The sequence below is a fragment of the Cervus canadensis genome, chromosome 11 (assembly GCF_019320065.1).
Source record: "Cervus canadensis isolate Bull #8, Minnesota chromosome 11, ASM1932006v1, whole genome shotgun sequence".
NCBI lineage: Eukaryota > Metazoa > Chordata > Mammalia > Artiodactyla > Cervidae > Cervus > Cervus canadensis.
Genome location: NC_057396.1, coordinates 49,068,420 through 49,140,508, shown reverse-complemented (window position 1 = coordinate 49,140,508; position 72,089 = coordinate 49,068,420). Strand labels below are relative to the sequence as shown.

Here is a 72,089-nt window from a genome sequence, read left to right as displayed (position 1 = left end):
ATAAGATCAGCTGCCCAAGGTCATGTAGCAAGATAGGTCCTCAGACCCTAGTCCTGGATTCTGTCCCCTGCACCACACACCCCTCTTGTCACTTGAATACCCAGGGTCTCAGACAACTTCTTCCAAAAAAAAAGAAAGGGCAGAAGGCCCAGGTGCACCCCTGCCCCTGGCTCTTTTTATTTCTGAACTTTTTGCCTTGGTAAACTTAACCATCGTATAACTAAGACTATCACCTCTAAGTCAATGACTCCAATCTGTGCTTCCCTCTGAGACCCGAGATCTTCAGAACCTACCAGGTCTCTCCAGGTATCTTTCATGCTTCCACCTGCTCCTCATTCACCCAGCTTAGAAAACTCAGCATTAACTTAGTTTTTTTCTCTTTCAACTTCTAAATCCAGTTGGCCAGGTCCTGGGCATTTAACTTAATTCCTTTATTCATTCAGCAGATACTGATTATATCCTGTACCTTTTGAGTCTACTCTGCATCCCATTGTTACATAATACACAGTCCTGTGTTCCTGTCTTCTTTTGCTTAGTATAAGGTTTATAAGGTTCATTCATGGTATGGCTTGTATTAATACTTCACCCCTTTTTATGGCTGAATAATACTTTATTGTATGGATATACCACATTTTACTTATCTGTTCATCAATTGATAGACATTTAGGTTGTTTCTACTTTTTGGCTATTATGAATACACTGCTATGAACATTTGTGTACAAGTTTTTGTTTTGATATAAGCTTTATTTCTTCTGGATATATATCACTACCTAGGAGTAGAATTTCTGGGTCATATGGTAACAACTATATGTTTAACTTCTTGAGGAGCTACCAAATGGTTTTCAAAAAGGGCTGCACCATTTTACATTTCCACTGGGAAGGCATGAGGGTTCCAAGTTATCCATATCCTCAACAACACTTGTTACTGTATTTTTTATTAAAGTTATTCTGGTGGGTATAAAGTGTTTTCTTATTGTAATTCTCATTTGCATTTCTCTAATGACTAATGATGCTAAGCATTTTTTTTTTCATGTGTTTATTTGCTGTTTGTGTATCTTCTTTGGAGAAATTCTATTCCGATTCTTTGCCCATTATTCAGGTAGGTTATTTGTTTATTGTTGAATTGTAACAGTTCTTTATATATTCTGAATGCAGTTCCCTTATTAGATAAATCATTTACAAATATTTTCTTCCATTCTGTGGGTGATCTTTTTTTATTTTTGAAAGCATCCTTTGAAGTCCAGTTTAACTATCTTTTCTTTCATCATTTATGCCTTTGGTGTTTTAAGAAGGCTTTATTTAACCTAAGTTTATAAAATTTTAAGAGTTTTATAGTTTTAACCCTCATATTTAAGTCTATAATCCACCTTGAGTTAAATATTCTTTATTAAAAACTTTTAAATTGTGGTAAAATATCCATAACATAAAATTTACTATCTTAACTATTTTAAAGTACACAGTTCAGTAGTGTTAAGTACATTCATACTGCTGTGCAATCAATCTTCAGAACTTTTCATCTTGTGAAGCAAACTCTTATTAAGGAATTCCCCATTCACCCCTACCTCCAGCCACTCACTATTCAGTTTGCTTTTACATATAATGCAAGAAAGGGACCCAAGTTTATTTCTTAGCATGTGAATATCCAGTTATTGAAAAGACTATTCTTTTCTCATGAAGTGTCTTGGCACCCATGTCAAACATCAGTCAACCATAAATATAAGCATTTAATTCTGGACTATAAATTCTGATCCATTGAGCCTTATGCCAGCATCAGGCTGTCTTGATTGCTATGTCTTTGTAGTAAGTTTTGAAATCAAGAAATTTGAGACTCCAACTTTCATCTTCCATTTTGAGATGGTTTTGACAATTTATGACCCCTTATATGTGCATATAAATTTCAGGATTGGCTTGTCAATTTTAGCACCAAAAAAAAGCCATCTTTTGCTAAAAGATTTTGATAGAGACTGCATTGAATCTGCAGATCAATGTAGAGAGCATTCCCATCTTAACAATATTAATTTTTTTTATTTATGAGAGTGGGGTATCTTTCCACTTAGTTGGGTCTTCTTTAATTTCTGTTGACAGTGTGTTGCGGTTTTCAGAATACAAATGTTATATTTCTTTGTTAAATGTATTTCTGTTCTTTTTGATACTATTCTAAATGGAACTGTTTTCTAATTTCATTTTTAGATTGTTCATCTCTAGTTTGTAGAAATACAAAAATTGACTTTTGTGTATTGATTTTGTATTCTGAAATCTTGCTGAACTAGTTTATTTGGTTTAGTTTTTTAGTGGATTCCTTAGGATTTTCTACTAGAAGTTTATGTCTTCTGAATATAGAGATAGTTTTACTTCTTTCTTTCCAATATGGGTCCCTTTTATTGCTTTTTCTTGCTTAATTGCTCTGGCTAGATCTTCCAGTACAACATTAAATAGAAGTGGTAAGAGACATCCTTGTCTTGTTCTTGATCATAAGGGAAAGCTTTCAGATTTTCACCATTAAATATGATGTTAGCCATGCATTTTCATCAGTGCCTTTTATCAGGTTGAGGACGTTCCCTTTTATTTATTTATTTTTTTAGAGTTTTTTATTTTTAAATCATGAAACCATGTTAGATTTTGTCAAATACTTTATTTGACTATTGAGGTAATCATGTAGTTTTTAACTTTATTGATAAGATGTTATAGTAACTGATTTTCAGATGTTTAACCAATCTTACATTCTTAGCATAAATATCACGCGGTCATGGCGTGTAATTTTTTTTATATGTTGCTGATTCAGTTTGGTAGTATTTTGTTGAGGGTTTTTGCATCTTTACTCGTAAGAGGTACTAGTATGTAGTTTGCTTGTGATGTCTTTGGTTTCTGGTAGTAGGGTAACAGTGATCTCATAGAATGAATTGAGAAGTGTCTTCTCTTTGAATTTTTGGAAGAGTTTGGCAAAACTGGTGTGAAGTCTTCTTTAAATGTTTGGTAGAGTTCATTCCTTTCTATTGCTGAGTTGTATTCTGTTATATGAATATAGCATAATTTGTTTATCCATTCACCTGTTGATAGATATTTGGGTTGTTTCCAGTTTTGGAATAAAGCTGCTATGAACACTAGTGTAAAAATCTTTATATGGACATATGTTTTCATTTTCTTGGGTAAATATTTACAAGTGGAATTGCTGAGTCATTTGGTAGGTACGTGTTAGCTTTATGAGAAAGTTCCAGACTAATTTTCAAAGTGATTGCATCACTACACTTTACACTCCCACCAGCAATGTATTTTGCTTACTCCACATCCTCACCACATTAGGTGTTGCCAGCCTTTTAAATTTTAGCCATTCTAGTGGGCATGTTCTGATATCTCAATGATGTTTTCATTTGTTTCATTGATAAATAATGACATTAAGCACTTATTCATGTGTTTATTGGCCATTTATCTCCTTTTGTTTAGAATCTGTTTATCTTTTGCCCACTTTTTAAAAATTGGATTTTAACTTGGTGTTCTTAATGTTGAGTTGTAGAAGTTGTTTATATATTCTGAATAAAATTCCTTTGTCAATATAGATATGGCTATAGATAAATGTATAGTGACTATTTACTCTGTCTATGGCTTTCCTAATCATTTTCTTAATGGTGTCTTTTGATAAGCAGAGTGAAGTTGCTCAGTCGTGTCCAACTCTTTGCTACCCCATGGACTGTAACCTACCAGGCTCCTCCATCCATAAGCAGAAGCTTTAAATTAAACCTTTAAATTTTGATGAATACTATTTTATTGACTTCTCTTGTATGGTTATTTCTTTCTGGGACCTGTCTAGGAAATCTGTGCCTAGCCAAAGATCATTAAAATAATCTATGTTTTCTTCTAGAAAACATTTTCATAGCCAATTGTTTCAGCACGGTTTGTTGAACAGACTTTTCTTTCTACATTGAATTGCCTTTGCTCTTTGGATGAAAATCAGTTGTGCGTGCTACGTCTCTTCAGTCATGTCTGACTCTTTGTGAGCCTCTGGATTGTAGCCTGCCAGGCTCCTCCATCCATGGGATTCTCCAGGCAAGAATACAAGAGTGGGTTGCCATGCCCTCCTCCAGGGGGTCTTCCCCACACAGGGATTGAACCTGCATCTCCTGCTTTGCAGGCAGATTCTTTACTGCTGAGCTACTGGGTAGGCCCGAAAATCAATTAACTACTCATTATTTCTGGACTAAGTATTCTGCCCCATTGATCTATTTTTTTCATCTTTATACCAGTACCACACTGTCTTGATTACTGTGGCATTACTGGTAAGATTAGAGATCAAGTAATGTAAATGCTTCAACTATGTCTTATTTCAAGATTGCCATTTGTGACAACATGATGGACCACAGATTATTCTAGATCTTTTATATTTCCATATAAAAATGTTTCCCAATTTTATCGAGAAATAATTGGCATATATCACTGTATAAATTTAAAATATATAGCATGACAGTTTGATTTACATATATTATAAAATGATTATTGGAGAAGGAAATGGCAACCCAATCCAGTATTCTTGTCTGGAGAGTCCTGTGGACAGAGGAGCCTGGTGGGCTGCTGTCCATGGGGTCGCGTGGAGTTGGACACGACTGAAGCGACTTAGCATGCATGCATGCATTGGAGAAGGAAATGACAACCCACTCCAGTATTCTTGCCTGGAGAATCCCAGGGCTGGAGGGGCCTGGTGGACTGCCATCTATGTGGTTGCACAGAGTTGGGCATGACTGAAGAGACTTAGCAGCAGCAGCAGCAGCAAAATGAGTATACCACATTTCATTAACATCTATCATCTCATATATGTACAGTAAAAAGAAAAGAAAAAAGTAATTTTTAAATTTATAAATGTTGTAAGAGTAAGACTTAATTACTCCACCTCTCCTTCCTCATCCTCTACTCCAAATTTTATCATAATTTTAATTATATTGATAATTAGCATTTGCATCATTATAACAATGTAAATATTATTTACTGCAGAACATCTTAGAAAACAGTGGCTACATGTCCTTTTTTGTTGTTGCTAATTGAAGTGTAATTGATCTACAACACTATGTGAATTCCAGGTACACATTATATGATTTGATATTTCTATAATTACAAAATAATCACAGTCTAGTTACCATCTGTCACCATATAAAGTTACTATAATATTATTGACTATATTTCCTATGCTCTACACCTATGACTCCTTTATTTTGTAACTGGAAGTTTGTACCTTTTAATTTCTCTTGCTTATTTCATTTATCCCATTACCTCCTTTCTGGCAACCATCTTTTTGTTCTCTGTATCTGTGAGTCGGTTTCTATTTTGTTCTATAAAACATTATACATACACACACCCCACATATTTATCCATATATCCATGTATCTAATAATGGACACTTAGATTCTTTCCAAATCTTGGCTTTTATAAACAATGCTGCAATGAACAGTGCTACGCCTATATCTTTTTGAATTAATGTTTTTATTTTCTTTGGGAAAATATCCAGAAGTGAAATTGCTGGATTGTATTGTAGTTTTATTTTTAATTTTTTGAGAAACTACCATATTGTTTACCATGGTGGCTACACCAATTTGCAATAGCACCAACAGTGCACAAACATTCCTATTTTTCCACATCCTCACTGTTATTTTTTATTTGTTGTCTTTTTAAGGATAGCCATTCTGACAGTGTGAGGTGGTATCTCATTGGTGTCTCATTTCCCTGATGATTGGTGATGCTGAGCATCTTTTCATGTGTCTGTTGGCCATCCATCTGTCTTTGGGAAAATGTTTAGTCAGGTCCTCTGCTCCTTTTTTAAATTGGTTGGTTGTTTTTCTGATGCTGAGTTGTATGAGTTCTTCATGTATTCTGGATATGAATCCCTTGTCAGATATATCATTTGCAAATATATTTTTCCATTCGGTAGGCTGTCTTTTCATTTTGTTGGTAGTTTCCTTTGCTGTGCAAAAACTATTTCATTTGATTATTCTCATCTGTAATGGTAAATTCTTTACCTCTGTTCTATTTCACGATGGCTATATTCTAGATCTTCTATATTTCCCTATAAATTTTAGAACCAACTTGTCAATTTCTTAAAAGAGGATTGCTAGAAATTTGATATTGCTTTGAACCTCTTTATCAATTTGGGGGGAACTGACAAATTAACATACTGGGTTCTTCCAATCCATGAACATGATATTTCTCCATTAATTTTGAATTTAATTTCTCTTTTCAGTGTTTATGGTTTTTTATGTAGAGGTCTTGCACATATTTTGTTATATTTGTTCCTAAATATTTTGTTTCAGTGCTATTATGGATAGTATTTAAATTTTTAAAAATTTTCAGTTGCTTATTACTAATGTATGTTGATACAATTGATTCTTGTATGTTGACTTGGTATCTCATCACTTTACTAAATGTACTTAGCTCAATAGTTTTTTTTTTGTTTTTCTTGTTTGTTTAGATTTCCTTAGGTTTTTCAATGTTCATGATCATGTTCTTTGAGAATATAGACAATTTTACTTCTTTGTTTTGAAACCATACTTTCCTTTTTTATGTCTCTTATTTAGTTGTCTTATTCTATTGGCCAGAACCTCCAATGATATAATATTGAATGACTTAATAATGGCCAATATCACTGCCTTGTTCCCAAACTTAATTGGAAAGTGTTCAGCATTTCACCATTAAGTATATAATTAACCACAGGTTTTACATACATTTTGCTTTACATATTTAGAATGCTTTGTTCTTTTTCTAGTTTTTGGAAAATTGCGGGGTTTTTTCCCTTTTTATCAAGAATAGGTGTTGAATTTTGTAAAAAGATGCATGGCTTATTTTCCATGCACAGTTGAAAAGAACAGATATTCTGCAGTTATTGAGTGCAGTGTTCTATAAATGTCAATCAGGTAAAATTGGTTGATAAGGTTTTCAAATCTGTGTATTGTTGTATTGACTGCTTTTCCCCCGTGAAAATGGATCACACTTTCCCATTTCTTTGCATATCTCATTTCTTGTGTTTGTTAGATAATATATTCTAGCAATTCTGAAATCTGTTCTTTCTTCATTTAGGGGTTGTGTTGTTTTTGGTGGTTTAGTAATTTGCCTGGAATAAGTCTGTGGAGCCTATAGTGTGCAGCCATTGGTATCTGACTTATTTTTATTTTGTTTCTTGAATTCTTGACTTTATTTTTAAGCCTTGCTTCCTAGGGATTGCCTCTGTGTCAGCATTGCAAAGTAGTCAACCAGTGACTGGTTAGAGGTTGTATTCCAACACCCTAAGCCCATAAGATTTTTGTTTTCTTCACTGGTTCTATGATGAATCTAATGTGTGGGTTAGAAAGTACATTCAAAATCGTAGCAGTTTACAAATCTGCCCCAGCTCTTACTTTCTGTTGAGTGCGCTCATGTCCCCTCTACCTGTTTACATGGCCTTACGTTCTACCAGGAATATGTGGATAGCCAGGGCACTCTCTGGTCTCTCCTGTGTACAGTGTACACTTTTGTACACAGATCTCTCCTGTGTACACTCTTTGGTCTTTCATGTGTTTTGCTGGAGCTGTTTGGGAGTTTATCAAGGCCCACTATATTGGCCTGGTATATCTCTATTAAAATTTCTGGTCCTTTGCTTGCCCCAACCAACACTGCAAACTCAGGCCACTTGAGTTGTTGGTTTTCCCTGTTTGTGTGTGTGTGTTCAGCCACTAGTGTCTTATTTTTCGTTTTGTTTCTTCCTCTGCATGACCTGACCTCCTTTTAAACATTTTCAGCCTTGAATCTTGCCACTCTGAGCTTTCTTGACTTTGCTTCCGCCATATTGGACTATTTTCTTAATGTATCCAGGGCTTTACACTGCCTTCTTCTCTGTATGAAACTTTATTATTATTTTTTTAATTTATTTTTTTGTTGAAGGATAATTGCTTTATAGAATTTTGTTGTTTTCTGTCAAACCTCAACATGAATCAACCACAGGGATACATATATCCCCTCCCTTTTGACCCTCCCTCCCATCTCCCTCCCCATCCCACCCCTCTAGGTTGATACAGAGCCCCTGTTTGAGTTTCCTGAGCCAGACAGCAAATTCCCACTGGCTGTCTATTTTACATATGGTAATGTAAGTTTCCATGTTACTCTTTCCACACATCTCACCCTCTCCTCCCCTCTTCCCATGTCCATAGGTCTATTCTCTATGTCTGTTTCTCCACTGCTGCCCTATAGATAAATTCTTCAGAACCAATTTTCTAGATTCCATATATGTGCGTTAGAATACGATATTTATCTTTCTCTTTCTGACTCACTTCACTCTGTATAACAGGTTCTAGGTTCATCTACCTCATCAGAACTGACTCAAATGTGTTCCTTTTTATGGCTGAGTAATATTCCATTGTGTATATGTACCACCACTTCTTTATCCATTCATCTGTCGATGGGCATCTAGGTTGCTTCCATGTTCTAGCTATTGTAAATAGTGCTGCAACGAACAATGGGATACATGTGTCTTTTTCAACTCTGGTTTCCTCAGGGTATATGCCTAGGAGTGGGATTGCTGGGTCATATGGGGTTTTATTCCTAGTTTTTTAAAGTAATCTCCATAATATAAAACTCTTAGAGGAAAACATAGGCAGAACACTCAATGACATAAATCAAAGCAAGATCCTCTATGACCCACCTCCTTGAGTAACAGAAATAAGAACAAAAGCAAACAAGTGGGACCTTATTAAACTTAAAAGCTGTTGCACAGCAAAGGAAACTATAAGCAAAGTGAAAAGACAACCCTTGGAATGGGAGAAAATAATAGCAAATGAAACAACTGACAATGGATTAATTTTCAAAATATACAAGCAGCTCATACAACTCAATACCAGAAAAACAAACAACCCAATCAAAAAGTGGGAAAAAGACCTAAACAGGCATTTCTCCAAAGACATTCAGATGGCTAACAAACACATGAAAAGATGCTCAACATCACTCATTATTAGAGAAAAGCAAATCAAAACCACAATGAGATATCACCTTACACCGGTCAGAATGGCCAAAAAGTCTACAAACAATAAATGCTGGATAGGGTGTGGAGAAAAAGGGATGCACTTGCACTGTTGGTGGGAATGTAAATTGATACAGCCACTATGGAACTTTATTTATATCCTCAACTTGGCTTACCGATTTAGAAATCAGCATCACTTTATTCACTCATCAAGTGTTTATAGAGCCCATCATGTAGCCCCCTTGGAGGAGGGCATGGCAACCCACTCCAGTATTTTTGCCTGGAGAATCCCATGGACAAGAGGAGCCTGGCAGGCTATCGTCCACAGGGTCACAAAGAGTCGGACACGACTGAACAACTAAGCAAAGCGCAGCATCATGTAACAGGTGCTATGATCTAGCAGTGAAAAAGGTATTTATACATAGTCCTTGTCCTCACTGAAATTTACCCTGCATCCTTACCATATCCACCAAGTCTCGACGAGGCCCCTTCTAATCAAGAAGTTTCATGGTGTCCTGTACTTCTCTCTCATAGCCCTTCTCTTAAATATTGTAATTATTATACTTCTTACCAACAGTTAACCCTCACTAGATTGTAAACTCTGTGGCAGCATGAACCACGTCATCCTGATCTTCAGTTTATTTCCCCTCCCTAGCACCACATTAAACATTTGTTCAATCAACAGTAAATTGCTGAAAAGTCAGCTTGGCTCTGAAACATACCCAGAGCATAGTCTGTGCAGGGCCCTGTAGGAGACAAAAATACAGGCCTCTCCCACCAGCCAAGTGTGGGTAGTGAGCACCAAGATCTCTGACTCTTGGGCCCACTTGGGGAGCTAACAAGCCCATTATGATACTCTCTCGAGTCTGCTGGCAGTGGTCACTCATGCTGATCTCCCCACCGACTCAGCTTCTACTGGAGTTTTCTTCCTTCCCAGTACTTTCTTTCTTTACGACTGTGCTGGGTCTTCATTGTTGCCTGTGGGCTTTCTCTAGTTGTGGTGCAAGGGCTTTTCATTGCAGTGGCTTCTCTTGTTGCAGAGCATGGGCTGTAGGTATGGAGGCTTCAGTAGTTGCACCACGTGGGCTAAGTAGTTGCAGCTTACGGGCTCTAGAATGTGGATTCAGTAGTTATGGAGTACAGGCTTAGTTGCTCCATGGCATATGGGATCTTCCCTGACCAGGGATCATGTCCCCTGCATTGGCAGGAGGTTTCTTAACCACTGGACCACCAGGGAAGTCCCTTCTAAGTACTCTTTTTGCCCCCCATCCACAGGGTTCGATCAGCTTCACAGACCCTCTGCTTATATCTCCAGGAACCACACGACATTCTAAGAAGCAGCAGCCACGCACCTGAGTACCTCACTGTCAGCGAATGACCAGACCCCATGTGAGGTACCTTTCAGCTTCCTCCAAGGCCTCGGGGAGTTTCCTGTTTCCTATAGCTGTTGCTGTTTCCTGTCCCTATAGCTACAGAGAGAGGAGTAGACTGAAAGGTCAAAGATGAAGTTCTGTCACTGACATGCCCTTGTCTTGTAAGTCACCTAGCTTCCCTAGGCCTGGTTCCTTACCTAAAAAAATGGGGTGCTATCTGCACACCTATCCTAGGATGTAAGGATTTCCCTTTGACCTCCCTTTGACTGTACCAGGGTTGTCTCTGTAATGGCAGGTCTTGTCTTCCATGGTTTTCCTTTGTCTTTAGAATGACACAGTCCTTTCCACAGCCACAGGCTTCTCAACAGTCTGGCTCAGCCTACCTCTCTGGCCTCAGCTTGGGTACAATCTTCCTGTCGATCACTGCACCCCAGCCACATTCCCCCACCAGGGCCTTCTTCACATGTGCCTGAAATCCTTTACCCCCTTTGCCTGGCCAACTCCTACTTACCTGTAAAGTCTGAGCTTAAATGCCACTCTTGCTGGGATAGTGCCCTGGATGATCCCCAACATAGTTAGGCCCATTATATCTTGTCACAGTGGCCTCTACAGATCCTTTGTGGGGCTTGTCACAGCAGTCCTTAAATACCTGTGCATGCCATAACTTATTTGGTTGCCTCTCCCTTTCAAAACTCTATGAGGGCAGGTTCTGTTTCTGACTCATTCATGACTGTATATTTTCAGGGACTGGCAGAGTGCTCATCCCAGAGACACAAGGTAACTTTTAAAATACATATATATATATTTGGCTGCACCCGGTCTTAATAGCAATACATGGGATCTTCTGTCTTCATTGTGGCATGTTTGGGTTCTTTAGTTATGGCATGTAGGATCTTTAGTTGCAGCATATGCAAACTCTTAGCTTTGGCGTGTGGGATCTAGTACCCTGACCAGGGATGGAATCCAGGCCCCACGCTTTGGGAGTGTGGAGTCTTAGCCACCGAACCACCAAGGAAGTGTCAAAGTTAACTTTTTTAAATGAATGAACTCTTATCATCTTAGAGCATCAGGGATAGAGATCTAATGGCTTCATTTTACAGCTGACAGAATGAAGGCCCAAGGAAGATAAAATGGCTTTTCCCAGATCGCATGGCCAGTGAGTGGAAAAGGTAGTTTTAGAATTCATTCATTCAAGAAATCTTCTCTAAGAGCCTACTATGTTCCAGGCACTGTCCTAGGTGCTGGAGATGGAACTATGGCCAAAGTAGGCCCTGACCTCCTAGGACTGACTACATTGTGGTGGAGGAAGATAAGCAGATAAACAAATAGCACTTATCATCATTTCAGGTGTTATATATCTTTGAGGAAAGAGGTGCTCTGAAGACAAAATCCCATAAGCAGCGAGGACTCAAACCCATGTTTTCTGCTTCCAAGTGCAGGCTCTTTCCACTACACCACGCTGCCTGCCCTAAGTAAACAAACAAAACCATAATTTATGAGGCTCCTTCAGCTGCCTGTGTGTGTGCTTGGTGGGGTGAAACCCTCATGAAGTCCATGAAAAAGGGCCAACATCATCAGAAGCAGCAGCTGACTGGCTTGCCTGCTAAAGCAGGTGTCCCGGCGTTAGCCAGCCTGGCCTCTACTGCCTTGAAACTTCACATCTGGCGCCCAAAGAGAGAGGGAGTGTGTTTAAATAAGACCGTTATTGACCAAGTGGATTGAGGAGGTTGGAGTTGGCTCGTCTCTGGGAATGATGCAAACCACAAGGGGACAGTACTCAGGAGGCGGACAGAAAAACAGATGGGCTCAAACTGCAGGCGTGACTATGAGCACCCCAGCCCCCATCACTGGGGGAGGCAGGAGGAGGCCTCTTCGCTGCCGAAGATCTGTTTACTTTTCACTTATAAAAGAGCCCTCTGATGCTTGTTTTTGGAGAAATAGAATGTGCACTGAGACCCCTGGCTTTCCTCTAAACTGTTTCAAGTAGAAGTGTGGTTGAAACAAGAGCTCAGAACATATGCAGGACACGGCAGCCCACGGAGAGGGACAGGTATTGGTGGCTCAAGGATCAGACAGGTGATCAAAATCACAAGGCTGACCACTCAAACACTCCCTCCTCACTTCGGCAGAGCATCAGATGTGATAGGCCAGTGTGTTGTCTATAACAAAGGTTAGTTGAAAAACAAACAAATGAAGGATGACAACTCACTTTTCTCACATTAAGTAAGATTAAAGTCCAAAGCACTGCTTTGAAAATAATAATTATTTACTGACCAAACACTATGAACTGGACACTTCCTGGTCTCTCATCCTCATACTAATCTGCTCGTAGATACTGATATTCATCTTACAGATGAGCAAATCAAGGCTCAGGGAAGTTCAGTGACTTCTGAAAAGTCACACTGGTAGTGAATGGGCACTTAGCTCCAATCTGTCTCAACTCTAAAATCCAAGTACTTTTTATTAATACAAAACCAAGACGTGACATCCACTTGCTTGAAAGCAAAAAGTGACACTTTCTAGCTGCTCGGCTGCTTCTAATGTGTCATTGGCTAAGCAGTTATGCAACCCAAGCTATGAGTTACACACAATTCTAAGTAAGGGTGGGGGCTTCACGCAAAGGCTTCAGGATAGCTGGTCCCTTATTTTAGGGTAAACCTAGGAGTTTGCAGCCAAAACTCCTCACTGCTAAAGTAGAAGCCTGTCATTGTCCAGTCCCGAGCATAACGGCTGTTCAGTGAATGCCTGATGTGAACTCTCATTACAATATGCAGGATGGCTTACTGTGTTCCACCCCACTGGAAAAGAACACATGTCAGGAGAGGATGGTGATGGGACCCTCAGTCTGCCCCTCAAACCCCAGCTCAGCCAATGCTAGCCAGGTAGCCTCTCTTAATTTCTTAATCCACAAAATTGGGCTGGTATCTACACTTCACAAAATTATGAGCAAATGATAAAGTATATGAAAGCACCTGGTGTGTAATAGGTGTACAATAAATACAACCTTAGTCATATTTATTCATTATTCACAGGAGATGAGTTTAGTTGACCAGTCTGGGACTATGGGTCATTTTGGCCCAGAAAATTCCAGGGAGATACAGTCAGTTCCAGGTCTAAATCAGAGTGTGTGTTTGTGCGTCAGAGAATGGCCTACATGGTTCCTTAGTGGAACCGTGGAACCAATCCCATCTCCATGGTTTAACGAGGACCATGGCTCAGGCAAAAGCCAGAGGATTTCCAAGCATGAGATGACCCAGCAAAAGGCTACTCAGTCCACATTTGAAGTCACCCCAATCCTCTCCTGTCCTGAGTTTCCAAGGGGATCACAGAAATTTGCCTAAAACTGAACTAAATCCAACTTCATATTATGTTCACCTGCTTGTTCTCTCTCAAGATACAGGTGCAGTTTGGCTTTGATTTATGATCTATTTCAGATCAGTGATTCTCTCTCCAGGCTACAAAGGGTGATTTTTCTAATGTACAAATCTCAGATGTTACAATTTATCAATGGCTTTCTATTGCCTATAAAGTCTAGACTACTTAGCAAGCCTCTGTGATGTGGCCCCTGCCTACTTGTCTCAAAACCCACTATTCCGTCCCTCACTAAATCACTTGTGTGTGTGTTCTCAGTCATGTCTGACCCTTCGCGACTCCATTAACACTCTGCTTTCTCAGGTGTCTATGCCTCTTATGTAATATGTCCTATTCATTTCGCTGGGGGTGCCCTTCACGTTCCCATTTGACAAACTTTTATTCTTAGTTTAAGAACTTCATCCCGTGAACCCTTAATCCCTAAGGCAGTCACAGACAACCCTTCTCTGGGCCTTTACACACATACTTCCTTTACACAGAGGAGGGAGGACATGACACAGTGGAAAGAAAATAGGTTTCAAGTCAGAAAGCCTAGAGTTTAAACTCTGGCCCTCCTCCCGGGCCAGCTGGAGAGATGTAGCCTTTCAGCCTAATGTATAGTCCACTCGTGTGGTTCCCCTTATGTAAAGACAGATGCAGGGACTTGTAGCCAAAAGATTTAGTGACCTGAACCACCAGTAAGGTCATCTCTATCTGACAATTCTGAAGTTGCAATTTATTTTACTCCTTTTGTTCCAGCCTCCACATTGGCCCACACATCCATCTGACAGGGAGTCAGCTTCCTATACAGGTTTGCTAATCGCAGTCACTCAAGTATTCTAGTTCCTCCAATTTTTCATTATAAATTTATTATTGAAAACAAATGCATCTCACCTCTGCCACTTACTGGCCAAGTCATTTAAACTCTGAGCCTCTGTATCATTTGTAGATGAAAAGTGTTGTGAGGATTAAAGAAAATAGATCTAGCACAAATTCTGGCCCACAGTAAGCACTGTTTTATCATTACAGCACATATTAACTATTTGTCTATGTCTCTCCCTCCACTAATTCCTCAAGGGCAAGAAATTCATCTTTGTATCCCCATCATCTAGCACATAGTAAACTTTTGACAGAAGTCTGCGAGATGCACAAGACATACATGTTTGACCTTTACAATGACTTTCAGTTCTACGAAGCAGAGAACTTGTCATGTGCTTTTATCTTTCATAGCAGCCACCATGACTGTTGGGCAAATCAGTAAGCATTCATTCAAGGCACATTCATGAGAAGACCAACACATTCTTCTTAGCAGTGGAAAAGTTACACATGATGTGAAGTCTGAAGACCTTGGTTCTAGCCCTAGTCCACCCCCTTACTGGGAGGGGGATTAAGCATACTTGATAAATGACCTGGGCTTGTTTTCTGCAAAATAGGGGAGAGAAATACCTTGAGGTTTATCACAAATAAGATTAAGTGAAGCAACACGAAAAGGTGGACTATAACTAACAGGGACAAGAGACACTCTATCAGGCTTCATGGTTTCAGGAAAATAGTTCTGCTTCCTGTACCTCCCATACCAGGAGAGGCTAAACCCGCCCCCCCCCCCCCAATACCAGATTATGCTGTTTATGTAATCATCACACATCTTTTAGGAAAACCTGGCTTGGGGAAGACTCCTTTGGTCTAATCCAGAGCCATCAGCCAGGCTAACAAGTGGCCTGAAGCCACTTTACTACCTGTGAACTCAACATGGCTTCAATAGGGCAAAAAAATGCCAAATTTCTTGATTTTCTTACAGAGGTTAAGTCAAAGGCAAGGCCAAGAATTGGACAATCTTTTCCAAGGAAAAACAGAGTTCTTGATTTAGACTAAAAGCAACTAAATGGATTACTTAGCAAACTATGCTCTATTCAGAAGAATTTCCTGATGATCTAAAAATTAATCATAAAATTTTATTCTAGCCTCTCTTTAAATTCTTCCTAACATTTATTAGTTTACTTATCTAACTATGTAATTTAGTAAGTATGGTATACTGAACATAATTGAATCTTTGTTTATAGATTCAAGACCACTTGGCAGGAATGCTGTAGAGAGGACTCAGGCAGAAGATGGGTGGTTGAGTTGGATAAACAGTAAGATCGCCTTCAAATCTGACAGCCTGGGATCTGAACAACCTAGCTGTATTTTCACTTGTAAAAATGAACATGAATCATAATCGGGCAGTATGAAAGTATGAGCTAATATAGAGTCAAAAGTGGTATAGCATAGGGTTAAGGCTGCAGGCCCTGAAGCCAAATTGTCATGACTGATAGCCTGCCTGTCACTTGCTGACTCTGTGATCTTGAACAATTTGCATTATTTCTGTTTCAGTTTCCTCATGTGTAAAATGGGAATAAAAGAAAAAAAAAAGTACTTGTCTCTTAGGGTTGCTGTAAGGATTAAGAATTAATACATCCGGGAGGAAGAGGCAAGACAGGAATAGTGGACTAAGAGGTACAGACTACTAATATAAAATAAATAAGCCACAAGGATTTACAACACAGGGAATATAGCAAATATTTTATAATAACTATAAACTATAACTTTAAAAAATTGCAAATTACTATATTGTACACCTAATATTGTACATCAATTTAAATTTAAATATACCTCAATTTAAAAAAAAGCTAATACATTCAACCATTCTTGGAACAGTACCTGCCACACAGTAGGTGTCCTGTTTTGTGTTATCTAAAGTGGAAATGAAAGTTGCTCAGTCGTGTCTGACTCTTTGCGACCCCATGGATTACACAGTCCACATAATTCTCCAGAATACTGGAGTGGGAGCCATTCCCTTCTCCAGGGGATCTTCCCAACCTAGGGATCAAACCCAGGTCTTCATTGCAGTCAGATTCTTTACCAGCTGAGCCACTAGGGAAGCCCTTGTGTTAGCTAAATATATGTCACAACGGGTCTTCCCAGGTGGTGCCAGTGGTAAAGAACCCGCCTGCCAATGCAGGAAACATAAGAGATGCTTGTTCGATTCCTGGGTCAGGAAGGTCCCCTAGAGAAGGAAATGGCAACCCAATCCAGTATTCTTGCCTGGAGAATCCCATGGACAGAGGAGCCTGGCAGGCTACAGTCCATTACGTTGGAAAGAATCAAGACACAACTGAAGCGACTTAGCACAGTATGCATGTCAAAATACTAGGGACTAACTGCCCATGCATCATTTTACTAGAGCCTGAAAACAACCCTTTAGGGTAGATGGTGTAGCTCATTTTAAAGATGAAGAAACCAGTTCTTGGAAGATGAGTACCTCACTTGATGTCAGTGCCTGGCACAGGGTTTGAATCCAGAGCCCACTGCCTCCCAACTTGTGCTGCTTCCATCACAGCTCCCTGCTTCCCCAGTATGTCAAAATTGTTGTGTGTGTGCAAAACTGAGCTGAATTTACACTGATTCAATATATGTAGATCCTGCCTTTTGGAATAACCCTGGGTACATGCTTGCTATCTTGTCAATATTCTCATTTTTAAGGTAGGGCAGAAATAACCCCAGTAAGGATTCACTTTATCATGGTTTACTTACACCATGATTATGTAAACAGTCATGTTCAAACAGCTAGATAAAAATCCACTAAAATGGTGAACCTCCCTTAGCCTGTTTCTTGTCTTAAATCCTTTGTTATTCTTTACACGGGACTATAAACTTTGCCCATTGTGATTATCCCGGTTCTCTTCTGAATTAAGTCCCTCTTACCACTCACCTAAGCACCATCTCAGCTGCTATACAATGCTATTTAATGTGCTTGTGCTCCACAAAATGCTAACCTCTGAGCTCTTGCAATCCATCAAGTACCTTATCTAGGACTAAATATAACTAGTATTCAACAACTCCTTGACCCTTTGGATTTGAATGACCCAAAGTAGATGCTGAACAATGTGATTTTTTCCCATTCTTCAAGAGCAGTTCAGTAGAAGACATAAGAACCTTGAGAAAGCAAGCCTAAAGGACTGAAAAAAAAAGACTAGCCATGAAGAACTTTGAGTGTTAAAAAAAGGGGGGTGGGGGGTGGGTAGGAGAAGCCAAAGTGAAGCCTCAAGAAACAAGAAGTCTGGCAAAAAGCAAATGAGAAAAAAGAAGGGCAGAGGTGGTGGAGGAGCCAGACGATAGTTAGGGGTTGAAATGAAGGGGAATTCTAGAGTTAAGGTGGGTTTGGATCAGAAGCCTTCCCAAGTTTCTCAGGCTCAAGAGCCTGGGTGGCAATCTGTGGGTGGCCCACACTTAAGAACACACGAAAAAAAACTGGACACAGATACAAGTGGTGAGAAGTGTCAAGCAGCAGGGAGTGGCAAGAGTCAATCCTAAATGCAGTCATTTGGGTACAATGTGCCCTTCAGAGAGGGCATGGTGACAACATGGGCTGATTTACAGAGCCGCCAGGGTAATAACTCAGAAAGCAATACTGCCTTTTCCCAACAAAACGAGGCAGCCCCAGAATGTTTCATGGTGGTAAAAAGCTGCATGACAGCATACTGAGGTCCCAGAACCAATGAAAGGAGACAAGTTTACCAAAACGAGTCTTGACACAGAGTACGTTTCTGGCAAATATGTTATTATGCACTCACTCTATTCAGGTCCTGGAGCAACTATTTCGTTTCCTTATATGGCCCTTCTCTTCAGCTCTCTCCTGTATAATAACTAATGTCTTCTTAGAGAAACAAAGAGAAGGAATAGAACTGTTCCACTCGTCCTCTGTTTTTTTCAGGGAAATGAGCAGAGGCACATATCACTGAGATGTCAGAGGAGAACTACCAGTTTTTTAAAATCACTTTTTAAAAACTTGAAATCACTTCTGCTAGAGAAAGCTGTGTTGATGCAGGAAGACAAGGGAAAATACTGCAACTGCCTATCCCGACTGCCAGAATTAGGCAGTCTTACTTTAACCAGGACATTTTTAATTCCATTAGAACTTTAAATACCACTAGAACTAAGATACAATGTGCGAGCATGGGTAGAAACATTCCCTATATGGCACACAAAATCAAAGAAAATGCCAGCTGTCATGCTTAAATAAAAATCAACTTCTAATGTTACTCTTCTTAAAATTCTTCAGTTGGCCCCCACAGTTTTCAAATAAGATCCAAATTCCTTAGCAAGACCCCGACTTCACTTCTCGGTGTACTTTCCTCCCTATTCCCAAATTCTAACAGTTCATTTCCCCCTAAAAGTCGTTCCTCTGCCTGGAAAATCCTTTCATCTTTGCCTGGCAGAATCCTACTCATCCTTCAGAGAAACTGCTTAGCTTTCTCTCCTTTGGGAAGAATTCCCCAACACCCACCCTCCCATGGGCACTCAGAAGACCCTGTGCTCATTTACGATTGCACTCACCATGGGATGCTACAATTTGATTTTACTTCCTTGTTTCTTCTACTAGTTCCTGAGGACAACTAGTAGAAGAAACTAGGATTTCTATAGAATTTCTAGGATTCTCTATTCTAGTGGTCACGACAGAAGCCTGACATGATGCACAATGTTTTCATGAATAGTCAAGATAGTCATTTGTGAATCTTACTTTCTCTCATTAGGAAAATATCCTCTCTAAAACCTTGCATAAAATAGGGTAACGATCTTCCTTCCCTCTTTGACTACATTTATAGCCAGAATGATGATTTTGAAAGAGTATAACATCTGGGTCATATCCTCGATAACATTTCAGGAAGCTGGTGGCTAATTGCATCATTTATGACATCAAGAAGGAAGCATCATTTGCAAAGCACCTACGTGTTCTGAATTTATTCTGTATATAAATTACTTCACCCTTGACAATCCCTGGTAACTTGTCTGAGCTCTAGTTTGATAAAGAACCTGAGGTTTAGAAATCTGCCCATGGTCATACAGCCAGCCAGTGGTGAAGCCAGACTAATACAATGTGCAGGATCAGGACAAGATTTTCTTCTGAAGGAACTAAAAAATGAGGTTGGCTGAAACTAAGATTTCCCACAGGGCTGAAAAGTGATGAAGACAGCAAATAACTTGTCCATCTCAGACTATGGGTATGCTATTTTAACATATAAACTAAAAACCAGCCTTCTTCCTGTTCAGAGTTTGAATAATTGCATACACTGTTGCTGTCCTGTCAAATAACAGACTCATCAGACATTCAGTTTGAAGCACTGTTTTAAAACAACTTCTCAAATTTATTTAACTCATGTGAATAACATGGTTGTTTTTTTTTTTTTACAGAAAGAAAAAAAACAGCCAGTGCTTACTACTTACCAAGCCTCACAGATGGCTCAGAGTGTAGGCAGCATACTGGGCACAGTGATCACAGGATTTGCGTTATCCTTGCAAAGACAGAACTCCACCAGCACCAGAGTTTTCCAATTCGAAATGTGATTTTATTTGAGATCCCAATGTAATTTTTTTAAAAACGACTGGATTGTTGCTTTTTTTAATTTTCCATTACTAGTTAGAAAAATGACTAGAGGCAATGACAAAAATAACCATTTAAAAGGGATTCCTCTCCAGAAATTTTTTTGTAAAGGTTTAAGTTCAGCCTTTCCAGCCTTCTCTGTCCTTTTACGTTTTAAAAAGAAAGGGGTTTGGAATATGTCAACCTTTACTCAGCCTGCTCACAAAGCCTCTGTCTTCTCAAGTTGTAGACATATTGCCGGGACTCATCTCCCAAACCTCTGGTTTTAATCAAGAACATGGGTTGCCTGGCTGGAGGGGCCTGAGTGACAGTTGCTTAAAGAAGCTCCTATTAATTCAAGGTCAGTCACAAACCTAACCTTAAACAGTAGATGGCTGACTGCATCACTTACGACATACACCAGGCGAAGGTGGAAGGCGCAAGAGGCAAGTCAGTCATCCCTCCTCTGTTAGTCATGAGTCAGGCCAGCAGCTGAGCCTGTGTTCCTTTCCTTTCCTCGGAGCTCACAGTGCAAGGTCACTGCCATACCACCTCCATCCCCCCAGCTCACTGTCCAGCCATAGAGGAAGTTGCTTGAACGTTTTCACTGGAATAAATGATTTTCCACGAATAAAAAATGAAAATGTTTAGATGTACCAATGACTTGGCTCTCTCCATCTCTTCTTGGGGAACCTCTACTTTTAAGCACGTGGGGAGTTAAAATTACAGAGGAGCGAGACTGACAGACAAGGTGCTTTACCTCTTCCTCATCACCTTTCTGGAAAACTGCTGTTTCTAACATTCAGGTTCCTTGAAAAGGAGAAATTTTACTTAACTGTTGTACACTGTGTGTAAGAAGGGACTTCTTTTTTTAGCCTTCATTTCACTGTGTGGGTTTCCCTCTCTAGGTCTTGAGAGTGAGAAAGGGAGAGTGGAGAGGAGACAAAAATCACAAAGAGCAATACACAGCACACCCTATGTCAGCAACATGACAAGTCCTCTCACATCATCAGTGCTGCCTGTAGTTTCTGGTGGGGTGAATACAGCATTGCTTTCTGTTTGCGCTGTGCCTCAGGCTTTCCCCAACCACTAATTGCAGGTAAAGGTCTAGAGAGGAAGAGCTTTTGAGAAAGGGCGAGAGCATAAGTAACATGCTGGTCTGGGGCCAGGTGTCAGTGTACTTTATAATGGAGGAAAAGAGGACGACAGGCAGATTTCTGTCTCAGCCTTAGTCCAAGATTTAAAAGACTTACAGAAAATACTTCACACAGAAGGGTGGCAGTAGGGAAGGGAGGGTGGGGGAATGACAGACACACCCAGTAAAATTCAGGGATAAAAGAACACCTGCACAAGTCCATGGAATACAAAGAACAAGGAGGGTCACTTCCTGAGCCATACATGGATGGATAAGGGCAGAGGACGCGTAGGACGCAGTGGATTAGCCATTAATGGCTTCAGTGATAAATCAGAAACCTGTTCCAATTTATTTTTGGAGTGAAATCTTCTCCTGGACAGGTCAAAATTGTGCTTTAAAAAATGTCATTAGAAGGTAACAGCTTTTCAAATATTCTTTTGCCTCTTGCATCCAGGTGATTTCCTTTTTGTTGAAAACGAGAAGCCATATAAACCTTACAGGGTGGACAAACAGTCTTTTGACACAGGTGAGGCGAGGCGCTGGATGAACTTACACAGTAAGTGAGAGTCTGTACGTCCCGGGCTTGTCCCTTGACCACACCACATCTCTGACCTAACAGAGATGGCAGTTCACTTTCTCAGGAAGAAGCCAGTAATGGCCACTTGTCTATTGGCTTTGCCCATAGCAGCAGTTCCCTTCTTTGGGCCTTTTCGTTCCTCTTTGGGTTCCTTTTTCACAGCCATGGCAGGAGGCCTATGGATAGAGGAAGTCTTCATCTTAAGCTCTTCTTCACTATCTGTGCAGGATTCACTCTCAAAGACTTTCTCAGTCACTGGTAGAACAAGGGGAAAAACAGGATATGAATGGGTTGAGTTATTTAGAACACTGCTCTCGAGAGAGAATAAGCTGTCTGGTTCACTCCAATCCCCTCAGTCCCACTGACCGAGGGAGGTGTGCTCACCGATCACTGCAGCTTAATACTGCTGGGAGATCAGATCCCACCTCAGGTAGGAGGCAGTATCTTGAGCTCACAGCCTTGAGCTGTGGCTCATAATCAACATTACCCCTTATTCTGTCACTGCTGTGTCCCATGACTAAGTGGGCCTGTGTCATTTGACTGCCCAAATCCTGCATTTGGGCCTTTGTCTGTGCTAGCTAACTGCCTGAACTCTGGATCAGAACTGTCTGCTGATCTCAAACACCTGCTTCTATCTCCATGCTTTCACTGACTTCTTCAGTCTCATCTTCCTGACCCACAGTGCTGCCATTTCCATCTTTGGTTTTCCTGCTCTTAATCCTGGTTCGACCTGCTAGTCCCTGTCCCGTCTAGCTAGGCTCACTGCCACAGTACCTCCTGGCTAGCCCTGCCCTGATGTTACGGAGGGTCTGCATGTCCTAAGTACAGAGAACTGGAGATCAGTTAGTTCCTCCCTTGTTCAGTTCTTAGTTCTCAGTGACCCAAGATTTAGTAGTGGTCTACATCATGAAGATACTATCTCAGGCAAACTCAATCAGATGACAAACTTGATGGTTTTAAGGAAAGACGATGATAAAATGAGAAAGTTACCAGTGCTTTTACTCCTTGTCAGCCAAGGGCATATTTTGCCTTTTCTCCTACCAAAAAATTCACTGAATTTTTCCCACAGGAAACTTGAAAAAAATTTACATGAGTGAGGAGTCACTATAAGAAAGCCCCACAGGGCACAGGCACAGACAATGGCTTCCAACAATGATGTTCCAGAACCGACAATTTTCTTCAGTACTACTGCAGTGTACACGGCAACCACAAGAAACAGTACAATGCCACCCTCCTGTGACTTTAGAGAGATGCAGCAGCTGTACAACCAACATCATCTAAACCCTTTCTCAGCAAATGAAAAACAGAGAACATCTTTTCATAGCGGAACAGAGTAACCTAATATGCATAACAAATATTCAAATGAGCAAAGTAAAAGGTATTTTTTTCCCATTAAAGAACTGTTCCTTAATAGTTTTAAGCTGTCAACTATTGATCATTTCTTTCAAATAAAATATGTCAGTCAAACTGTTCTAAAGGCACTGACTTTGGAATCAAATACACCTATGTTCTAATACCTAGTCAGTCACTTACCTAACCTCAAATTTTAATGTGTATCAGAATTACTTGAAGCCTTGTTTAAACATGGATGGCTAGGCTTTATTTCCAGAGTTTTAGATTCAGTAGGTCTGGGGCGGACCTGAGAATTTGCTTTTCTAACATGTTCCCAGGTGATGCTGATACGCTGCTGGTCTGGGGACCACACCTTGAGAATCACTGTTTGTTGCTACCCTGTAAAAGGTCATTTGCTGCCTCAGAGAAAGTACAAATACATCCAGTAATCTCTGGCAAGCTCTCTTTAATGCTATATTTTCCCCTCACAATTGGCATGCTGGAGATCAACTGGCTCTAGCAGTGGAGTATTCCTTCACCTTATCCATCTATTCTTACTAAGGCTGCATAATTAACAGTCGTCCTCCCACCCCCACCCCGCAAGAGTTCCTAGGATTTATCATTACTTTCAAGAGCCTAGAATTCACTTTGGCTGACTCCTGCCAACTTGGAGGCTAAATAAACACTAAAAAGTTTTAAATATATATTGAGCATTCTTGGAGGCCTTAAGGCTTCCCAGACCAGAGGCATTAGCATCTCCCATGAGCTTGTTAGAAACACAGAATCTCAAGTCCTACCCCCAGGGCCTACTGAATCACAATTCGAAATGTGGCAAGATCTTCAAGTAATGTATATACTCAGCAAAACGTAAGAAATGTTGTTCTCAGATATTTAGAGAACTTCCATGGTAGGCTTATAGTGCAACAATTATGATCGCAGAACATCATCCCCATTCTGATGCCAAAGTACTACATATGGATTTTGGAACAAAATTATGACCTGTTACTTACTCAATATCTCAAATCAGGTAAGTCTGAAGAGCCATCTACACATACAGAAGAGACAGGACTTACTACAAAACTTGCTCCTCTATAAGCTATATTCTGTATTAAATTGGTGGCGTGTCTATAATATTAAACTTCAGCATCAATTAGCTCATTATTTCATGACTAACCATTGGCTGTCTCACTGCCAATTCTGTGCAATCCATTTCTTAAAGGAGTTAAAGTCAGTCAGGGCAGCACCAACAGAAATTCTTAAGCAGAACACTCGGTATAGCCCTTAAGAGCTAAAAGGAGCACTTCTATATTCAAAGCTGTAGCTACTTCAAACTACAGAACAAAGGAGATTTCAACTTAAAAATACAGGACCTTTATTTTAGCTAAACAACATGCCACTTTTCTGGGCTGCCATAAAAAAAAAAAAGGCCCAGTTTGTGGGGGTAACAGAATTCTTTTCCACTCAACTGTTTTGCTCTTATAAATCTACCCTGTCCAGAAGTCTACCCCACACATATCTCAGGGGCCCAACTCCCCAGTCCCTGCTGTGAACTTACAGAAAGGGAAAGATCAGCTTTTTAAATCCGCAGAATAACTGCTATCCAGCACAGGACAGGACAAGCCCCCTGAGTTGGTATGTTTGGAACAGTCTGAGCAGAGAGGAAAGCAGAACTCTTTTGTTGGTTACAGGAGCCAAGATTCATTAAGTTGAGCTTGGAATAAAAACTTTTCAAAAAAAATGTGCTATGTGAGCACAGTTTTCATTGTTGCATCCAAGGCTCTTAATAGTCCTGTCTGGAGACAGGAGTACAAAAAAGTTCACATCCCATACCTGGCCAAAACTTGAGAACTGTGTTTTGAACAAAGCAATATGTAATTAGCCACAAATTCCCAATGAACTCTTATAAAGGTATTTTTGATGCTTTTCTTTTGGGGTAGCAGGAGGAAAAAACTAGCACTAATGCTTCTGTCCTCTTAAAATGAAAATGAATTAAAAAATTCAACAGTAAATACATAAATTACCATTAACAGTCAAACCAAGAGACTTGAAATTCATGACTAGAAGACTGAAAGCAAAAACAAATAAAACAAGACCAAAGTCCAGAATTCATAGGCTCACAAGAAAGTTGGCACTGCAAAGACAAAAATCGCCTGTGTAAGGAATTTTACTCCCCAAGCGTATGCTACAATGAAAATGGCAGAGGCCTTTTCAGACGAGTAAGGTAGGGAACCAGAGAGGCTCAAGATCGATGAGATGTCTTCACTAGTTTTAATCACCACACTGTTTGGAAAAGTTGGTTCTTCATAGTCAATTAAACCTTTTTAAGACAAAAATGTGAACCAGAAAAGGAAAATCAAGAAAGGGAAAAAATACTTCTCTACAAGAGCTGAGGTGTGGCAAGAGCCACAGGAAAAGAGAAATGACACTTCAGGGCCATCTCACTAACAAGAGGTTGAAGAGCCTAAACCTACAACTCTTCACAAACACAAAAGATAGTACCAGGATTTGAACATTTCATCAGGACTCAAGTGATGACTCAAAGCCTGAATTCTATTTTTCCTCTAGATCTCTGTAAAAGGAACATGCTTTTATCTAACATGATTTATAAAACAGGAAACACACAGGAAGTGATATGGAAGTCATACCCCTCTACAGAACAAATTGGACAAAATACGAAGATGACTCCTGACACTCTCTTCAGAGTTTAATCATCTGCAGGAGCCTCTTTTCCACAGTTCAAATGTATAAAATAAACATTCAAAACAGCCCCACTTGTTTCTCAGTGTCTTTGATAATACTTAAAGTTGGTATTGTGGTTTCCATCTTGAAAGTGTTTTTTTAAATCTATTTCTTCATGTGAATTTTCACAACAATCTCACATGTAGGCAAAAAGGCTATTTTTCCCTCCACGCCACAGATCAAGAAACTCCCCAACCAGAGATGCTGCAACTTTTATCCGAGATCTCAAGCGTATGAGCCAAAGAGGAAGCAGGTCCTCTGTAGTTGCAGTGTTCCCCATACTCAGCTAGCTACTCAGTGTGGGCCACAGCCAAGCAGCACAGCATCACATGGGGATGAGGCGCCCTGCTCTGTGAGGGATTAAGGTGCTCTCTACGGTCATAATTCTATCCCTGGAGCCAAAATTTTTTCTTACCCATGCAGCCGTCCTCATCCATAAAGGTTTTAGATTTTAGCACACGTTTTCGTTTTCTTTTGTTTTCTCCATTGGAGCCCTAAAAGGTCACAGGAAGATCAGAGGATACATTAAACTAACCAGTCAAGCTATAGAAAAGAATAACAAAAATTTTTTTATCTTTTAACAATCACCCTCCAATATTTTATGAGCATAAACAGTTAAACAAGGTATATACAAATTTCCCTTTAGGGGACCAGCCCAACCACAGACAAGTTATGCTCATTGATGCCACATTGTGAGACGAAAAGCAGCATGTTGAGCAAAGAATTGTGTTCATTCAGTCAACAAACTTTTGTTGGAGACAGTAGGCACCATGGTTAAAAATAGCAATAGGACAATGGCCTTAGTTGGAGGAGAGAGACAAGGAAAACAGACCACTGCAGTCCACTGTGGTAAGGGCTTTAATGGAAGGCCACAGCAGATACTGGAAGTGCCCAGGGAAGGCCCCTAGACTGCAGGTCTCCAAGGCATCCACCCTTGCTGTGGATACCTGCTAGTTCAGCCTTGACACTATAACATTATAACTGTCTAATTTAGTATCAAAAAGGTTTTACTTATACCAACTTCTTTTTCTCCCCACTGGTCTTTCACTCCATTTTCTTTTAAGCTAATGATGAATTTAGTGCAAAATTTAAGTGACAGTCAATGAATTAAGGAAAACTAATAATCATAAAGGAAAAAAAAACCCATCTTCTCAATCCTTCATTACTTACAATCAAAGATGCAGACAAGACCCAGCTGAAGATTACTGAAAACTATATTTCCCCATTTGCAGCCCTTTTCTAGAAGAGCAACAAACACACGTAAGTTGTTTGTTCTACTCGCAAATATAGTTTGTCTTTCACAAACTCTGCTACACTTAACTGTGCACAATGCCAAAAGAAGTTGGATGGCACAGCTGCTCTGAAACTGGAAGCCATGAAAAACTAAAGAGCCCCTAGGATTGACCTCGGCTACATTCCTGAGATGATGCCCTATGGCTAAACTTGCCCTTCCTGTGAGAAGAGAGGGAATGCCCATTCTGTACCACCTACAGGAAAGCAGCATGAGACAGGAGCCAGCTACTGCCACATGTGAAGTGTAGAGCAGAGAACTAACACAGCAGAGTGGCTTCATCCTTGGGCAATAAAGGACACTTCCCAGTAAAGTTTTACCTTGACAGGAGGAGGCTCCGGGTCAGTCTTCAGCACTGGTTCAGGAGAAGGAGAAGGAGGAGGTGGGGATGGTGACTCAGCTTCATAAGCTCCAGGAGAGTCTGGTATGACTGAAATAAGGGAACAAGCTTAGATAAGAGAACTACGGCAGTGTCTGATACAATGCGGTCTCTACTGGTTCTCTACACTTCCATGTCCAGCAAAGGGTATTTTGCAAGCAGTAATTCATGACAATCCAGGACTCTGCAGTTATATATCTATCTATTAATATATAGATAACTAGACAGATATCTTTAAAATACACATTTTATCAATTTTCATACAAAGAGAATCAAAGAATCGAAAATTATTAGAGCTGACATCATAAAACAATTATAATCCAATTAAAAAAATTATTAGAGCTGGAATGTACCTTAGAGATCATCTTAGGTAGCTTCTAATTTTATAAATAAGTCAGGGTATGCAGTTGTTTTAAAAATATCCACTGATTATCTACCATGTGTCATCTATTTCACTGACATTACTTCACTTTCTCCTCACAACAAACCTAAGAGACAAATACTATCATTCATACATTATAGAGTTGGGTAAACAGAGGTTCAGAGAGGTTGATTAGCTTGCCAGGGGCACAGAGCTTGCAACTGAGGCAGGACGTTTTAAACCCCAGTCAGTCTGATTCCACAGCCTGACTATTTCAACTATCCCATGCTGCCTACCACTCAGGGACGGATATTTTCTTAAGATCAAGTAAGTGGAGACAGTCCTCAGATTATACTAAGTGTGAGCACCTTTCAACTGAAGAGCTACAACTCCATTACAACTACATTTGAAACACACCAACACATCCATCATTCCTTACGCTTATGTCACTAAAAGCATACTGAAGGAGAACACTTGGGTTAATCAAGACTAAGGCAGACCAATATGGATCCTAACATATGAATGTGGGCAAGTTTTTAAAAAATCTCTTTGAACTTCAGTTGTATGCAGTAATAGTAACAATGATTTTGTGACTGTGACTTAAGGATTATTTGCAATCACCTGAGATGTCTGTTAGACTTAAATTTTCCAGCTGACATTAAACAGCATAAACCATGGGGTTGTGGAATCATCTTTGAAACGATGATCACAATTATAGCTCTAACAACTAAGACTTGCTCATTAATATGATCAGCAGGAAAAGAATACTTTAAGGAGGGAAATACCACTATGAAAGTGGTACCACCTGAAAAGAGAGCACCACCAGAGGGATCCCATCAGTTTTGAAGAGTTTCAGAAACAGTGGTCTTAGTTTAAGGCCCATGAGAAGGGAAGTGAAAATCCTCAGCTGACCCATTGCTTAATCACCGCAAAGAAACTGCTGGTCAAGGGACTGGGGCGCTGCTTAGCCTCACCTGCTCCCTGAATCTCCTGGCTGTATTCAAATTCTTAGCACAAGTCTTGGATTGAAATTCTCCCAACTCATTAGGTCAGTGTTAAAAATTATGACAGTGGAGAGTTGAAGGCCAAATGACCTAAAGAGGTGAAGCAAAACAACAGCCAGAAAGAAACAATAAATTACACACTTCAAGTATGAGATGGGCCCCCAAACTTTATAAACTCTAGGAAATAGAAACATGAAAGCAAAGTGGTCCAGCTATTAACCAGCACTGGGAGGCTAGAACATGATGGGAGCTTGAGTAAGAAAAAGTCCAGTCAAACCACCAGAACCAAGCACCCATTTTCCTGAAGGTATAGCTATTAAGAAAGCTCTGAAGCAATGAGTTACAGTGGCAGGAGAGAAGTTTATGCAGTGAGGACGCCAAAGAAAAGGAATTTTGAGTACTCAGTCATAAATTTATGAGTTCTTATTCTGTTTCCAGTTCTGCAACCACTTGACTTAACCAAGGAAAACACATAATCCCAGTGGCACTGTCTAAGACCCCTCTCACTGCACGTATGCAGCTGTTTAGAGGCCCCCTTCAGACTCTAAGCTCCATACAGGCAGAGGCACCACCATTTCCCTAGTGCTGAATATACAGTAACATTTTTAATAAAAGAATCATTTTCTGAACTATATTTGGGATGAGGAGCTTCTAAGTCAAGGAAGATTCAGCATATGCCTCCCTCTCCCTTCCACACATCCTCACTGAGAAACATTATAACAATCATAAAGGAAAGAAATGTTGTAAACCCCTCATAACATGGAAAAGAACATCACAGAAGCCAAGAGCTCTTAAGGAATAAGAAATTTCAACAAACCCTTGGAAGATGGAAGGTGGATGGGAAAAAGCTGACAATAGAAGCATCAGTCAATTAGGTTGAGTATGATAGGAGAGGTTCCTATTAATATGTAACACTTGTACTTTATCTGATTTTTGACATTGTATACATGTATTACTTAGTTTAAATTTTTTAAAAAATTATAATATTTTAAGAAAGGATAGGGAAAACAACTAGAATTTTCTGGGCTTACAAACATTAATCATTTATTTTTATAATAACCCCACAAAAATCACTACTACTATTTGTTTTATACAACCAAGGTTCAAAGAGATTAAAAAAAAACAAAACTTGCCCACATTCATAGACTAGAATCCATGTCTGTCTACCTTAGTCTTTATTACCAAGATGACCATACTCCTTCAACATATTTTTAGTGATATAAGCTATGGAATGATGGATACATTGGTGTGTTTTAAATATATTTGTAACTGATTTTGCAGCTCTTCAGATGAAAGGTACTCAAGTAGTGAAACATCACTTATCCCAGGAAAGCACCCTTCACTGGGGCAGAATAAGAACTGTGGTAAAGATAATTGCAGGGATCTAGCAATGTAACCACTGTTTATCAGTTTTCTGGAAGAGATGGGTAATTAGAATTCCTGGAAACCATTCATAGCTTCCTAGGAAATTTTTTAAACTACTTATCTTAACCTTCAAAAAAGGGGTGGGGGTAGGTCATTTGCTTACCATTCTCTATAAACAATTTGCAAGGACTGAAAATGGTAGCAAAGACTGAAACATACCAGTTAAAACTACTTTTTCCTAGCAATATAGATATTACTCTTAATGTTATTTCTTTCTGGGTCTGGCCTGTCTTTACTTTACAAAGAGAGTATACAGAACTGCTAACGGTGCTTACGATCCTGCCAGGGAGAAGGAGAAAGGAATACTTTCTCAGGTATACGGTTAAGAATATGAAGTTGAAGGGAATTTTCAGAGAGAAGGTACTTTCAAGTATATTATTACCATTAAATGCTTACTGAATTTCAACAGGAAAAGTGGGGTGAACATTAAGAAAACTGATTATATGTTAAGTATTGTCCTGGCACTTTTGAAACAACATTTTATTTGATGTTCATAAAAGGCCTATCTTATGTGATAACATCCTATCTTAGAGAAGAGAAAACAAGGAACTGAAGAAGTTAAGTAACCTGCCTAAAGTCACACAGTCAGTGGAGGTAAGATTTTAAACCCAGGTCTGTCTGACTCCAAAGTCTCTGCCATTTGCTCCGCTCTTGCTGCTAACTTCTAGCTGAAGATAGCATACTGAACTAACAGCACATGTTCAGCATAGCAGAAATAAAGCAACAGTAGGTTAGAGACTGTATGAAGGTTTAAAGTAAAATCCCATTGGCTCTGAGACAAAGAAGAAATTTAGGAATAAAATGGCAATAGTTTATAAATTTAGTCAGATGCCAAAAATTATCTTTCCCAGAAAAAAAAAAATCTGAGAGCCTCTGCTCTATATCATGTTATTATAGGCTGTCCACCTCCTCTTTCACATTTCTTCTCCCTTCCAGGCTAAATAACCCCACTCTTATTTCTAGTCACTTAAGAGTATCATTTTTGTGAGCTAAGGATCAGAACTATAGAGAGTATTTCAGAAGTATGTAAAGAGTGTTCAATCACTCACAGTATTACAGCTGACTCCTTCACTAATACTAGAGTATCTAGTTTATTTTTTTAATGTATATTAAGGCTAATGGTTTCAAAGACTTATCTAGAATCTTCCTCAAGTTCTTTTCCTGGTTGGAATTAGGGATGACTGCTCCAGTTAGCACACATTCCTAAGTTACCTCCTAAGTTATTTTCCTGTGTGTCTGCAGAGTTGCCTCTATTTCCTCAACTCTTAACCAATCAGAATGTTCCTTGATGGTTGTTTCATCTATACACTTTAAAATCTTCCTTTCTGTGGTCTTGGTTAAAGCATTTTGATAAATGACATGCAATGAGGATTCAGCATCCTCCCTATCTGTTTCACAGTCAACAAAAACCCTAAGTCCAGGGAGGAGTCAAAGGTGCAGCTCTGCCATAGACACAGTCAACTTGCCTGTACAGTTTCTTAGGTCTGTTCACTTCCTTTGTGTGACTGTCATCTATATATATAATTTGTTTCTCAACTCCCTTGAGTTAAATACCACCCCCGCCTCCTCCCCCGCCCAGTTTGGATTGCCTCTGTTACCACTTTTAGTGCTTTTTACAGTAGTTTCTGGTAAGACTGGAGTTTAACAAGTTTAGCTTTGCCCTTCAACAGCACAACAGGTTTCTTTTTTTGCATTCATTTTTCTTTAATCTCTTAAAGAATCTTTCAGTTTGTTTGCCTTTGTCTACCTTTATACGATGCTGAATCCCTTTGGATGAGAGTTCTGGCCATTTCCTAAAATGCTTTTTATACCATGAATTCATGGAGAATCAATCCTAGCAGCTCAAGCTTTTCACCACCCGTTCTCAGAGCAGGCTTTTCAGAGTTGAAGTCATATGGCATATCAGTCCAACCCAGGAATCTTTCTCTTTGGTCTTTTTTTAAAAAAAATTTACTTGGCTGTACTGGGTCTTAGTTGTGGCACTAAGGGATCTTCATTGACATGTGCATGAAGAATCTCAGTTGCATGTAGGATCTAGTTCCTTGACCAGGGATTGAACCTGGGCCCCATGCACTGGGAATGCAGTCTTAACCACTGGACCATCAGAGAAGTCCCTCTTTTTTCTATATATTTTCTTTTACCCAATTTGGGACGAATACTTGAATTGGCTCTTAGACTACTTGATATTCTCTTAAAAGGCACATTAATTTTCCAGGCGAGATTCTTGCCCTTACTCTGTTAACTTATTTTACAACAGTGTCTACAACTTAAAACTAGGAGGGTCCACAGTGTCATTCCTTTTCAACAATAATGCAGATTGATCTTAGTGTGGTTTTACTTACGTGATACAAAACAGCACCATTATCCTTGATGCCTACAATCTCATCCATTTTATAAGACACACATGAAGGTACCCAAAGGAAGTTCAGTTCAGTTGGCTCAGTTGTGTCCGACTCTTTGTGACCCCATGAATCGCAGCATGCCAGGCCTCCCTGTCCATCACCAACTCCCGGAGTTTACTCAAACTCATGCCCATTGAGTTGGTGATGCCATTCAGCCATCTCATCCTCTGTCGTCCCCTTCTCCTCCTGCCCCCAATGCCTCCCAGCATCAGTCTTTTCCAATGAGTCAACTCTTCGCACGAGGTGGCTAAAGTATTGCAGTTTCAGCTTCAGCATCAGTCCTTCCAATGAACACCCAGGACTGATCTCCTTTAGGATGGACTGGCTGGATCTCCTTGCAGTCCAAGGGACTTGCAAGAGTCTTCAACACCACAGTTCAAAAGCACCAACTCTTCAGCACTCAGCTTTCTTCACAGTCCCAACTCTCACATCCACACATGACCACTGGAAAAACCACAGCCTTGACCAGACAGACCTTTGTTGGCAAAGTAATGTTTCTGCTTTTTAATATGCTATCGAGGTTGGTCATAACTTTCCTTCCAAGGAGTAAGCGTCTTTTAATTTCATGGCTGTAGTCACCATCCGCAGTGATTTTGGAGCCCAAAAAAAATAAAGTCTGACACTGTTTCCACTGTCTCCCCATCTATTTCCCATGAAGTGATGGGACCAGATGCCATGATCTTAGTTTTCTGAATGTTAAGCTTTAAGCCAACTTTTTCACTCTCCACTTTCATCAAGAGGCTTTTTAGTTCCTCTTCACTTTCTGCCGTAAGGGTGGTGTCATCTGCATATCTGAGGTTATTGGTATTTCTCCTGGCAATCTTGATTCCAGCTTGTGCTTCTTCTAGCCCAGTGTTTCTCATGATGTACTCTGCATATAAGTTAAATAAGCAGGGTGACAATATACAGCCTTGACGTCCTCCTTTTCCTATTTGGAACCAGTCTGTTGTTCCATGTCCAGTTCTAACTGTTGCTTCCTGACCTGCATACAGGTTTCTCAAGAGGCAGGTCAGGTGGTCTGGTATTCCCATCTCTTTCAGAATTTTCCACAATTTATTGTGATCCACACAGTCAAAGGCTTTGGCGTAGTCAATAAAGCAGAAACAGATGTTTTTCTGGAACTCTCTTGCTTTTTCAATGATCCAACAGATGTTGGCAATTTGATCTCTGGTTCCTCTGCCTTTTCTAATACCGGCTTGAACATCTGGAAGTTCTTGGTTCATGTACTGCTGAAGCCTGGCTTGGAGAATTTTGAGCATTACTTTACTAGCGTGAGAGATGAGTGCAATTGTGTGGTAGATGAGCATTCTTTGGCACTGCCTTTCTTAGGGATTGGAATGAAAACTGACCTTTTCCAGTCCTGTGGCCACTGCTGAGTTTTCCAAATTTGCTAGCATACTGAGTGCAGCACTTTCACAGTATCATCTTTCAGGATTTGAAATAGCTCAACTGGAATTCCATCACATCCACTAGCTTTGTTTGTAGTGATGCTTTCTAAGGCCCACTTGACTTCACATTCCAGGATGTCTGGCTCTAGGTGAGTGATCACACCATTGTAATTATCTTTTTTGTACAGTTCTTCTGTGTATTCTTGCCACCTCTTCTTAATATCTTCTGCTTCTGTTAGGTCCATACCAAACACCCAAAGGAAGAGTTCCATTTTATTTTTTAAAAAAGAAAATGTCCTTGATAATAAATATAATAATAATCCTTATTCTCCTTCTTTTTGTGTTTGCTACTTTCACAAATTACCAGAAGATTATGCTTCTTGTTAAAAGGTTAAAGTTGGTTTTGAACAGAAATAGGTACATTGTGTCTCTCAGTGCTAGGATTACTATTGTCACTGCAACCCATAATAAGCAACTTTTTAGCTTCTTGAGCTAAAGTCATCATAAGAAGAACTGATCCTTCTGTGGACCGAATATTTGTGTTCCCTCAAAATTTGTATGTTGAAGCCCAAATCCTCAATTGTAGCAGGAAGAGAACCTTTGGGGGATAAAACGAGGACAGGATCGTAATGAATAGGATTAGAGACACAAAGATGATTTCTTTCTCTACCATGGAGAACACAGCAAGGAGGTATTCTTCTACAAATGAGGAAAAGAGCCTCTCCCAGGAACTGAATCAGCTTGTACCTTGATTTTGAACTTCTTAGCCTTCAAAACTGTAAGGAATAAAGTCCTGTGGTTTACACCTCCCAGTCTATGGTATTCTTATAATAGCAGCCCAATTTGACTGAGACAATCCCACTAGCCAAAAATTAAAACTTTAAAGTAAAATTTAAAATAAAAAAGTTAGCAGTGCCCACCTTCATCTTCACTGCTATCAGACTCAGGAAGTTTGATTCTTCTCCTCTTTTTCTTCATGTTTTCAGTTTCTTTTGTCTCATCATCAGATAACTCCGCTTGCTTCCTCCTGTTGTCATTCAGGAATAATTTAAGCATGTTACACAAAATAAAAATATAAGTATTCATATGCTACTATCAGCCTTGCTTCATAATTCATGAATTTAATTCCAGAGGGTAGAAAATAAAAGTCATAAAAGACCCAAAGGATACTCTGCTAACTGACCACACACAACTAAGTCACTTCAGAATAAAAACTTCCTCTAGCTCTCTAAAGACCACTGTAAGCTACTTACCAGGTTATTGAAAATTTCTCTAAATTCCTTACTTCCCCTACTTTTGATTCAGTCATTCAACAAGCATTATGAATGCATTCATAATTCATTCCTTACTTCAACAAGCATTATGAATGCAATAGTTGAATGACTGTTGATTCAGTCATTCAACAAGCATTAAATAAGCAGCTACTACTTACATAAAGAATTTTTGCTAAATACCCAGATGCAAAGATCAAAAAAGTACCATTGTTCTCAAAAAGCTCTGGCAGGAAAAACAGATACAAATACCACTGACTATAAAATACAGTATGATAAGTTTTTCTGAACAAATAAATGTTAAGTGATATGAGTCTTATTTTAAAACTTCAAAATCTAAACAGTTTATCAGATAGAAAAGGGAGACATAATTTTAAAAAGAAAGAACAATAGGAACAAAGGCACAGGCAGAAAACATTAAGGTGATTCTAACTCTAAAATCACTGTGGATAGTGACTGCAGCCATGAAATTAAAAGACGCTTGCTCCTTGGAAGAAAAGCTATGACCAACCTAGACAGCATATTAAAAAGCAGAGACATCACTTGGCTGACAAAGGTCCATATAGTCAAAGCTATGGTTTTTCCTGCAGTCATGTACAAATATAAGAGCTGGACAGTAGAAAAGACTGAGTGCCGAAGAATTGATGCTTTTGTATTGTAGTGTTGGAGAAAACTCTTGAGAGTCCCTCAAGGAGATCAAACCAGTCAATCCTAAAGGAAATCAATCCTGAATAGTCATTGGAAGGACTGATGCTGAAAGCTCCAATACTTTGGCCACCTGATGCAAAGAGCCAACTCACTGGAAAAGACTGATACTGTGAAAGAGTGAAGGCAGGAGGAAAAGGGGACGACAGAGGATGAGATGGTTGGATGGCATCACCGACTCAATGGACATGAGTCTGAGCAAACTCCAGGAGACAGTGAAGGACAGGGAAGCCTGGTGTGCTGCAGTCCAGGAGGCTGCAGAGTCAGACACGACTTAGCAACTGAACAGCAACAATGACATAATAAAAAAACCGAAATCCATCTTGACATTATTTAGCTCTTCTATCTGGATACTCTACCACACTATTCATTCAATCAACAATAATTTATCAAGGGCCTACTGTGTGTTACAGACACAAATAAGGACAAGACATAGTTTTTACCTTCAACCATATTTCTTACATAACAAATATCAATACTTTTTTTTTTACCTTAAGCTAGAAAAAGAATAAACCCAAAGTAGAAGGAAATAATAAAGAGCAGAAATCAATGAAATAGAAAATTTAAAACAGTAAAAATTATTTTTCAAGAAAACTAATAAAATTAGTAAGACTTTTACAAGATTGATTAAAAGTATATATTACCAGTACTAGGAATGAAAGAAGAAATCTGTACCAATACCTACAGATTCTATAGATATTCAAAGAATAAGGTTATATATATTAAGAATAATTTTAACTTAGATGAAATAAATTCTTTTAAAAACACATTCAAGTGCTCGTTTCGGCAGCACATATACTAAAATTGGAACGACACAGAGAAGATTAGCATGGCCCCTGTGCAAGGATGACATGCAAATTCGTGAAGCGTTCCATATTTTAAACAAAAATAAATAAATAAATAAATAAAAACACATTAAAAACTGACCACAAAAGAATAAAGATATACTTGAATAGTTCTATTTGAAGAAATCAAATTCATAATAAATATTTTCCCACAAAGAAAACTCCAAGCCTAGATCCACTGGTGAATTTTATCAAATTTTTAAGAGAAAATAATACATATCTTACATAAACTCTTTTGGAAAACAGAGGAAGAAGAAAACTCCTCTTAACTAATCACATGAAATAAGCATAATTTTGATACTGAAATCTGGTAAAGACTACCAGCAAAGATAATATAACTGATTATACCCCCATAAACATAGATGCAAAAAATTCTTAACATTAACAAATCAAATCTAGCAATATATAAAAAGGATAATACATCATGACCAAGTGGGGTTTATCTCAAGAATGCAAGGTTGGTTTAAAATTTGAGAACCAGTCAGTGTAATTCACCAAATTAACAGAAACACCATACATTTACCTCAATAAATGTAGGAAAAGTATCGGTCAAAATTCAACACTCATTTATAAACACCATACATTCACCTCAATAAATGTAGAAGAATCTGTCAAAATTCAACACTCATTTTATAAAACATCAAACTAGGAACAGAAAAGAACTTCCTGAATCTGGTAAAGTTCATGTATTAAAATGCCAACTCTTTGCAATACCATGGACTGTATAGTCCATGAAATTCTCCAGGCCAGAATACTGGAGTGGGTAGCCTTTCCCTTCTCCAGGGGATCTTCCCAACTCAGGGATCGAACCCAGGTCTCTTGCGTTGTAGGCGGATTCTTTACCAGCTGAACCACAAGGGAAGACCATGTGTTAAAAACACACGGTTAACATCCCACTTGGTGGTGAAATGCTGAATGTGATCCTGGCAATAACCATCAATGAGTGTTGTCCTCATGGTAGGAGACATTTTAATCCATCCATATCACACGTTCTGAGGAGGTGAGGCTCGCTGGACAGAGCTCTGACCCTCTGCAACTTCAGCATTTTGTTTATGTTTTCTAATAGAGTAGCCATAACCTTGCCACCAAAGTCAAGTATTTCTGGGCCTATCAGTGCTGACAGTGTCCTTTAGAATTTCTTTCAACAGACTAGTTCCTACCAACTATGAGGTAGTGTCTCAAATTCCTGGATTCATTTTTAACAGCTTGTGTGCTTTTTATTTTCTTTTCTAATTACATTTTACCACTTGAAAAATAAACTCATTGATATAAAAAGAAAACAAAGAACTTTTTCTCTTAAATTTCACTGGAAACAGTAACCCCTCATTTGGCAATCTAAGGTGAAAAACAGACACAGAGACATATACTCAGGCACACTTGTGCCATGTCCACGAATATAAAATGAAGTAAAGGGGAAAAGACAATCAATTTAGATCAATGGAGCCCCAAAAAACTGGCTTTGGGCTCTACATCACCCGAACTGGTTGATTCAAGTTCTGCTTCACTAGATAAGCTATGAAGCGTCTCTCTTCATTTTGGTTATACAGCTGTATCCCTAAGGCATTAAGTAGGATTTAGTACTCAACTGAAAACTGCCTGCCTGTCAATATGCCCAAACAGACCTTTTCACCCCCAGCAGAGACACTCTTCCCTCACAAGCAACAAAATTTTCCTACCTCTTTTTTTCTTTCTGTTGCATCTTAACAGGCTCTGCTTTTTTGCTAGATTTCTTCAGGCCCACAGGGGCTGCCAGCTTTGGTTCTGTGACAGACAGTGGAGGTTGCTCCACTTTTTTTTCTTCTTTCACTTCTTGTTCTGAGTCCAAATTGACTTTAAGTTTATCTATAAATAAAGTATAGCAGATGATATATAACCCCGTCGTGCAATATTAATTTATCATTCCTTTGACAGTTTACTAAGTGCCAGGTAATATATTAGGAACATGGGCTAAAGGGATGAAAAACAGTCCTCGTCCTAACAGAGCTCATGGTCTAGTCAAGAGAACATTTCTCGTTTCCAACTACCACTCGAGTTGAAACTGTTTTCATTTCTGCCTCCTGCTAATCCCTCATTATATCATAGCCCCCAGGCCAAATGATAGTAAAAGTAGGTCTTAAGAAAAAAAATGAATACAAATTTATGAAGTACCAACATTCTCATTTGTTAGATGAGGAAATTAAGAGTCAGAGGGATTAAAGATGTTTCCCAAGAGTACGCAGCTTATGAATTATGACAGCAGAAAAGCATCTCCTTTTTATACTCAAAAAAATATGAAACACCTTTTTAAGCAAAGAAAGATAACAGATGACGACTTTCTAATTTGTCACCAATGCTGCAATTTTTAAAAATATATAAAACATTAAGGTGTTTGTTACCGAGACAGAATTCATATATCATGAAATTTACCCTTATAAACTGTACAATTCAGTGCTTCTTAATTCCAACACCACTATCCAATTTTAGAACATTTCATCACCTCTAAAAGAAATCCTGTACTCCACAAACCATCCCTTAACAACCACTAATAGACTTTCTGTCTCTATAGGTTTGCCTATTCTGAACCTTTTGTATAAATGGAATCATATAACATGCGGCCTTTTGTGTTCAGCTTCTTTTATTTTGCCATTTTCAAGGTTCATCTATTTTGTAGCATGTATCAGTACTTCATTGCTTTTTATGGCTGAAAAACATACATCTATCACATATTGTTTATGCATTCATAAGATGATAGACCTTAGCATGATATGTTTTCACAGAAGGAGAGAGCCCTCCTCATGTACTGTGTGTACATGTGCTCAGTCATGTCTGACTCTGTGCAACCCCATGGACTGTAGCCTGCCATGCACCTCTGTCCATGGGATTTTCCAGGCAAGAATAATGGAATGGGTTTCCATTTCCTCCTCCAAGGAATCTTCCTGACCCAGGATCAAACCCACATCTCTTGTATCTCCTGCACTGGCCTTGTGCTTTGGGCCTGAAATAATACAATCATGCTTTCCCAGTAACCTAAAAGTAGCAAATTTTCATCATTTTTTTCAGAATATAAAATGTTTTCTGATGGCTTTTATGGAAAATAAAAAAATTATCACCCCAATCTATCCCCTAACTACCATTATGACCATCACAGAAAAGCAGATTTCTGACTAATTTTGCTTGCATAGGCATGTAACAAAAATGCTTCCCACAAAATCTTTGTAAAGCATTATGCTCCAAGAAGTGTGCCATAATTACCCTGCAACTCCTGCATTCTTCCTGGTATTCTGGCCACATACCCTCAGGGGATGTGTATTTGATATGAGAAGTACGGAAATATGTGATTATTGGTTCTTTTTATTTGAAAGAAGTCTCATCCAAATATATATTTTTAAATAAAGGAGATTTGCTTTCTCAAAATGTAAATATTTATAAATGGCCATTACTACCTGGGCCCTCCTAATTCAAACCGAGGTCTAGTTCATTACTGTAAGTAATCTGCAAAAATAAGAAAGGCAAAAAATTTGTTTTTGTAGCCCCTTGGAAAACAGAGGTAAAAATGATCATACCAGGCAAACTGACAAAGCATCCAAGATATTAACACTGCACTGTTTAACCAAGCAACTTCCCTTTTACTTTAATCACTCATTTTCAAGAACCCTATGAAACAAATATTTAATTCTCTTTCCAAGTCAGGAAGTAAAATCAGAAATAAGTAAACTATCCTTCAGGAGATCTCAACCAAACCCAGCTCACCCGTAAAATCCACTGTTCCAATTGGTTATGTTCATCAGTACATAGGTTTGTAGACTGCAAATTTATGTCAGGATGTAGGAAAACCACATAGTAGTGTGTTAGACGGGTAAAAACTGGACAGGTGGTCTTCACCTCAGATAAAAGGTTATTATATTAACATTCACATATTAGTCAAAGGAACGTAAGAACATGCTTACTCATAGCAGCTTTTCCAAAAAAATTGCTTATGACATTCCCTTTCCCTGCTGCCTTGGGGCCTACCGAAGATGCCTGAAAGCAAAGCAAAAGAAAACACACATGATTTTTTTTTTTCTGTGTTTAGGCTGTTCTTCAAGAAACAGTCCAAAATGTCAATAGTAGAACACACTGTCGTGATCATAGAGTCTCTATATTATCATGCCAAAATGTGTACAGATACTAGGTATAAGAATAAAGCCAGACCATACAGTGTTTGGTATTCATCTCCAAAGCTTAGTTTCTCATAGTTTTTATAAAATTATTATCCATGAATGTGTCTAAACATTTTTTTTATTATATTTAAAAACTACTTACTTTGACAGAATTAGACCAGAGGCAGTATGGTACAAAACGGGGAAAAACCCCCAGAACATTACATTTGTAATCATCATAAGTGGAACTGAATTCTGGTTCCACCACTTAACAGCAATATGACATCCAAAGTACTGAACAAGATGATCTCTCCCTCACAGAACGCAAAATGAGGATTTAAACAAAGATCAAACTATCGGCCCAAGAATTAAATGATTTACACCAAGGTAGAAAAAACTAGAACTGAATATCAGAACCTTATATAATTAAACTACAACCACTGGAATTATTAAATGCTTTTCTAGTTACCCATTCTGAACTGTAAAAGCACATTTTTTATAGAAGACTTACATTTGTTACTTCTTTAGCCTCTGTTTTGGTTTCCTTATTGGCATCTTGGGCTTTAGAAGCAGCTTTAGAAGCAAACATGCCCATGATTCCTTTGGGCTGCTGGGAACTCTGTTTGGGGATAGGTGGGCCATGACCATTGGTGGTCAACTCATTACTGGCTTGTGTCTCAGGTGATACCGGAAGATCTGACTGCTCAAACGCTTCAGAAGATGAGGATTCAGCAGGGGCTCTAGGGACTGCAGCTGCACACTGGATGGCACTAAACCTGAGAAATGTTACATTAAATTAATTGTCAATATCAAACCTTATTTTCAAACTCTTGCTTCTTCTACACAATACTTTCTAACCATATTACTATAAAATTAGGAAATTTTAGAACTAAAATGGATTTTAGAACTAAAATGGATTTTAGAAATGAGTTTGTGCGACAAGTACTGCAGAGAGGAGAGTGAAGTCCTAGATTATACATCTTGTTGGTAATAAAACTAAGACTGAAAAAAAAAAAAAAAAAAAACCACTAAGACTGAAAATAGATATCTTCTACCAAACTATGGGTATTTTTGCTTTTTTGAAAAAAGCATCCTAATTCAAAATAGTAAGAATATACCAAATAATAAGAAAATATTAGTAATTTCACCAACTTTGGTAAACCAAATGGTTATCTCTTAAAGACCTCCACCTTACAGGGCTAGATATACCATAAATATTGACTGAATCAAAATTAAAGCTTTAAATATTAACAAATTTCCTGGCAACTCTCCTGACCAGAATGGATCATGCTTTAGAACACGGAATAAACTGGGAACAGAGCCACTAGCTCCTATAATCTGTGGTCCTTTATAGTCATTTGTTAGTAATTTATAATAATCTCAACTAACAGCACCAGAGAAGTATGATAATAGCCAAGTGAAAAATTTGGCACAATTTGCATGCCATATTAAAGGGAACATTCATCTCTTCCTCTGTAATCATCGTAGATGTGCCTGTTTCACAAAAATCCATAATAAAGTGTTTTATGTTGTAAATGGGTAACTGATCCATCCTTCTCAAATAGTTGTACTTAAAGCAAAGTTTTCCAACATTTCCTGGCAAAGAACAACATTTTATTTCCCTCAGTCTTTTGCTTCTTGAGGATAGGTAAGAGCTCCTTGAAGGTAAGTGTATTATTCATCTTTTGTATTTCAGGTACCTAGGACAAGACCTGGCACATACAAATACAGATTCAAAGAGAGATTATTTAAGACACTGGAAGTGAGTCCTCTGGCTTCTCTCCCTTCTTTAGCGTATCATCTCAACTTGGGATGGGAGAAGATGGAGGTTAAGAAACAACGTGATGATAGCAATTACCTTAGAAATCAACCAGGCACAACTTTGAGATTAACTGGCCTAAGGGAAAAAACCTGGATAAAATCATTTAATTTCTGAAGTAACTTTAGGCTGAACAGCCCCAAGCAAGAGTTCACAGCTCCAAAAACCTTCCACTGATTTATTACAGTCTACATAGAAAAACCTCATATTAACACAAATATTTTGTGCATCAGACTTAAGAACAGACAGAAATCATTTCCTTTCACCCACCATTCTTCCTCTCTGGCCCTGCAATGCTTCCATGTACAAGGAAATAGAGCAATGTTTTATTTCATTGTCAGCGTCTAAAGTTGGCCCCAAGACAACTCTTTCTCCATTTGGTCTACATTTCCACACCTTAGGGTCAGGACCAGGAACTGGCAATGAGGAAGAGACCAAGTTAGACTGGGAACATGTCTGAAGAGAGAAGAATCTGCTCAATCTAAAATTTCAACTTTCTTCCTGTCATAGCACTTTTTAAAACACATGAAACAATGAGTCAGATCTCAGTTGACCCATAATTCTCAGGACCAGATACAAACTTCTTTATTGGAAATAAATTCTTCACATTTCTTTTTTATTTATTTACTTATTTTCTTCACATTTCTACTGAGGATATTTTAAGTATTTAAGTAAAGGTTCACTGAAGTGCTTCCTACTATCACATTTCTACTTGCCATGTTTATTTTAGTGGTCTCTATGCAAATTTGATTTGGGACTTTTGTGTCACTTTTTATACTAGTTTCCTTACTTGCTAGATACAATAGAATTGATTTTTAGAGCTTGACATGCCAAAACTAGATTTTAATACAGATTATTTTTGAAATCTAACAGATTACATAAACATATCAGGGTGTTTATGTTTTCTTATAATCCTTCTCTAAAAGACACCAGACATAAATTACTCTTTAGCAGTATAATTGTATATATTTATCTAATAAATATTTGTATGCCTATTACATTCAAGGTTTTAAGCAGAAGAAAAAAAAGAGTCAATGTCTACCATTAATTCACTCAACAATTACTTATTTAATAGTTACCAGGCACCGTTTTAGGTATACAGTGGTTAACAAAATAGACAATCCCTATTCTCATGGAACTTACAGAAATTATTTTTGGCAATTCTATATCTACCTGGATATAGACCCAACTGTATCAGTTAATCCATCTCTGCCAGTATCTTCAACCATTTCCTCTTTTTATGGCTCTTTACTAATAATACAAGTTCAAGGCATTCTCAATTTTAAAAATGGATACATTTCCCCCACCCCCAAGTCTCAATTCCTCTGTAGCAGGTTACCTCTCTTTTTCCTGTTTTACCATCAAATTTCCTAGAAAGTTGTCCCTATTTGCTCTCTCGCTTCCTTATATCCCCATCTACCCAGGTGACCAGAATCTGGCTGCACCACTGAAACTGCTCTTACTGAGGCCATCACTTTTCAGTTCCTATTACATCCCCCTCCTCAACAAGGTCTGATACTATTAGCTAGTCCCTCCTTCTTGAAACTGTCTTCTTAAGTTTTTAGAACTCCATACACTTGTGACTTTCCTCTTATCTCTGGCTGTTCCCACTTAGGTCCCTCTTTTTCTGTCCACCCCTTGCTGCTGCTGCTGCTCCTAAGTCGCTTTCAGTCGTGTCCGACTCTGTGCGACCCCACAGACAGCAGCCCACCAGGCTCCCCCTGGGATTCTCAAGGCAAGACCGCTTAAAAAATAGCTATTACTTAAATAGCGCTTACTGTGTGCTAAGCACTGTTCTAAGTGCTTTACATGTATTTATTCACTTAATCCTTTACAACCCTGTTAGTCACTCAGTCCTGTCTGACTCTTTTTGACCCCAGGACTGTAGCCCACCAGGCTCCTCTGTCCATGAATTTCCCAGGCAAGAATACTGGAGAGGGTTGCCATTTCTTTCTCCAGGGGATCTTCCCAACCCAGGGATCAAACCCAGGTCTCCTGCATTGCAGGTAGATTATTTCCTGTCTGAGCCACCAGGGAAGCCCCTACAACCCTGAGGTTGATACTATTATTAGTTTCATTTCAGGAAAATGAAGCAGAAAGGTTAAATAATTTGCCCAAGGTTACAGAGATACTAACTGTGGCTGGAGTTTAACTTTCTGTTCTTCTTTCATCCTATATATTCTCTCTGCATGACTGTATCTACTGCTGTAGCCCAATTAATTACCTATTTTCTCTGATTCCAAAATGTCTATCTTTACCTCCTATTTCTCTCCTTAGCTCTAGACCCCCGTATCTACTGCACTGGACATCTCCACTTGGACTCCCCATCCGGTACTCAAACTCAACATATCCAAACCCAATTCATCACTTTTCCCTTCTCCCAAAGCTTACTCCTCCTCATATATTCCCATTCTTAGTGATGGTATCATCACCCATCCAGCAATTCAAACCAGAAACATGGCCATCATCCTTAATGTCATGAACCGACCCCCGCCATCTCCACCATAACACACTCTCTTGGTCTCTAACCACTACCATACCATCCAGGTTTTGATGGTATGACTCTTTAACCCATGTACCTCTCCACTCCCAATACCAACTCTATACTTCAGATACTATCATTTCTACCCTGAATCACTGCAACATTTCTCCTTCATAATGGCCTTGTGTGCAGATTATTTCTGTCAGATCCACTTTCACCATCACAGCCAGAGTGATTTTTCTGTAATACAATTCTGATCATCTCAATCATCTGTTTCAAAATCTTCAGTGGCTCCCCTGTGCAATAAAGCCTAAACTTATCCTAGTAGTCAAAGCATAGAGTCTGACTCCTTGTATCATTATTTCCTGCCCCTCACTCTAGTTTTCATGTATAGAAAACTACAGTGGTTCTGCATAAGCATCATGTTTCCTCTCGGCCCTGTCTTTCCTCTCCCACTTCCCTCTGACTGGCTACTTCTACTAGGCCTTTAAGCCTCAACTTAGATGCCATATCCTTCTACAAGCCATCTCTGTCTTGACTCCCCAACAAAAAAGGCGGGGACAAGTGGCCCCTCAACATCCTCCTACACTCTCATTCCTATTGTAGCACGGTCACACTATACCATAACTGCCTCCCATTAAGACCATCGGTTCCATAAGCAGGTACCAGGCTACAATCACTCTACAGTATGTGGCATGTCACACGTACTCATCAGATCTTTGCTGAATTAATTCAAATTATCTTGCTTAGTGCATGTCAAAGTAGTAGGTGTTCAATATATGTCTGAGAATCTGCTCCGAACCCTCCATACCACCTCACAAAGTAGGCATTATTATATCCAATTATATCCAATTTTAAAATGAGGAAACGAAAGCCCAAAAGAGTTTAAGTAACTTGTCCAAAGCCACTGGGCCATTAGCAATGAAGTCAAAACTCCAGCCCATGACCACTAATTTCCAGAACCACGTACATTATAGTCCACCTCCTTCCCTTCTGTGAAGGATACAAAAGATGAATAAGATCTGATACTGGCTGTGGAAGATCAACTGATTTTGGATGGAAGGTAGAGGGATGTCAAATTAGGAATAGTTTTTTGAAGGACAACATGGCAATTGGTTCTTGAAGGGTGGATAGAAATTAGACAAGCAGAGACTCGGGTAAAGGAGTAATGAGGGGGCACGACAAACAACATTTCTGGTGGCAGTGACAGGATAAATACATGAGAAGTAGATTTATGGGGAGTCTACTGGGGTTTTCAATATGGGTTGTGGCTATTTTTCACCTTATGATGTACTAATAAAACCAGGCATGTGTCTTACTGCAAGATAAATGAGGTTTTACTAGACTTGGCGTTTACTCTTAAGAGGCAGCCACTGTGTAAACATCTTACAAAATCAATTCGTAAAGAAGCCCACAAGGAACATTAAGGAGCTCACTTGCTGCAGTTCTGCAAGTTGCTTTTAAGGATGTCATAGTCGGTATTGAACAGAGGCCCACTGTCCTTTAGCATGGCTTTCTGGATGCTGTACACATGTACGCTGGCAGTCACCGCTAGCTTGGACTTCACTGCTACAAGTCAACAGGAAAAGCAGTCTGTTAATACACAAACTTCATAGCATGTGGGGATTTTAACAAGAAACCCTTCTGCATTAACACCATTTGTAATCGGTGGTGGTCCAAAAAAGCTCTTAAAGGCCAAACAGTCACATATACAGTATAGTATCAACTCTTCTGTCTGTGACAAGGACATTATGATAGGTAGGTGATGGTGAGTCAGTTCTCAGTACAGTACTGTGAGGGTATCACTCATCCAGTGGACACTCAGTAAATATTAAGGAATAACTGATGATACTATGATGTGTTTTGTTTTTTTTTTCAGTCAGGGTAGAATTATACTCTAGCATATATACATACCAACTGAGCAATAAGTAATTTCTACCCGAGAAGTCTTCAATTTTAGTTTATAAAAAGAAACTCTATATAACAATACTACTACTAATCAAATAAGTCTTCAGAGGAAAATCACAAGAACAAATTATAGGTTCCATGAAGGAAGGGACCATGCCTCACTTGTTCCAAGTCCCTAGTGCCTAGCAAAGAGCTTGACATAAAGTAGATACTTACTATGTATCTATTGAATGAATAAATCTACCACTGTGGGAATTCAGAAAGAAAATATTGGACATCTTCTCTATCTTGAATAATTCAGTTAATGTATAAGAAAACACTCCAGTGGTAGGCATCTTTATATACAAAGTATGACAGTGGGTTTTGTCTTGAGACATCCAAGATCATGTGGATATTTCAAAATTCCTTTGACTTGGGTATTAAAAAAATAGAACAGTAGCATTAACAGTCTTGAAATGGGTAGACAAATTTAACTTCAAGTTATACTATGCCTTTCTGACTTTATAAAATCATTCTTTAATTTTCTTCCTAAAAATATTGCTATGGAATACAACACAATATTTAGAGATCATTGTTTTTTTATAGTTAATGAGGTGTTCCATATGATATTCATAAGTGTTTTACCTATCTATCACAAGTTTTGAAATTCTGTGATAAAAGTGCTTTATAAATGTTAGCAGCTATTGGCCTTAAAAATGGGAAGTTAGTGAAGTATCATATTTTAACATGTTTCAGAAACTACTAATAAAAGAATATATGGGTCTCCAGTAAAACAGCTAAATATATATGCAATGTTAATGACACTGATGCCCTAAGAGGAAAAACTTGCTAAATCGCTAAAATACTTACCTTCCAATTTATCTTCTCTCACTACTGCAACCTTGTGGCACTGTAAGGAAATAACACTTCATTAGTATTTAAAGTATTAATAGTGCAACTTGCAGTTTTAAAGGTTCCTTACCAATAATTCAACTGCACTGGGATGTAAAATTAGAAACATTAGGTTCCTCTGAAAATATATGTTCCAGACTCATTTTTAACTTGCTTTCTTTAAAATTTCTCAATCAGGTTAAGGAAAGTGAGAGAGTATATATATATATATATATATATCAATATCAATAACAAAAACAAAAAACCCCCCAAAACCCAAATTAAAAAAATACAGCACCTCAAACTTGCACTTTGCCTATTGCAAGGAAAAGAGGAATTTTCAGTAAGTAACATAATGAGAATTACTGTATAATCATATGGAACCAGTTAAAAACTGGATCTGTCTCATACCATACAAAAAAATAAATTCTAAATTGGATCAGAGATCTAAAAGTAAAGAATTAAACCATATATGCACAAGAAGAAAATATGGGTGAATTCTTCTACAAACTAATATAACCTGAGAATAAAGAAAAGTTTCTTGACTGCAATTTAAAACCCAGAAGTAACTGAAATAATCCATAAAAACTAACAAATCATTTTTGGATAACAAAAAACCAACAATTTTAAGTAAAAAGACAAATGGTCAAGTGGGAAAAATATCTACAACTTACATCACAAAGGGCTAACATATAGCTTCTAAAATAGAGAAAACAAAGACTAACAATCCTTTAGAAAATAAGCAAGAAGTATGAAGACACAGTTCATAAAAGAGAAATGAAGATGATTCTGAACAGGACATGTGCTGTGTAGGAACAGATGCTCTCATACATTGCTGGTAGGAATGGAAAATGGAGAGTATTTGGCAATATTCAGCAAAGTTCATATATAGCCTTACCTCTAGGAACATAATCCTAAAACACTCTGGCAAAAACATACAAAACACATACACATTGAGCTATTTACTGTGGCACTATATGTAATAATCAGATTGTAAATAACTCAACTATCAATAAGGGACTGATGAATAAACTAAGGTATATCCATCAATGTAGGATCATGTGGCTATAATGAGGAATGAGAAATATTTCTATAACTGCCATATCAATAAAGGAGCTGAATAAACTAAGATATATCCATCAATGTAGGATCATGTGGCTGTAATGAGGAATGAGAAATATTACTATAACTGCCAGAGTAGTGCTTGGGATCACTTACAAACCTTAAACTGCCTTTAGTCATCATATTGTTAGTAAAATTATTGGTTTTGCTTTTCTAAATCTCATGTATCTGGCTAAAGCAAATACATATTCATTTTAATGTTAGGACAACCAAAGTTTACAACATAAGAAAAAAAGAGTAATATAAAATTGAGTAAGTTTTTTTTTTTTTTTGAGTAAGTTTTTTAAAAATGTAATTGTAAATTTGTACTGAGAATATTGGTATGTCTTCATAATGCATTTTCTCTTAAAAAAAACAAGCATTATTAAAAACGTCATGTGCTGCAAAAATGTACAATAAAAACTGCAGAGCTTATGAGAAAAAGAGCATTAGGAACTAATCACTCAAACCTATGTAACAGGAGCCCTATAAACAATAATTGGTACCCTCCGGAGAAAACATGGCAGCTGAGACAGTTTAGTATCTCTAAAGGATGCCTTAGAGGATATTAGAAATGCATAAAAACAACACAGTGGAAATGCCAGTGCTAAAACAATGTAAATGAGAGTAGAGCTCTGATTCAGTGGGTTCCTGTTAAGGGCAACACATGAGTAAGTTCAGCATCCATAAACCCAGAGCCTGGCTTGGGGCAGGCCCCTTGAGCTGTTCATCAAAAAAAAAAAAAAATTGGGGAAAATATGGCTAGTTGGTGAGAGACAGTTCTTCTTTATAGAAACATTCCAGCCAGTAAATCCAGAAGGAATGACAGAATTAGAACATCACCATTTTGTAACTCCTAGAAAAATAATGATCAAGGTAATGATAAAAATCAATCTCAGCTAAAATCATTATATGAAAAGCTAATGGGGAACCTAATTAAAAATGGATCAGGCCAACAACCTCTAACATCACAAAAAGAATCAACCAATCATTTCCTTGAAACATTCAAATAATCCTTTGGCAGACTCTGCAGGATGAGATTAGAAGGAGATTTCTACTTTCTATGTATTATTAAGCAATTTTTACAATAATAATCATCACTGGAAAAATAAAAATTACTTACCTGTTTAAAAAGCCACAGAAAACCTACGCATCTTTGAATCAGGTCTGCTTAATCTTGTTTCTGATATATAATGACATCTGATTTCATCTACACTTGCAAATATCTAATTAACATCTGGCTTGCCAAACAGTTTACCAACAAGGAAAGAATATGCTAGTCATAGAATATAAGTATCTGATAGCCCTTCAGTTCAGTTCAGTCGCTCAATCATGTCCAACTCTTTGCGACCCCATGAGCTGCAGCACGCCAGGCCTCTCTGTCCATCACCAACCCCCAGAGCCTACCCAAACCCATGTCCACTGAGTCAGTGATACCATCCAACCATCTCATCCTCTGTCGTTCCCTTTTCCTCCTGCCCTCAATTTTTCCCATCATCAGGGTCTTTTCAAATGAGTCAGCTCTTCACATTAGGTGGCCAAAGTATTAGAGTTTCAGCTTCAACATCAGTCCTTCCAATGAACACCCAGGACTGATTTCCTTTAGGATGGACTGGTTGGATCTCCTTGCAGTCCAAGGGACTCTCAAGAGTCTTCTCCAACACCACAGTTCAAAAGCACTCAGCTTTTCTTCGGCACTCAGCTTTCTTTATAGTCCAACTCTCACATCCACACATGACCACTGGAAAAACCACAGCCTTGACCAGACAGACCTTTGTTGGCAAAGTAATGTTTCTGCTTTTTAATATGCTATCGAGGTTGGTCATAACTTTCCTTCCAAGGAGTAAGCATCTTTTAATTACACGGCTGCAGTCACCATCTGCAGTGATTTTGGAGCCTCCAAAAATAAAGTCTGTCACTGTTTCCATTGTCTCCCCATCTATTTCCCATGAAGTGATGGGACCAGATGCCATGATCTTAGTTTTCTGAATGTTGAGCTTTAAGCTAACTTTTTCACTCTCTTCTTTCACTTTCATCAAGAGGCTCTTTAGTTCTTCTTCACTTTCTGCCATTAGGGTGGTGTCATCTGCATATCTGAGGTTATTGGTATTTCTCCTGGCAATCTTGATTCCAGCTTGTGCTTCCTCCAGCCCAGCATTTCTCATGATGTACTCTGCATATAAGTTAAAAAGCAGGGTGACAATATACAGCCTTGACGTCCTCCTTTTCCTATTTGGAACCAGTCTGTTGTTCCATGTCCAGTTCTAACTGTTGCTTCCTGACCTGCATACAGGTTTCTCAAGAGGCAGGTCAGGTGGTCTGGTATTCCCATCTCTTTCAGAATTTTCCACAATTTATTGTGATCCACACAGTCAAAGGCTTTGGCATAGTCAATAAAGCAGAAATAGATGTTTTTCTGGAACTCTCTTGCTTTTTTGATAATACAGTGGATGTTGGTAATTGGATCTCTGGTTCCTCTGCCTTTTCTAAAGCCAGCTTGAACATCTGGAAGTTCATGGTTCACGTATTGCTGAAGCCTGGCTTGGAGAATTTTGAGCATTACTTTACTAGCATGTGAGATGAGTGCAATTGTGTGGTAGCTTAAGCATTCTTTGGGATTGCCTTTCTTAGGGATTGGAATGAAAACTGACCTTTTCCAGTCCTGTGGCCACTGCTGAGTTTTCCAAATTTGCTAGCATATTGAGTGCAGCACTTTCACAGCATCTTCTTTTAGGATTTGAAATAGCTCAACTGGGATTCCATCACCTCCACTCGCTTTGTTTGTAGTGATACTTCCTAAGGCCCACTTGACTTCACATTCCAGGATGTCTGGCTCTAGGTGAGTGATCACACCATCGTGATTAACTGGGGCGTTAAGATCTTTTTTGTATAGTTCTTCTGTGTATTCTTGCCACCTCTTCTTAATATCTTCTGCTCTGTCAGGTCCATACATACCATTTCTGTCCTTTATTGAGCCCATCTTCGCATGAAATGTTCCTTGGTATTTCTAATTTTCTTGAAGAGATCTCTAGTCTTCCCCATTCTATTGTTTTCCTCTATTTCTTTGCATTGATCATAGTTCTGTTTCTCCTTATAAATTACTAAAATTGCCATCCCAGTCTAGAATCTCACACTCTTAAGACTCTATTGACACAAGACAAATCCATTAAGTATTTTGATAAATCTGGCTTCTGAACTTACGAGTCACAGGGAAAGTCAAAAGAGAAGAGGAAAACATGCATCAGTGATTCTCTGAGGATCTTGATCCTTGGGCTAATTCTCTAGGGCTGGTGGTATGGGATCAAAAGAGTCTTCAGGTGAGGTTTAGGAAGTGAGAACTGAAGAGGTATTCCTCAGTTTGGGAAGGAAGCGAGAAAGAAGGAAATTAAGTTCCCAAGAATCAGTCCGGTACAGGAGAAGGAATGGAGTTATTTCAGCAGAGCTTCTGGGGTGAAAGCTCAAATTAAAATCAAGTTCACTTAAAAAAAAATTGTACTTGCGGAACACCTGTGTGGCTTGACATCTGAACAGGCTGGAAATTAACCACCATTGTCCCCAGTATAGCTTCAAAAGGAAGAAAGTGGAACAGAAGCAGTCTGGAATGTCTTATTGCCTAGGGAAATTGTACAATGATGATAGTAGTCTCTGTATTGATATTACCCAAACTTCCCAAGAGTTTTAGGTTTAGTCTAAAAATTCAAAATAATCACTGTCTTCAAGTAGCTTTCTAAAATTTCCATAATACTGGGATCTTGTTGTTTTTGCTCTGTGTTATGTTACATAACACTATTAACAGCTCAAACACATTTAAACTCATTATAAGATTCTGAGAACTTACAGAATGTCCATTCTGAATGAGACTGCCAGACACCAAATAAGTGACATGCAGTTGGGCTCCCGAATTTTCCTTTCGCTTCCTTTCAACGTAATCATAGAGCATCCTGTTACAAACAAAATGCACAAGTAAGTCATTAGTAAAAGTTTATCTCACCAATTCTTAATTCATGACTTAAAAGTTAGGTATAGTAAATCTGATAGTCCATCAAACATTATACAGAATATTTTTGCTCTGTTCATGGACAAAAAATTTTAAAAAGATGAATGGAACATAGAGGGTGGGGTCAACTTGTATACAGCCAGCACAGTGAACAAACAACTGAAATAAATCTAATAATCGGTCAAGTGAGACTGAGCCTGCATTAAAAGAAGGCATGTAATGGCTAGAATAATCAATCAAGAATACGTTCAGTTACTATCTAGACATGTGACCCCGGATAAAATAGTTTTTCTAGGCCTCTTTATATCCTGAGGTATAATTACAGAGGGCTGTATGAGATTGGCAGTTCTTTTACCCTGGGATCCATAACCCTTCACCCCTCAATATTGTAAGCAAAATGTGTGTTTTGCAAGGGAAGGAGGCGGGGAGAAGGTGGAGATGGTTCAAGGTTTTCAACAGATTTGCAGAAGGATTACTCCAAAACATTTAAGAACCATCTTACAGATGATCACAATGGTCCGGCTCTGAAATTCCAATTTTAGGATGATTCAGAATCAATGTTGTTTCAAAACCACAAAGTAACAGGTTAACAAATACTGGGCAGTGTGAGTAAACTAAGACTGCCAAATATTCAATATAGAAATAATGTTGCTTTTAGTAACATTCCCTAAATCCTTTTTTATCCTTGCGATCTGATTTGCATCAGAAGCTGACTCCCCTCAATAACTTACAGTTTAACATCAAGGAAAGAGACATCATTTGTGTTGTTTATTTCAAGAAACTTTTACCAAGCCTCTATAACATGTCATACTTCTGCCAAGGATGGCTAGAAACAAAAGTTCCAAGGAAAACTCAACCTATACTGTGGACAACTCTCTTAGCTTCCTTGATCCAATGCCTCACTCATCTCCTGCCACTCTTGAACTGGCTCCGCTCTACTTCCCGCAGACTTGACTTCCTCCTCCCCTTCTGTACTGCTGGGGTTGTCTTCAGCTACCTTTTCACTCTTCATTAGAGTGACCAATCATCTGGGTTTGCCTGGATCTGAGGTATTTCCTCACATGGATTTTAGTGCTAAAACCAACAGCCTTGGGCACACCAAGGATGACTGGTCACCTTACAACATACTCTCTTTGACCCACTTCATTCACCCTCCTGGCTTCATTTATTCCCAACAACAACATCATCTGCTCAAACCATCCAAGCCAAAAATCTGGGAGTCATTATCGCTCACTTTTCCCAGTCTGGTGATGTGCCAAATCTTGTCAGTTTTACCTCCCAAGTAATTCTTGACTCCCTGCCCTCCAAATCTCTTGACTGGACTATTTCAATTCCAAGGGTCAATGTCTTCCTCACACCCCCTTCCCACTCACTATTCACAAGGCTGCCAAGGTGAAGTTTTAGAAATGCAAATCAAGTCATCTGTCAACAAAACTTAACTGGGTGGCTACCTCATGCTCTATGCCTTGGGGATAGAATAGTGAACAAAGCAGTCAGAGTTCTTAACCATTTAGAATTTGTACTGCAGAAAAGAGAGACAAATAATAAACAAATAAGAAGTCAGATGGTAGTAAATCTATGGGGAGAAAAAAAGACTAGAAGAATAGAGTGTCTAAGAAGTTTTGCTATTTATATAAGATTAAGGAAGGCCTCATGAACAGAGCCCACCAATGTGGGTATCTCAGCAAAGAATGTTCTAGGCAGAAAAAACAACAAATCTGAAGGTTCTGAGGCAAGGAACAGAAAAGGTGAGTGTGCTGAATAAGGAAGAAGGAAAGAAGAGCCAAGTGCGAGACATGTAGGGCTTTGTGGCCCATTAGGAAGGAAGTTATTAGAAGGATTAGAGCACAAATAACATGATCTCACCTTTTAGGAGGATTTCTGACTGCTGTGTGGAGAATATACTATTAAGGAGCAAGGAAGGAAGCAGAAGACCAGTTACAAGGCTACTGCAATAATTGAGGCTAGAGATGATGGTGGCTCAGACTAGGGTGGTACTAATTAGTGGATGAGTTCTGGGTACATCTTAAAGGAAGAAACAATAGGATTTGATGATGGACTGATTGTGAGGTATGAGAGAAAGAGAAATCAAGGATGACTGGACTAAGCAACTCAAAGAATGAAGTTGTCATTCACTGAGATGGAGAAAAGCAGAAAGAGGTGATGGTGGGGGGTGGGTGGAGAATAATTAGGAATTAAGTTTTGGGGCATGTTAAATCTGAGATACCCATCAGCCATTAACTACTGTTGAAAAGGTAGCTGGTTATTCTTATCTGAAGTATTACTCTTTGTTCAAAAGTTTTCAGTAGCGCCCTATCCCCTAAGGAGCCACAGTTCCATCAGTGACATGTAAGACTTTTCTTCTTCTGGCCCCTGTATTTCTCACCATTCTCCCATACTTACACTATTTTCAGCCTTATGAAACATTCTGCAGTTCTCCTAGCTCTTTTGTATGCCCTTCCTTCTGCCTAGAATGTTCTTCTCAGACCTCATCTACCTAATTCCTCATCAAGACAACAGCTCAGTTACTATCTCCTATGTGAAGCCTTCCCTAACACCGCTAAGCGAGCAGGGCAGCCTTGCCTTCTAAGTTCTAACAGGAACTATCCCACATCTGTTATTATAGCACTTAGCACACTGTATTCTAATTGTTTATGTATCTGCCATCCCCACTAGACTATAAACACCCTGAGGAGGAAAAAAATCAGCATTTTTGCTGATTCCTCTCTCCTGTTCTCTTTAGTATTTCCTTCCATGCAGCAGTTGTGTTAGAAAAGACGAGGGACACAGAGTCATGAACATTTTGGTTTAATTATGCTAGTTAGGACCATACTAGCAGAAGAAATGGTAGGCAGGGACTATACCAAGATACTCTCAGCTTGCTGGTGAAACAACTCGTAGTCTTGCTTGCATTATTACAGTCATTGTCCTCTGTGCACCCATCTCACCAGATCAACCAGTTCTGTTTTATATTAACAAGATGGTCAACACTGCACAAACTCTTTAAAATTTTCTAAATGTCTTCTGAATCTCTAAAACATGTTCATCTAATTTGATTATGTCAAACATCTCAGCAACAAAACATGCAAAATATTCTTAAACATGAATGACAATAAATATGACTTCCTACAAGATGCACTTCCTACCCACATGATTAACTATACACCTCCTCATCCCTCCTGATCAATTCCACCCAAAATTTTCCCTAAGATATATAAGGTGTATAGTCTCTATTATCTTCCCTAATCTAATTCCTTCACAGCATTTTTATAGCCTGAAATTATCTTAAGTCAATGATGGGAAAGACCTTGTCTGTCAAGTTTGCTGTTTTATAACAGAGCCTAGTATAATGCTAAAAATGTAGTAAAACCTGAAAAAATATTTCTTTATTGAATCCAGGCAAACAGTAACAACCATGCCCAGTCACTGCCCTCAGTGCCAACAATAATTTAAATGCTTTCACTACAGATAAGAGAAAAAAGGATGACAGGACACTTTAAGTCTCTGTTTTCTCATGTGTTAAAAGAGATTGATAACACCCATTATATTGGATTGTTATAAAGATTACATGAGATAAACATATGTGAAAATATCTACCATAGTGCCCAGAACTCACTCAACAAATATTCACTGGCACCTATTATGAGCTGGGAAAGATGGAAGGCAAAAGGAGAAGGGTGTGGCAGATGATGAGATGGTTAGATAGCATCACTGACCCAACAGACATGATCTGAGCAAATTCTGGGAGATGGAGGAGGACAGAGGAGCCTGGTGTGCTGCTATCCATGGAGATGCAAAGAGTTGGACATGACTTAGTGACTGAACAACAGTATTATGAGCCAGGTGTGAAGATACAATGATTGTGGCAGACTGTATTTTCCAAAGATGGCTGCCACAACATCTCCCATCCTGCATGCTCTTCTTCATCTTCCCATAGACAGGTGGAGTCATCCTCGCCCCTTGAATCTGGGAAGGCTAGAGATTCATTGTAACCAAAAAAATGAAGCAGACAGGACACTGCTTGACTTCTGAGGCCAGTAAGAAAAGGCAATCAACTGCTGCCTTCCACTGGAGCGTGAGTTTTTAGAGCTGTGAATTGCTGGGTAAGAAGCCTCACTACCTGAAAACATGCTCTTAAGAAGCCCAGGCCATATAAACAGGTCACACACAACGACTGGTCAACAACCCCTGCTGACGTCCCAGCTGACAGCCAGCAACAACTGCCAGACATGAAAATAAAGATGCCTACACATGATCAGGCTTCAGTCACTGACGCCTCTCAGCTGAGGCACCAGACATCATGGAACAGAGACAACCATTCTCGTTGCGCCATGCCCAAGTTCTAAATGAGAAGAATCTACGAACATAATAAAACGGTTGTTTCAAGTTGCTAAACCTGGGGCAATTTGTCACAAAGCAACAGTAACTGGAACAGTGATGAATCTGATAAACATGCTCCCTGCCTTCACAGAGTTTATATTCTAGTGGGAGGAGGGCATACAATAAGCGAGAAAATGTCAGCTGGAAGTAAGAATTATGAAATGCCAGAACACTGGATATCCACATCAAAAGAATGAAGTTGGGCCCTTTCCTTACACCATATGCAAAATGATGCCTGAAAAAATAGTTATTATTTATAGGTATACCCCAGAGATACTGTAGGTTCACTTCCAGACCACTGCAATAAAGTGAATATCAAAATAAAGCAAATAAATTTTTGGTTTCCCAGTGAATGTAACAGCTATGTTTACATTATACTGTAGTCTATTAAGGATGTAACACCATTATGTCTACAAAACAATGTATACACCTTAATTAAAAAATAATTTATTGTGGACTTCCCTGGTGGTACAGTGGTTAAAAATCTGTCTTGCAATGCAGGAGACACATGTTCGATCCCTGGTAAGGTAAGTAAGATTCCACATGCTGCAGGGCAACTAAGCCTGCGCATCACGACTGGAGAGTCCGAGCAGCACAACAAAAAAGCCCGTATGCCACAAGTTAAGACCCGATGAGGCCAAGTAACTAATTTTTTTTAAATTTATTGCTAAAAATGCTAGCCATCCTCTGAGCCTATAGCAAGTCATAATCTGCTTGCTGATTGAGGGTTTGAAACATAATGAGAATTACCAAAATGTGACCCAGAGACAAGAAATAGGCAAACGCTACTGCAAAAATGGCACTCACAGACTTGCTCAATGCAGGGTTACTGCAAACCTCCAATTTGTAAAAAAAAAAAAAAAAAAAAAGAAAGAAAAGAAAGAAAAAAATGTAGTATCTGCAAAATGCAATAAAGAGGAGTACAATAATATAAGGTATGCCTATACACATTTTAGGGCTTCATTTATAAGTTACCTTGAACCAACATCTAATATGAAAACTATAGTGTACTCTTACTGTGAGGAAGTATAATAAGAACAAAGTATGTAGAAATGTTAAAGTGATAATTACTGATTTAAGAGCTAAGACTATAGAACTCTCAGAAGAAAACACAGAATTAAATCTTCATGATTTACTTGGATTAGACTAAGCCTCCTTAGATACAATATGAAAAGCACAAGCAACAGAAGAAAAAAAAATTAGACACTCTCAATAATAATAACTTCTGTGCTTCACAGGACACCATCAACAAAGTGCAAAGACAACCCACAGAATGGGTGAAATCATTATCTGATCAGGACAGTGTATCTAGAATATGTAGAGGGGCTTCCCTGGTGGTCCAGTGTCTAACACTCAGCACTCCCAGTGCAGGAGGCCAGGGTTCAATCTCATACGCAGCAACTAAGAGCTTGCATACCGCGACTAGGAGATCGCATGCTGCAACTAAAAACATCCCACATGACACAACCAAAAAGGATCCCTCACACTACAACTAAGACCCAGCACAGTCAAATAAACAAATCCAGACTTGAATACATAAAGAACTCACTCTTACAATTCAATAATAGTAAAGACAAAAAAAAAAAAAAAACCCATGGAAAAAAATGAGCAAAGGATCTGGACATGTATTTCTCCAAAGAAGATACACGAATGGTCAATGAGCACAGGAAAACATGATCAATATCATTAGCCATTATAGAAATGCAAATCAAAAACATAATGATAAAACTTCATACTCACTAGGATGGCTAAAATTAAAAGACAGATGGTAGAAAGAGTTGAAAAGAATGTTGAGGAAGCAAAACCTCATACCTTGTTGGTGGGATTGTAAAACAGTATAGTCATTCTGAAAAACAGTTAATCACCTCAGCTCCTCAAAATGTTACATATGACCCAGAAATTCCAATCTTAGGTGTATATTAAGAGAACTGAAAACATATGTCTACACAAAAACTTGTACACAAATATTCACGGTAGCATTATTCACTAAAGCCCCAAATGTGGAAACTACCCAAATGTCCATCAGTTGGTGAATGGACAAATAAAATGTTGTATATCCATATGTTATGGGTTGATCTGTGTCCCCCCAAAAAGATATGCTGAAGTCCTAACCACAAGTACCTCAAAGTATGACACGATTTGGACACAGGGCCTTTGCAGACATAATTAGTTAAGACAGGTCATACTGGGGTAGGGTGGGCTCCTAATCTATGACTGTATCCTTATAAGATGGCTATGTGAAGAGACAGACACACAGGAAGCATGCCAAGTGACTAGGAAGGCAGACAGTGGGGTTACACAGCTACAAACCAGGGAATGCCAAAGACTGCTAGTAAACCACCAGAAGCTAGGAAGAAGCAAGAAAGGATTTTTCTGTACAAGTTTCAGAAGGAACACAGCCTGGCCAACATCTTAATTTTGGACTTTAAGCCTCCAGAACTGAGACAATAAATTTCTGTTGTTTCAAGCCACCTGTTTGTAGTATTCTGTTATGGCAGCCCTAGAGAACTTACACCATATAATGGAATATTATTCAACCACAGAAAGGAATGAAGTACTGACACATGCTTTAACATAGACAAACCTTGGAGATATGCTAAGTGGAGGGAATCAGACACCCAAGATTGCTTATTACATGATCCCATTTATATGAAATGTCCGGCCTAGGCAAATCTATAGAGAGAAAGTGTACTAGTGGTTGCCTGATGCTGGGGGGCAGGAATGATGAAGGACTGCTAATGGATACAGGGTTTCTTTTCTGGGGTGATGAATATCTTCTCAGATTAACTATAGTGCTGACTGCACAACTCTGTAAATATATTAAAAATCACTGAGTTGTATAGTCTAAATAGGTGAACTGTACGATATATGAAATATATATTTCATATATATAATATATATAAACATATATTTTTATATATTTCATATTTTTCATATATTTCATTATTTATATAAAAATATATAAAAAGCTTTAAAAGAAAGCTTTTAAAAATAATTATTAAAAAAATTAACAGACACAGAGAGAGAGAGAGGAGTAGAGCATTAGGAAAGAGCTGTTACATGAAGTAATGTGTGAAATTTGAGCTGAACTGTGTACAGTGAGGAAAGCTGTGAGAAGAGCATTCCAGGCAGAGAGAATGGTACAAATTTCCTTGTGTGAGAACAGGCTTGGCATATCTAAGGAACAGAAAGGTAAATATGGCTAGAGTATAAATGAGGTAGAAAGTGCTATGGGATAAAGTTGGTACACAGGCAAGGGCTAGAATGTGTGTATTAACTCCATAAAAGTTATAGGAAATAAGGGTAGCTACAGTAAAATTCCAGGCAACTTTATTTCATCTTCAGTCCTCAATATGCACCTTTAATCTCAATAGGCTTATATATTAGTAGTAATAGTTACCTCATTTTATATTTAAACATTCATAACCATAAAAAACAATTACTCTTATGGGTATCCAGTCCTAAAGTTACCTGAACCTGCTAGGTTTGGGCCTGGACTAGTCTTAGACAGAGCAATCTCAAATAGTCAAAATCAGTATAAACCTTGCCCTGAGCCAAGAGTTTTAAATCTTGAAGGTATAAACATCTCAGTCAAAACTAGGGGACTTCCTTGGTGGTCTAGCGATTAAGAATCCATCTGCCAATGCAGGGGATGCAGGTTTGATCTCTGGTTTGGGAAGATCCCACATGCTATGGAGCAATTTAGCCTGTATGTCACAGCTACTGAAGCCCTCATGCTCTAGAGCCTTGGCTCCACAACAAGAGAAGCCACAGCAGTGAGAAGCCTGTGCACGGCAACCAGAGAGTAGCTCCCACCTGCAGCAACTAGAGAAAGCCCCCGCGCCAGCAACGAGGACCCAACACAGCCAAAAATAAATAAATAAAATTCCTAGAAGCTCTGTAAATACTTAACTGTTGTGCTGAGGAGCTGAGGAGGGACGCGAACCTCAAACACCTGCTGGGACTGGAGTGGGGGAGTGGGGCATGGATCTAGAAATCAAGTTTCTACCTATACCTTATGTAAGGCAGACCCTCCTCTCAGCTAGTTTACCTCAGTTCCCCAGGCAGGAGAACTGGCCCAGGAGCCCCCTGAAGCGCGTGTTCTCGTGTGGCCTAAGTGCAAGCACCTGAGAGCAGGTGGACACATGTATGTACACGAGACAGGGACACGAGGCTGGGGCTTTCCATTACAAATAAAGACTGAATTCCTCGTTGCAATGTTTATCATGAATGTGAAATTTTTCTCCCTGCCTCTGGCATTAAGAATAAAAAATTGCGATTTATCATAAAATAAACTTCTGTATCTGTCAAACAGCAAGCCAAATCAACCCATTCTAGAGATCAAGGATTTTTCTAAGACTCACAGAATGTTCCTATGATTCAAGGAATAGGGAAAAATCAGACCACCATCAGGAATAAAGCAAATGAAATGAGTATTTAACTCAATATATGTGCTCTCAGTCTATTCACCAATTCCTACCCACTGGACATTTGCAGGTGAAGAAATTTTGAAGTTAATCCAAAAGCCTGCCTTTTCCATTTTGGTTCCAAGTTGGACTACAAGTTTCAGTAAGGAAGGTAATAGGGCAAAATTCAAGAAGGGTAATACTCGGTGTCATCCTAAACCCTCCCTTTTTAGTTTCTCTTAAGTGTTCTCCCCTGTCTTATACTGTTATACAGCCTGCGTCAAACACCTGTTGACCTCATTATGGAAGTATTTCAATAACACCCAGAGACCTAAGAAGCACATGTGAAAATGCAAAGAAGACGTTTGAGATAACAGACATAGAAATCTGAGATGTAAACAGAACTGGCTAGCCCATTTAATAAATTTTTTGAAATAACAAAGTGATTAACCAGAAGGCAAGGCTACAAATAAATCCAATAAACATATCACCACACACTTGTATACAAATCCACCCATCTCTTAACTAATAGACAAAAGCAGTAAAAGGCAATAGAAACACTATACTTTCCCATTTCCCTGGGTGGGGGATGGGGGGGGTGGGAGGGGAGTTCTAATCAAGAGACTCTCTGTAAAGCTAACAACAAAGTAAAAGAAAACAAACAAGCAAAACAAAAAGTTCCAATCTGATTAAAGTTAGTAATAAATTGTACTTACTGTTTGGCCTGATTAACATGAACTCCTAGTGTATAGCTCAGCCATTTGTATGTCACCTGCAAGAAGGAGTTTTTAAAAAAATTTTATTAGATGACTGCAGAGCGCAGGTCAGCCCAAAGGACTCCTAAAGATTCTGAGGCAATTACGCCTTATAAATTACATTAAATGCCACCCCAGTTTTGCCAAGAACCATCCATCTGGGCAGGTAGGACTCAGACATTTATTTCACAAACAAGTCTGAATCACAGATTAATGCAAGAATCGAAAAAGGTTGAATATACACAGAAAAAGCTCTCAATTTCCTTACACTCCCTGTTTCACACTGGTCCTTCTTTCCACATTTCTCTCCTCTTATGGGGCCATCACCAAAAACTATCCTCAAACTCACTCAGAAACTTAAGTTACTTTGGAGCATACAACTCAGAAACTTCTGAAGAAAGTTGCAGCCACATAAATATTAAAGGGCACAGATGGTGCAGGGGTCAGGGAATGAGTGAAGTGGATAAATACTCTATCAGAGGTTAGACTGGGAATTACTGGCATCAAGCTTTGCTCTTCCTCCCATCCTTCCTTGAACTGTCATTTGCCACTTCCTTGTAACCTGTCACCCTCCCCTCAAAGTCTTACAATTCTAAACGCTGAGTTTCCAGTAACTAGAAGACTGAGCACAGGCTGGGCAAAGGCAGTGTGATGTAGAGGAAAGCACTAGCAGAACACAGACTGGAAAATTGATTATCCCTTGTGTGTGTGTTAGTCACTCAGTCGTGTCCTACTCTCTGTGACCCCATGGACTATATATATAGCCCAGCAGGCTCCTCTGTCCAGGGAATTCTCCAGGCAAAATTACTGGAGTGGGTTGCTGTTCCCTTCTCCCAGGAGATCTTCCCAACCCAAGGATCAAACCTAGGTCTCCTGCAGACGGATTATCCCTTACTAACCACAAGTTATTTGGCCTCTCTGCTTCAACTACCTTTTCTAAGGCTACTTCCACCGACCTCTATGCGTCACTGTAAAAAAGTACACGCAATAACGTGTACCCAAAGTTCACAGTAGGCCCTCAATCATCACGATTTGAGAAACGCTCTCACATCCATCGTCTAACTTGATCTTTACTTCAACCCTGTGAGGGAGGTCAAGCCTGAATCAATAACAAACTTCTAGGAAAACGAAACCAACTGACGATCAGATTAAACAACTTGTTACTTAACCCGGTCAAAACACAATTTCCTCAACTGTAAACTTGAGACTTCAAACACCAACCACCTTGCAGGAAACGTGTGAAAACAGCTTAGAAACAACATCAATCAAGGCTCCTCCCTCCCCGCCCGACCTCCGTGGCCCTTGGTCTGCGCAGAGCCCAGCACGCCCACCCGAGGAACCTGGATCTGCCGGCGGGGCAGAAGTCCTCCCCGGCGAGTCCTCGCTCTGCCTGGGGCACCAGGAATGGGGACCGTCTCCACTGGACCAGCCCCATGCAGCCACACGCAGAGGGATCAAGGCCCCTGCCGCCCTCACTGGGCCCAAAACCCCAGTCGCACGCCCGCATTCCCCAGTCCTAGCTCCTCACGATCTTGTTCTGGTCCGTGACGAACTCGTCTATATTTTCCAGATAAATCTGGTCCGCCATGGTGCCGCGGCGCTGTGCCCCGCCGCAGCTGAGCTCCCCTAGCCGCCACAACCGCAGCTCCCGCCGGCGGGAAACGTCGTTTCTCCCTCCCAGGTCCCGGGTCGTTTCCCACGGCAACGAAGGCGACGCGCTACGGCGGCCGCTCGAGGGTCAAACTAGTCTCGGAGACGGCGCAGGTTGAAGTAGGTGGAGCTAATAGGAACTGACGGAAGTGAGGAACGAGGAGCGCAGGCGTGGTCTGGAACGGCTGCTTGTAGAACCCTAGTGTCGAATCTAGGCTCTGCCATTTCGTGGCTGACGCACCGCAAAATAGCTCACCTCTCTAGGGACCGTGGTCTTTCCACCCGTAAACTGATAAAATAATCCTTGCCCTGTCACACATTTAGTCAATGGATATTAATTAGGTACCTCGTCTGTTTCCAGCCACTTCCTAGGCACTGGGACACAGCAGTAAACAATAAAGACAGAAGTAAATATTTTAGTTAAGTCCTGCCAGCTGGGATAAAGTACTGCCTGTTATAATCTCTCAGAATTGAGAAATTAGGGGAAGTTTTTCCAGAATGGATGAGAGAGGGGGTGTTTGCTGGAAAGAGAAGTTTTCATTATAGTTGAAATGTTGGGAGAAAAGGACACAGGAGAGATGAGACGAAGGAAGAAGCCAAACTATGCTGTGCCTAAAAGGTTGCGTGAAGGGGCACGTGAACTTTATTCTCAAGAATTGGGGAATTTCAAATAAAATTTCTCCTAACATCAGCTAAAAAAAAAAAAAATCCTTCCATATAACCTGTGTATTTCAGTAGGGCAGCACCGTGAATAATAGAGCTGGCACTAGAGTTAGACCGTGGATTTGAATCCTGGTTTTGATATTTGCTGTGTAAACTTAGGCAAATTGCTTAACCACTGCAAGCCTGTTTCCCCATCTATAAGATGGATATAGTAATAGCACCACTTCAAATGTTTGTTGCAACATGCATTCATTCAGGATATGGTTAGCAAAAGCCTAGTAGGGGCCAAGCATTGTTGTTCTACAGATACAGCTGTGATCAATAACACAGGGAGCCTGCCCAAATGTAGCTTACATTTTCTTGGACACTTTCGAGTGAGGGATGATAGCAGCTTAAAATAGTATCATTTGTACTAGAAATTGAGAAGCCAGTAACGTGGTTCCCTTTTGTTTCTGAGTCAGGAAAACCCGCTAATGAGTTAGATGAGTGGAGAATGAGAAAGACAGTAATAAAAATTGCCTAGACTTGGAACCTAAATCAATATGTTAATAGTGATGTCTTTGACTGTGAGATATGAAGACTGAGAGAAAGTGCAGATGAGAAAATTAAAGAATTTTATTTGGCCAGAGTTATAAACCAGATAATATATACATAACCCTTGTGCCATGCCTGCATACAATGAAATCAACAGTTAGTATCTGTACTTGGGATTGGCAGGCTTCCCTGGTGGCTCAGATGGTAAAGAATCCACCTTCAATGTGGGAGACCTGGGTTCGATCCCTGGGTCAGGAAGATCCCCTGGAGAATGGAATGTCTACCCACTCTAGTACCCTTGTCTGGGGAATTCCATGGACAGAGGAGCCTGCTGGGCAGTCCATGGGGTCACAAAGAGTCAGACACAACTGAGCAACTAACACCACACTTACACTGGTGACACTGCTTTTGCTGGTAGCTCAGATGGTACAGAATCTGTCTGCAGTGACAGAGACCCAGGTTCAATCCCTGCGTCAGGAAGATCCCCTGGAGAAGGAAATGGCAACCCACTCCAGTATTCTTATCTGGGAAATCCCATAGACAGAGGATCCTGGAACTGACTAACACACTCCCTGGTGACATTGGGCAGAGGAGTGAAAGAGGCACCAAAGCCAGATTTCAGTGATTCAAGAAGTGAGGAAGAATGAGAAAAGGAGCTGAAGATAGAGCGTAGAGACAACTCTGGCTAATTAACTCTGTGAAATAGGAGAATGGGGTGAGAATCATGACTTTCACAACAAGTCTGCCTTAGCAACAGGGGTGGGAGGTGGTGGTGGGTGTTTGTCTGGGAAGGAAGGACGATAGGCCTTCTGGAGTTTTTTCTGTGTAGAAGATCCTCAGTCAGGATTCCCTCAGAAACTGCAGGCCTGAATCTGTAGGAGGAGAGCATGTGATACATCCTCAATTCCCATTGAATGGAAATTTTTCCAAAGGCCTTTTTCCCCCTGGATTCCCAGCACCCAGCATGGCCATAGCTGGCAGAGCGTTGGCCCTTAACAAATATTTGTTGACTGATAACTAAATGGCAGAATGAGTAGATGGGTGGATGAATGGAATTGAATTAAACGTTGTTCTGCTCTATAATCCCTTTTGTTGGTTTTCAGAACATTGTTTGTGGAAGGTGTTGTCTTTCCTCTCCATCCCCCTCTGAAACGGTTACATAGTCTGTTAGCAGGGGGAGCATTATTGGTAGGTTAACTGGGGAGATGCAGCTGCCTTCAAAGTCCCAGTGATCAGAAATAGGGGACAAGGGGTGACCTTTTGTGGACAAAAGTCAGGACCAAGCCCACATCCTAAACAGGCTTGAGACTTGCAAAGAACACTGCTGCTGGAGACCCAAAAGGGAGGCGCCATGCATTCCTATGTGTACAGTCTTTATAGACAGGATTTTATCTAGTAAACACTCCATATACTTTGGGTTGACTAATTTGAAGCATCTTACCTTTCAGTATTTCTTCCAAAACTCCATAGAGTAAGAGACAAAATCAGATGGAAGACTCTCCCTAGACTGATTCTCCTCGTCTCCCTGTTCCCTATCCCATGAGGAAATGCCTCCATCATCCTTCTGATCTCCCGGGACCTTCTCTATTTCAGACCTTCCTTATCATCAGTCTTCTGTTTTTAAGTTTCTTTTCATGGTATAGAGAAAATGCATGCTCATCCACATCTTCTCTAGCCTGATCTCTGTTCCAATCTTTCCCCAGCCCCCATCCAGGTCCCTCTTTAACACCAGTTCCAGGATGACATTTCTAAAACACAGAACTGATGATGTTGTTCCCAGCTTAAAAAACCACAATCCAATTTTAGAACACTTCCATTGCCCCCCAGATGTGCTCTTGTGCCCTCATTCCCTGCTTACCCAAACAGTCCCTATTCTCACCCCCAATACCAGGCAACCAAGGGTCTGCTTTCTCTCTCTATTATTTTGCCTCTTCTAGAAATTTCATATAAATGGAACCATAAATATGTAGTTTTCTGGGTAGGGTTTCTATTATGGACTGAGGTGTGTCCCCCCCCCCATAAATTCATATATTAAAGTCCTAGCACATTATAACTGGCAACAGGGTCTTTAAAGAGATAATTAAGTTAAAATGAGGTTATTAGGGTGGGTCCTAATCCCTGGTGTCCATATAAGAAGAGGAAACTAAGACAGGTAACCCATTGCAGATAGAAGACCACGTGAAGACAGAAGAAGATGACCATCTATAAGCCAAGAAGAGAGCCCTCAGAAGTCAACCCTGATAACACCCTGATCTCGGACTTCTAGCCTCCAGAATTGTGAACAAATAAATTTCTATTGTGTAAGCCTCCCAGTCTGGTACTTTTTTATGGCAGCCCTAGCAAACTAATACAGCTTCTTTCATGTAGCACAATGTGTTTGAGCTTCTTTTAAAATAGTGTAAATATTAGTAGTTCTTTACTTTTTGTGCTCGGTAGTACCCAATGGATGTACCATATTTTGTTTATGTATTCTCCAGTGGATGGACATTTGAATTACTTCCAGTTCTGGTGCTAAAACTCCTGCTAGAAAATTTGCATACATGTCTTCACGTGAACATATGTTTTCATTTCTCTTGGGTAGATCCAAGACTTTCAAGATCAAGTTTAAGTTTATTACTTCTTCAACCTCACCTCTCATCCTTCATTGCTTCTTACCTTTACTTCAGCACCAAAGACTGCTCATAAGTCCTTGCATGTACCATTCTGTTTCTCACTTATAAGTCTTTACATCCATGATACCCTCTCTGGACTTTTGTTTCCTCATGCTAAAATTGAGATAATAATCAGACATATTGAGTGGAATAAATTCTAATTAACAGTACCTCTCATCTAGACAGTGCTTTAGACAAGTTTTCAAAGCTTACTTACATCCTTATCTCCTTTGATAAACTCTGTCCAATAGTCAGGGATTATAGGTTAGTAGCTATGACTGTCAAAGATAGTGAAAGTCACTCAGTCGTGTCCAACTCTGCAAGCCCATGGACTATACAGTCCATGGAATTCTCCAGGCCAGAATACTGGAGTGGGTAGCCTTTCCCTTCTCCAGGAGATCTTCCCAACCCAGGGATTGAATCCAGGTCTCCCTCATTGCAGGGGGATTCTTTACCAGCTGAGCCATAGGGAAGCCCAAGAATACTGGAATGGGTAACCTATCCCTTCTCTAGCGGATCTTCCTGACCCAGGAATCGAATTGGGGTCTCCTGCATTGTAGGCGGATTCTTTACCAATTGAGCTATCAGGGAAGCCATGGCAGACTGTAAAAATTACTCCCTTCCATCTATCTATACGTTTTGAAAGCATCCTCCCACCCTGACTCTGGTTTGGTTTTGTGATTCACTTTGACTAGAAACATTCTTGAGCATAGGGGCTTCCCTTCTCTTACTGCACAAGGAGTCCAGAGACCGCCATGTGGATGAGCCTAGGTTAGGATGCTAGAGGACAAGAGGCCACGCTGGCAGAGAATGAAGGTACCCCAAATATGTGAGTGAAGCGACTACCCAATTCGCCAGTGGACTATAGATCCAACGAGGAGCCTAGCATAGATCCGTTGAACTAACCAACACCAGGTGACCTATAGCATCTGAGCTAAATAAAGTGATCATAGATTTAAGACACGATGTTTCAGGTTGAGTCATTTTATTTCAATGCTAATTGATATAGATATTCAGTACAATAAAGCTTTGAAGCTAAGCAGTCTGGGTTTGAATTCTAGCTCTGCCATCTACCAGCAGCGTGGCCATGGGCAAGCTACTCCATCTTTCCAAGCTTCAGTGTCTTCATCTGAATAAAGAGGGTAATGATAGTGCCCATCCCCTGGGGTTGCAAAGATTCAATAAGATGATAGATGTCAGGCATTCCCTCATGTGCTACTGGGCTCAGCATAACTCCATGAGAGGGAGCTATTGTTCAAATGAGTAACTAAAGGTTAGAAAACTAAACTCCCAGATGTTTAGTGACTTTGTCCAAGATCACACGGCCAGAAAATGACTGAACCTGGTGCTCACACTAGGACTTCGTGACCTCTACCAAGTCTAGGATTCATGATAGACAGTGGAGGAGATTGACTGGTGGTTGGGAGGATCATTCATTGTCCACCTGATGACAGATTTCATACTGGCCTCAGTATGAAAGCCAAAATAGGCCAAAGTTAATGAATGATCACACTGAAGTTTGATGAAGATTAGTTTGGTAACACAAAGTACAAGTCACTGGCGGGCATTGATGGTCCCATATTTTCATTCTCTGAATTCCATGTCTATTCAGGTCTGTTTTTTGTTTGCACTGTTTCTCAAATCCACTCTCTTCTTTCCATTTTCTTACCTTAACCTGTGCCCCTTTCTGAAGCTTAACTTCCTATGGTGTGTCCTGTTCCAATCCTTTCTCTTCTGCCTGAAACTTCTACACTTTGGGCTCTGTGCCAGTACATCACTGATGCTCACCATAGGACAGATTCTGCATGTGGGTTTTACCCAGCAGCTGGCTAGATGGCTTCCAGATATGAAGTGAAAGACCTCAAGACATCTCATTCAGAAAACAAAGGGCCTACAAGGATCTGACCAGTTCTGCAGGCCTAATAAAGACTAATAAAGGCCTAAGAAAGCCTAATAAAGACTGGCAGGTACCATCCCTGAGCAGCAGATGGCAGTGTCAGCTCTTCCTTTGTCATCTCCCATCAGGAGCCGCTGGTGCTCCTTTTCACAGGAATAACAAGATTAGGACCTTAACAATCAATTAGAAAACACTCTGTGGTCAAACTTTAACTGATTTAATTGCCTGAATTGAAAGAAAAAGGGATTTCATATAAAAATAGGGTTTCAGGCTTTATTTATTAATTCAAACATCCAGCTGCAACCTTTTGTCCAGCCTGTGCTCTCCTGTTTAGTTCAGTTTAGTTGCTCAGTCTTGTCTGACTCTTTCTGACCCCATGGACTGCAGCACACCAGGCTTCCTTGTCCATCACCAACTCCTGGAGCCTGCTCAAACTCATGTCCATCGAGTCAGTGATGCCATCCAACCATCTTATCCTCTGTTGTCCCCTTCCCTCCTGCCTTTGATCTTTTCCAGCATCAGGGTCTTTTCCAGTGAGTCAGTTTTTGATATCAGGTGGTCAAAGTATTGGAGCTTCAGTCCTTCCAATGAATATTCAGGACTCATTTCCTTTAAGAGTGACTGGTTTGATCTCCTTGCAGTCCAAGGGACTCTCGAGTCTTCTCCAACACCACAGTTCAAAAGCATCAATTCTTTGGTACTTGGCCTTCTTTATGGTCCAAATCTCACATCCATACATGACTACTGGAAAAACCATATCTTTGACTAGATGGACCTTTGTTGGCAAAGTATGTCTCTGCTTTTTAATATGCTGTCTAGGTTGGTCATAGCTTTTCTTCCAAGGAGCAAGTGGCTTTTAATTTCATGGCTGCAGTTACCATCTGCAGTGATTTTGGAGCCCAAGAAAATAAAGTCTGTCACTGTTTCCATTGTTTCCCCATCTATTTGCCATGAAGTGATGGGACTGGATGCCATGATCTTCGTTTTTTGAATGATGAGTTTTAAGCCAGCTTTTTCACTCTCCTCTTTCACTTTCATCAAGAGGCCCTTTAGTTCTTCTTTGTTTTCTGCCATAAGGGTGGTGTCATCTGCATATCTGAGGTTATTGATATTTCTCGTGACAGTGTACAGGAGGCAGTGATCAAGACCATCCCTAAGAAAAAGAAACACAAAAAGGCAAAATGGTTGTCTGAGGAGGCCTTACAAACAGCTGAGAAAAGAAGAGAAGTGAAAGACAAAGGAGAAAAGGAAAGATATACCCATCTGAATGCAGAGTTCCAAAGAATAGCAAGGAGAGATACAAAAGACTTCCTCAGTGATGAGTGCAAAGAAATAGACGAAAACAATAGAATGGGGAAGACTAAAGTTTTCTTCAAGAAAATCAGAGATAGCAAGGGAATATTTCATGCAAGTTCAGTTCAGTTGCTCAGTCCTGTCCGACTCTTTGCGACCCCATGAACTGCAGCATGCCAGGCCTCCCTGTCCATCACCAACTCCCAGAGTCCACCCAAACCCATGTCCATTGAGTCGGTGATGCCATCCAACCATTTCAACCTTTGTTGTCCCCTTCTCCTCCTGCCCTCAATCTTTCCCAGCATCAGGGTCTTTTCAAATGAGTCAGCTCTTTGCATCAGATGGCCAAAGTATTGGAGTTTCAGCTTCAACATCAGTCCTTCCAATGAATATTCAAGACTGATTTCCTTTAGGATGAACTGGTTGGATCTCCTTGCAGTCCAAGGGACTCTCAAGTCTTCTCCAACACCACACTTCAAAAGCATCAATTCTTCAGCGTTTGGCTTTCTTTCTTTCTTTCTCTCACATCCATACATGACTACTGGAAAAACCATAGCAAAGATGGGCACAATAAAGGACAGAAATGGTATGGATCTAACAGAAGCAGAAGGTATTAAGAAGAGGT

At 39.5% G+C, this 72,089-nt stretch overlaps 1 protein-coding gene and 1 non-coding gene across 3 annotated transcripts; one reads left to right on the top strand and one right to left on the bottom strand.

Moving 5' to 3' along the window:
- Window positions 1-19,838: 19,838 nt before the first annotated feature.
- On the bottom strand, window positions 19,839-64,489 carry POLD3 (DNA polymerase delta 3, accessory subunit). Of its 2 annotated transcripts, none has more exons than XM_043481866.1 (12): window positions 64,305-64,489; window positions 62,738-62,793; window positions 53,077-53,179; window positions 48,117-48,156; window positions 46,796-46,928; window positions 41,570-41,834; window positions 40,867-40,939; window positions 38,617-38,782; window positions 35,040-35,146; window positions 27,481-27,590; window positions 26,285-26,363; window positions 19,839-22,053 (listed from the first exon to the last, which is right to left on the bottom strand). In XM_043481866.1, the coding sequence occupies exons 1-12, from the start codon at window positions 64,362-64,364 to the stop codon at window positions 21,851-21,853; spliced, it is 1,395 nt and encodes a 464-aa protein (XP_043337801.1). In that variant the 5' UTR covers window positions 64,365-64,489; the 3' UTR covers window positions 19,839-21,850. The 2 variants fall into 2 exon arrangements, with proteins under 2 accessions (XP_043337801.1, XP_043337802.1); XM_043481867.1 differs by lacking the exon at window positions 64,305-64,489 and adding an exon at window positions 64,117-64,278.
- LOC122450728 lies at window positions 36,870-36,976 on the top strand. The gene has a single exon (XR_006272219.1). It is a non-coding gene; the product is annotated as a U6 spliceosomal RNA (small nuclear RNA).
- Window positions 64,490-72,089: the final 7,600 nt, after the last annotated feature.

What these genes read in the sequence shown, in the direction of transcription:
- POLD3 (XM_043481866.1), bottom strand. Translation starts at nt 64,364, where the DNA reads ATGGCGGACCAGATTTATCTGGAAAATATAGACGAGTTCGTCACGGAC. An exon ending in TGATAGCAGTGAAGATGAAG is followed by an intron (nt 27,591 to 35,039) that starts GTGGGCACTGCT and finishes CCCTTATTTCAG; the next exon opens with TCATACCAGACTCTCCTGGA. An exon ending in GGATGAGGACGGCTGCATGG is followed by an intron (nt 22,054 to 26,284) that starts GTAAGAAAAAAT and finishes TTGTTCTACCAG; the next exon opens with TGACTGAGAAAGTCTTTGAG.